At 45.1% G+C, this 58,763-nt stretch overlaps 4 protein-coding genes and 1 non-coding gene across 10 annotated transcripts; 4 read left to right on the forward strand and 1 right to left on the reverse strand.

The window, feature by feature from the left end:
- Nucleotides 1–2,322: 2,322 nt before the first annotated feature.
- prph (peripherin) lies at nucleotides 2,323–10,761 on the forward strand. 2 transcript variants are annotated; one of them, XM_049000171.1, is made up of 9 exons: nucleotides 2,323–2,960; nucleotides 5,320–5,380; nucleotides 5,525–5,620; nucleotides 5,845–6,006; nucleotides 8,376–8,501; nucleotides 8,606–8,826; nucleotides 8,988–9,037; nucleotides 9,495–9,568; nucleotides 10,169–10,761. In XM_049000171.1, exons 1-9 carry the CDS (start codon nucleotides 2,440–2,442, stop codon nucleotides 10,214–10,216), a joined length of 1,359 nt encoding a protein of 452 aa, XP_048856128.1. In that variant the 5' UTR covers nucleotides 2,323–2,439; the 3' UTR covers nucleotides 10,217–10,761. The 2 variants fall into 2 exon arrangements, with proteins under 2 accessions (XP_048856128.1, XP_048856127.1); XM_049000170.1 differs by having other exon boundaries at nucleotides 2,336–2,960; nucleotides 9,495–9,563.
- Nucleotides 9,956–10,049, forward strand: trnar-ucu (transfer RNA arginine (anticodon UCU)). Its single transcript has 2 exons — nucleotides 9,956–9,992; nucleotides 10,014–10,049. It is a non-coding gene; the product is annotated as a tRNA-Arg (tRNA).
- A 1,513-nt stretch (nucleotides 10,762–12,274) lies between the features above and the next one.
- On the forward strand, nucleotides 12,275–28,331 carry timeless (timeless circadian clock). 2 transcript variants are annotated; one of them, XM_049000166.1, is made up of 31 exons: nucleotides 12,275–12,426; nucleotides 15,537–15,594; nucleotides 15,680–15,814; nucleotides 16,164–16,317; nucleotides 16,823–16,937; nucleotides 17,319–17,381; nucleotides 17,660–17,761; nucleotides 17,890–18,045; nucleotides 18,131–18,264; nucleotides 18,356–18,443; nucleotides 18,795–18,971; nucleotides 19,080–19,297; nucleotides 19,467–19,570; nucleotides 19,720–19,889; nucleotides 20,043–20,168; nucleotides 20,298–20,449; nucleotides 20,562–20,659; nucleotides 20,966–21,083; nucleotides 22,279–22,480; nucleotides 22,662–22,807; nucleotides 22,895–22,977; nucleotides 23,317–23,440; nucleotides 23,564–23,646; nucleotides 24,054–24,202; nucleotides 25,143–25,374; nucleotides 25,470–25,538; nucleotides 25,638–25,756; nucleotides 26,426–26,654; nucleotides 26,798–26,852; nucleotides 27,458–27,522; nucleotides 27,898–28,331. In XM_049000166.1, the coding sequence occupies exons 3-31, from the start codon at nucleotides 15,718–15,720 to the stop codon at nucleotides 28,011–28,013; spliced, it is 3,744 nt and encodes a 1,247-aa protein (XP_048856123.1). In that variant the 5' UTR covers nucleotides 12,275–12,426; nucleotides 15,537–15,594; nucleotides 15,680–15,717; the 3' UTR covers nucleotides 28,014–28,331. The 2 variants fall into 2 exon arrangements, with proteins under 2 accessions (XP_048856123.1, XP_048856124.1); XM_049000167.1 differs by lacking the exon at nucleotides 12,275–12,426 and adding an exon at nucleotides 12,460–13,199.
- A 3,891-nt stretch (nucleotides 28,332–32,222) lies between these two features.
- Nucleotides 32,223–50,951, forward strand: LOC125723601 (transmembrane protein 198-like). Of its 4 annotated transcripts, none has more exons than XM_049000338.1 (5): nucleotides 32,223–32,814; nucleotides 47,259–47,468; nucleotides 48,092–48,667; nucleotides 49,494–49,642; nucleotides 49,827–49,962. In XM_049000338.1, the coding sequence occupies exons 2-5, from the start codon at nucleotides 47,339–47,341 to the stop codon at nucleotides 49,842–49,844; spliced, it is 873 nt and encodes a 290-aa protein (XP_048856295.1). In that variant the 5' UTR covers nucleotides 32,223–32,814; nucleotides 47,259–47,338; the 3' UTR covers nucleotides 49,845–49,962. The 4 variants fall into 4 exon arrangements, with proteins under 4 accessions (XP_048856295.1, XP_048856292.1, XP_048856293.1 ...); XM_049000335.1 differs by having other exon boundaries at nucleotides 32,224–32,814; nucleotides 49,888–50,951; XM_049000336.1 differs by lacking the exon at nucleotides 32,223–32,814 and adding an exon at nucleotides 33,772–34,358 and having other exon boundaries at nucleotides 49,888–50,951.
- Nucleotides 50,952–51,578: 627 nt separating this feature from the next.
- Nucleotides 51,579–57,468, reverse strand: mmp19 (matrix metallopeptidase 19). The gene is made up of 9 exons (XM_049000333.1): nucleotides 57,102–57,468; nucleotides 55,531–55,622; nucleotides 54,962–55,092; nucleotides 54,619–54,831; nucleotides 54,248–54,493; nucleotides 53,713–53,841; nucleotides 53,137–53,301; nucleotides 52,683–52,810; nucleotides 51,579–52,569 (listed from the first exon to the last, which is right to left on the reverse strand). The coding sequence occupies exons 1-9, from the start codon at nucleotides 57,195–57,197 to the stop codon at nucleotides 52,333–52,335; spliced, it is 1,437 nt and encodes a 478-aa protein (XP_048856290.1). The 5' UTR covers nucleotides 57,198–57,468; the 3' UTR covers nucleotides 51,579–52,332.
- Between the last annotated feature and the right edge of the window lie 1,295 nt (nucleotides 57,469–58,763).

The raw sequence follows: 58,763 nt of genomic DNA on the forward strand, positions 1-58,763 counted from the left end.
TATGTATGATTCACAGAATAAATGTATGTTAGATTTGGGATGGGCAAAGCGAATGAATAGATTTAAATGTATTACCTTCTAAATGTATCATAATTGCTGGAAATGGGTTCACTAAATTTGCATCTGGCACATATTTTAAACTACGTTAGATTTACCTCTTACTCAGTCATTAGGCTTTGACAGCTGTCAAAAATACACGATTTGATTCACACATGGGTTTTTTTTTCTTTGCACAGAAGGGACTGAAGAGCAAGAGAGAGCAGAACTCAAACAGGAAATCTAATTAGTGGTGCATCTGGACATCGTGCCGTACCGGAATAGAGACATGAGAAATTCATGAATTTTCCATGAGAGAGAGAGAGAGAGAGAGAGAAAGGAGGGGAAAGAGATACAGAGCTACTCATTTGTTGTATGGTAAATTTATAGAATTATACTGCGAGGATAAAGCAGAAATATTGATCACTAGAGGAGCCAGATCCACAGCAGTTAGGACAAAAGCTGGCCATCGCCAAAGCAGCTACCAGCCAGGTGAAGGTGGAAGCCTTGGGGAACAGACAGCGAGTCAGGCTGCTTTATGCTGAAGTGTTTGCAAAGCCTCGTTTACCGTACTCGGGGGCCCGGCACACTCTCTGCAGGTGGTAAACATGGGAGTTAAGCAAGGTCCACGAATACCTTGAGCAATATTTTTGAAGTATTGAGGGGTAAATGGTTATTGCTTATTTAATTTTCAGAATGTATGGCAGTATCTCAAAGTGGTTATGAATCCATAGAATAATCAAATGTGTGGCTCACACTTCACTTGAAATTCTATAAATGTACATATCTATAGCGTTTATATGTAGCTAATTACTATAAGACATTTTAACGTGCGCTGGATTAACTGAATTCAAATTAATTTCATTCATTCCAACCAAATATTAAAGATTGATCACAAACATAATAAAACATAAACGTAATAATAATTACAAAAGTAGTTATTTCTAGACTGTTTATACTGAGCCGTCACACTGGAAAAACACATAAATGCCATTTGCTGATTAAAATAATCAATATGCCATCAAGGCCCCTCCCCCACAGTTTATAGGGGTCCTTCCTAAGACCTCTGACCTGCAGAAATGGAACATCTCTGTTTAGTCCTCTACCACTCATGAAGTGCCTCATCCAATTCAGTTTATTGCCCTTTGTTCCTGCTGCAGGACGACCTTCAGAGAGTCAGTGATGGTATTTTGGGCATTAATGCACAGCCGCACTTCTCTCCGTGAAAGACAGATGTACAATAATCATCCCACACAAGTAAACATGTGTTTCTCACATCAATGTGCTGAGTCAGACAGAACGTTTGGTTACATCCGAAGATCACCCTGCTTGTTTTTTATAAGCAAGCTTCTTACAGAGAGCTTCAGATGTCCCCTGACGTGTGAGTCAGCTAATGTTCCACACAGAAAACGCTTCTGCAAAGTCATGCTGTGGCTTTTATGGCCTTAGTGAGACCGTTTGGTTATGAGTTATAAATAAAAATATTCACTGACTCAAATTGTTAAAATGAAAGACAGTTATAGCAGAAACACAAGGAAAAATCACAAATGACTTTTAAATGACGTACATAATGAAAACAGCAGAAATATATTCATGCATTTATCTTCTTAACGTCGGTCTACGGAAAGCAAGCATTTTATATATACAGAATATGCTAAATAAGCATGAAATATGTCTGTTACTAGAATAACACTGACATATGAAAAAAAACTGCAAATAATTTTTTTTGGTTTTAAAGTGAACGTCGTTTATTTATGAAGAGTAACCAGATAAATATGTAGCATATTAATGTATAATGAAATGGCAATAAAAACTGCTTGGGTTAAATGCAGTTGTCACTCGAAGGAGGTTTGTGGGCTTATATCCTGGTTGAGTTTTACTTCCCTTCCAGGCTGGGACTCTGGCTCTCTGCATTTTTTCCCTTCATATCAGATAAAGATGTGCGTGTGAGACAGAGAACTTTTTAGATCATATATTAAAGGAAGCAGCCAAAGGAAAGAGCGATGAAAAGGGAAACGAGGGAGGCAGGGAGAGAGAGAGAGAACGTGGTCGCAGTGGGACTGGGCGTGGCAGCACTGTGAATACAGAGGTTTCATGGCAGACAGCGCATTGATCGGGGATGGGGGGGGCAGTCTGCAGTCACGCTGAGTGCTCAAGAGGCGAGGGAGTAGCAGGTGGAAGAACGGGTAAAGAGGAGGAGATGTGGCCGGTGAGAGGGGCGTGGCCAGGGGCACGGACTGCATACTGATTGATGGGGAAGGAGTCTGGGATGCTGGAGGATGGGAATGGAGTGGGGGGAGTATAAAAGCTCTGCACAAGTCCTCAGATAGTCCTGTTGCTTCAGACCCCATCCAGCTGGACCGGACAGCTCTCCAAACCCCAGGAACAAAAATTCGAGAAGCCATGAGTCACTCCGCGGTCCGCACCTCTACTTCTTACCGCCGTACGTTTGGGGCTGCCGCTCCCATGCCGCTGTACACTCCGATGGCGTCCAGGGTGTCCCTCTCTGGGGGACGCTATCTGAGCTCGGCGCTGCCGGCCTCGTCTCGCTCGGTGGGCTACAGGGCTCGCTCCAGCACGCCCGCCCCACGCCTCTCCTACGACAAAGTGGACTTCTCCCTAGCGGAGGCCGTCAACCAGGAGTTCCTGGCCACGCGCAGCAATGAGAAGGCGGAGCTGCAGGAGCTGAACGACCGCTTCGCCAACTTCATCGAGAAGGTGCGTTACTTGGAGCAGCAGAACGCCGGGCTGCAGGCGGAGCTGACGCAGTTCCGGACCCAGCAGGAGCCCAACCGGGCCAGCGAGCTCTTCCAGCAGGAGATGCGTGAGTTACGCCAGCATCTGGATGCCATGGGCAAGGAGAGGGACCAGTTACAGGTGGAACGGGACAACCTGGCTGAGGACGTGTCTCACCTCAAACAGAGGTGAGTGCTGGGGGGGGGGGGGGGGGGGGGCTACTGCAGGGGTGTCAGAGGGAGACAATCTTGGTTGTTCAGCTCGTCATCTGAAAGCTAAACTCCTGCCATCTACTGCTGAATGTTCTACTTCATTAACCCTCAGCTAGTGACAGACAGACCTTGGCTAGAAGATGCTGTGCAAGGTGGAGATGTTGAGACAACATTGCTGTGTGTCTGTGGGCTCTGTCTTTCCATTCAAATCCTTCAGCCAGCCTTTACATCACAGCAAGCATGGCCTGCCAGGGCTTCCTCTTCTGCTTTCCCAGGATAACGCCCCATGCAGCTCCAGGGGCAGGGAGGCGGGGCGTGGCCCTTTGTCCACAGAACTGCAGCACCCCGCCCCTCCGCTCAGGGGCATGTCCACACAGAACCTATTCAGCAATGTGTGACAATGCATTGTCAAAGTTGGAACGATTCGTGGCCTACAACATCAGTAATCAATTTCCAGTGTATATTTACTGAGCATTTAAAAGCACGTCTCCTCAGATGCGAGTATCTACTAACCAGATCAAACAGTGATTCATTCCTACTGAGTTTCTCATATACGTATTATGAACCAAGAAAGCTATTCTGCATTTATGCTATGTTACAGACATTCTGTTATATTTATCTTTATATACCTAAAAAGATATGTTCTACCTATTTAAATAAAGAATACACATTCAACAGATTTTATACCCTTGGTAACAATATATAAAGAATAGCAATAACAATAATCAAAGCAAAGGAAGCAGGCATTCATGCATTATGTTTAAAAATGGCATCACTTTTCAAAGTTGGTGTATACATAACATGATGTGGACGAAAATGTTTTGTGATACGCGCAAATTGAGGAAAATGGGAGGCGGTGACCTCATCCAGCCTGAGAGGATGACAGTACAAGTAGAGGGGAGGTTATCAGGTGCACAGTGGGGAGAGGCTGCCAGGGGGGGGGCAGAGGGGGAGGGTGAGGTGTGGCTATGTGCAGAAAATAGCATATGGGAAAATCAATGGGGCTCCATCTGAGACCTCCCATTACGGTGTTCGGTTCCCTGGCGCGACTGGCTGACGTGCCAAAACTGCCATTAGGATGATGGGCGCTGCCCCTTTGCCCCCTCCCCCGGGCTGATGTAAGAAGAAGGGGGGGGGGATATAGCCCTTCTTGACAAATGGAGAAAGGCAGACTTTCCGTCATCGACTATAGAGTCACAGACATAATCCTCGAGAAGTTTCACAGCCAAGGGCAGTTTGTCGGCAGATTGCCCAAAGTTCACTGTGCTGGTTGTCAGGGTTTTAAAAGAGGCACGGCTCTTATTTCTGCATGCAAATTATAAATGATGCATAACTACTAAAATGAGAAAAAAAGAATCCTGGTATTCTGGGTATTATATAAAAGTGATACCAAGCATGTGCTTATTGGTACATAAGTACCTAGGTGCATATGTATGTACGTGCTTATATTTACAGATAAAATATAACCCAATTTTTAAAACTAAGATTCTAAAATGATAATATATGACAATTAACTCTGTGCGTTTAATATGGTAATGAACATTTAGCTTCTGAGCGGTTATTGGGCAGGAGAAGGTAAGAAACACATTGTTTCCTTTATTAAATTTTATTTTATAATAAAAGGCACTCGTTGTTTAGGTGGGGGTGGAACAGCTGGGGAACAAAGGGCTAATGTCACTTAGTATAATCAGCAGGATGTGCTATTGTGTGGATGACCCCCCCCTTTGTCACCTCAGCTGACCCTTTTAACTAAATTGTAAACGGACAGATTGATTCTCTAGCTCGATACCAGCTGCTACCTTCCACAGAGGCCTGTGCTCCTGAACTAAAGTCAGCCGTCTTTGCCTCTTTGTCCCACCCTTTCTCATGGGTGTGTCTTTAAACAAACTCTTAATAAATAAAATTACATTGTAGGCAAGTCCATAAAATCGCTGTGATGTTCCATACATGTGCCATTTTAGTTAAAAAACTATTGAATCCCTTTATATTATTGTACTTGTGTAATAGTTGTAAATTCTTTATATTACATTAATTTTAAACTTTAATACAGGGTGGGGAGGGCCAGTTTTGGGATAAAAAAGAGGGTCCCCAGGATTGGAGTTGAGAACTATTGATTTATTATTCCTGGTTGAAAGGTCATCCCAAAAGCCCGCACCCACAAAGACCCTCCATGGGACAGGTTCTCCACCCCTGCTTTAACACATTCTGCTCTAGAGGCACTTTCATGACATTTTAAGGCACAGATTTGCACTGGAGAAAAGGGTAACAATGTGGATAGACCCTGGAATTACTTTTACAGCAATAGTTCTAATCTACACCACATTCTCTACTCCAGGCTTGAGGAAGAAGCCCAGAAAAGAGCAGAAGCTGAGAACAACCTGGTCCTCTTCCGCAAGGTAAACATGCCGGCTTGACGTGATGAACGGCTCGGTGGGTCGTATACCAGCTAAACTTGTGCGGAAATTGAGGAGCGAACATCTGTAAAGCAATGATGTGATTCTGAGCACCACAGCCATCTAATGCACATCACTCTCCTTCAGGACGTGGATGATGCAACTCTGTCCCGTCTGGAGCTGGAGAGGAAGATCGAGTCTCTGATGGATGAGATTGAGTTCCTGAAGAAGCTGCATGACGAGGTTGGTGCAGCTCCGCCCTGTTTCATAAACTGTAAAATCAGGTGCATGCAAACCTTTAACTCTGAGTCACGTAGCACAAAGCACCGGGCAAGGAAGTAAGTGCATGGGCAGGCTCACCCACAGGCCTCGGGTGTCTCTATCACCTTCTTTGCCAAACTAGTAAATGATCTTCAGGTGCTTTTTTTGGCCTGCTGTCACTCCACCCTGCCCTCTGCTTATCTCAGGAAATCCAGGATGTCCAAGTGAGCGTGCAAAGTATGCAGGTGAAGATGGAAGTGGATTCCTCCAGGCCTGATCTGACCAGTGCCCTCAGAGACATCCGGACCCAATATGAGAGCATCGCCTCTAAGAACATGCAGGAGGCAGAGGAGTGGTACAAGTCCAAGGTGAGGAAGCCTCCCAGCTGCAGACCGAAGCAGCGCCAATACCTGCACAGCAAGAGACACACACGCATACCCATCAGCTAACAGAGCAAACAGTCTCGAAATAAGTAAACTGCAGGGCCCTGATGGCATCTTGCCTATAGTTTTAAAAGAGATGAGGGATATTATTTGTCGACATTTACTATTTCAGAAATCCTTAGGTGTGGTACCTTCTGATTGGAAGCATGCTAATATAACGGCCAAAAAAGGGGATGGAAGTAATTCATCAAACTGTAGGTCAAGCAGTTTAACTTGCATAAATGGAAAAGTAATGGAAGCTATAATCCAAGAGAAAATGGTAGATTACCTGGATTCAAATAACATTCTGAGGACTAGCTAGCATGGATTTAGGAGAGGTAGATCCTGTTTAACTAATCTTGAGTTCCTTGAGGAAGCTACAAGAGAAACTGATCACAAAAGGCCTATGATGTGATCTACTTAAATTTCCAGAAGGCCTTTGATGTTGTCCCCCACCAACAGCTTCTGCTTAAACTCAACGCAGCAGGGATTTTAGGAACTGTAGCAGCTTGGACTGAAAACTGGTTAACTGACAGGAAGCAGTGGGTAGTTATTAGAGGCACAATGTCACAGTGGGCCTGCGTTCATAGTGGGATACTGCAGGGTTCAATTTTAAGACCACTATTGTCCCTAATTTACATTAATGATATTGACACCAATACATACAGTAAACTGGTTAGATTTGCAGACGACACCAAGGTGGGTGGTGTAGCAGATATTTAACTAGCAGCACGGAGGCTACGACGGGATTTGGATTTAATTAGCGACTGGGCTGATACCTGGCATTTGAAGTTTAACGTAGATAAATGTAAGGTAATCCATGCGGGGAGTAGAAATATAAATTCAATTCAATTTTATTTATATAGCGCTTTTAACAACAGTCATTGTCACAAAGCACTTTACATTTAACCAGCCAGAACCCCACCAAGCAAGCCTGAGGCAACAGTGGCAAGGAAAAACTCCCTCTAGCAGGAAGAAACCTTGAGAGGAACCTAGACTTAGAAGGGGATCCTTCTCTGGGTAACCGGGGAGCAGGAAACTGCATTTGTACTGAGATTCATTAGAGTTATGAAGTCCCAGTTGTTTTCATGTTGTTCTCTCCAGAAGTCCAGGTGCGGGTTCACACGGTGTAAAGTCGGCTCGGTATCAAGTACATATATTTTATGGGAGGTGATACTATGATTATATAATTCCTTGGTAAAACCCCATCTAGAATATTGCGTGCAGATTTGGTCTTAGAGGAATGTCTTATGAGGAGAGGTTAGTTGAGCTGAATCTGTTCAGCCTCGAGCAAAGGAGACTAAGGGGGGACATGATCCAGGTATATAAGACTCTAACTGGTGTGGATGCTGTTAAACTAAATAGTCATTTTAACATTAGTTCAAATACAAGAACTCGTGGCCATAGATGGAAATTAGTGGGACTAGCACTTCTTTACACAGCGTGTAGTTAGAATATGGAATAATATTCCTGTTAGTGTAGCGCAAGCTAAAACCCCGGGTTCCTTTAAATCAGAGATAGATAAGATTTTAACAACTTATTAGTTAAGTTCTCCCCAAACGAGCTTCATGAGCTGAATGGCCTCCTCTCGTTTGTAAATGTCTTATGTTCTTAATCTCATATATTATACAACCCTACAACAGCTTCTAATACACAACATTACCAAGCAGATCAATGGCCATGATACTGAGAATGTAATTAGCTGTGTCTGTGCCTCATAGATGCATTATATTGTTTGTACAGGTCTTGTATACGCAGCCAAATAGAAGTACAAAGTCACCAGTGTCCATTACCATGTGATCTAAAACATGTCAATAACTAAATTAATTACCTAATTAGAAATATCTGAAATAAATAAATGAAACATTGATGGATGAGTACAGAACTTCGCCGACGTGCGACTTAGGACTGACGCACTTTTACAATCGTTCCAAAACCACGGATATGTGGCCATGACCGAAGCACATCCGGCAGCCAAAGTGTTGTGCAGTTTCCACCCCAACTGTCTGCAATGAACAAAGAAAATGGTGATAAAATGGTTAAAAAACACCAAACAATATCATTTAAATATTATATATTTTTATTGCACAGTATACTATACATATGATCATTTTTGCATATAAAATAAAGGCGCGACTTATGGCCAATTTGACTTTCAACTAGTCAGTCGGCACCGATTGCGGTCATAAGTCGAAGACAACCTGTCTTACCTATGAAATGAAAGTTATTAAAAGCATTGAAACACACAAAAGGGGATAGTATTCATGTGTGGAAATTCATGCTCATTGTTGGATGTATTTGTGTTTATCTGCCAGTTTGCTGACCTGACTGACTCGGCCAAACGCAACAGTGAGGCTCTGAGGCAGGCCAAGCAGGACTCCAATGAGTCAAGGAGGCAAATCCAGAGCCTAAGTTGTGAGATCGATGCCCTGAAGAGCACGGTAAGGTCATACTCGTGAAAGTACACCATAGCTGGGTTTAAGGAACTTGTTACATATGTGGTTCCTCATCTTGTATTTAAATACTGCCCTCTGCTGGACTGTAGAATGAAGCTCTGCTGAGGCAGATGAGGGACATGGAAGACCAGTTTTCTGTGGAGGCTGGTGGATACCACGACACAATTTCTCGCCTGGAGGAGGAGATCCGCCACCTCAAGGAGGAGATGTCCCGCCACCTCAGGGAGTACCAGGACCTCCTCAATGTCAAGATGGCCCTGGATATTGAGATTGCCACCTACAGGAAACTGCTGGAAGGCGAGGAGAGCCGGTGAGGAGGGGAGATTAGGAGAAAACAGGAAGTAGATGCTGAATTATTAAAAGGGAATTATGGTTCTCACATATTTCTCACAATTTTACATATTCAGTGGCCATGTTTCACTGGTCAGTGATGAATTAAAGCCTCACATTTTCTACCTGTGATTCCTTCAGGATTGCTGTCCCTGTACTCAACATCTCTTCCATGAGTATCCGCAGCATAGGTGAGCAGAAGGCGTTTCACACACATATGTTGCGGTCATACATAAACACATCAGGGCTTGCTGCGTGGTGCTGTGCCTTAGGACTCTGCGGCTGTGGCCAGTAGGTTGTTGGTTCAATTCCAACTGGCTGACAAAGCAGTGATATAGGCCTTTTGCCCTTGAACAAGGCCATTAATCACAACTGCACCAAAAGAATGACTTACCCCTTATTCTAACCCCAAGGTTTGTTCTCAACCTGTATATGTTTGTCTCAGGAGAATAAGTTACGCAAATAAACATAGAATTTCTATATATTTGTAAAATGGTAAAGAAATAGTATTGTATCATATGCACACTCACATACAGATGGTTGCTCCGCTCAAATAACACCATCTGTCCGGGCAATGCTGAACCCTATGTCACCTTTGGTTGAATATTGAAATAATATTGACCTTTATTGAATCTATATTTCGCCTAGAGCCCGACCGCCCCGCGGAGCCTCAGAAAAAGAAGACAGTGCTGATAAAGACCATTGAGACTCATGACGGTGAGGTGGGTCCGTTTACCTTCCACACTTGCGGAAAACGCCATTCGCATCTTTGCCTGGTCTTTGCCTGCCTTTTCCCTGTGTGGTAAAAGGTATTTGAAAGTCTTGCAATAGCCGTAATCTCTTTATTCCAGTGATATACTGATAAATACCTTTTTCGTTTCATTGATTAGTTTTATTTTTTACACGTTTGTATCTGGGTGTGTTATTTGAGAAATTCAATTAAAGAAACCCAGCTCAGGGTTTCAGCTGCTTCGAATGGAATTCTCTGCTTTGTTGTAGCGCTTAGTCATCTAGACTTTTAATTTTTCCACTTATGCTGGCCGATCAGCGTATCGTACCTTTGGTACAGTTTCATCATACAGTCCCCTCAGGTACAATCACAATTGCTTGGCTCTGTGGCGCAATGGATAGCGCATTGGACTTCTAATCACATCACTACAAGTAGTGATTCAAAGGTTGTGGGTTCGAGTCCCACCAGAGTCAAAATTTTCTGCAATTCCTTTCAGGATTTGTGAAGTATCTATCTATCTAGTAAGCATCAATATGTGTACAGCATTTTAATGCCAATACTGTCCCATACTGACTGTTTATTTTCATACCAGGTGGTGAAGGAGTCCAAGACAGACAAAGATTTGGAAGCTGAAGACTAAATAAATAGAAATTCCTGTGGCTGAATCCGAGAAATAAGAATAATACCAGTCACTTGAGTCTGAACATTGAAGTCTGTATGACATTATAATATTACGTACTGTATTTCAGATAGTTTGTGAAACCTGTTTCTATGACTGACAATATCAAGGTGAACCCTGTGCATAATTTAGGTCATATAGTTCAGCAGTTTGCTGCATAACATACCAAGTCTCAGAGTTAAGAAAAACATGGATATCCTGCGTCTTGAGGACTTTCTTTGTCTGAATCAGCCAGATTTTATGCCAATTTGATGCCAGGATGATTTTTTGGTGCTGCGAATCACACTGAACCCTGACACTGCCTCTGTGACGTGTCAAGCCATGTGTCACTGACAGGAGTGAATGCGGAGTCTATTCCAGCAATATCCCCGACACCGCAGAAGATACTGTAAATCTTTGAATCCACTTAATTAACTCCTCTCAGAAAAAAAAAATCGTCTTGAAATGAATGTTGTGTAATTGGCACAGAAGTGCAAATAAAGTCAACAGAAACAAACCCAGGCCATTTATCTCGTTCTGAAACTGTAGTTATTTACTGGTCACTTTCTAACTTTCTATGACTTGGCTACAATGATTATTGCAGTTAAATTTTTATCCACCCATCTACTTATTGTTTATCTAATCCAAAGTAACAGGATGTGATCTGGAGCCAGGACTGGACACCATGGTTGTAATGCAACACACTCACACACAGACACACACACACTCACTCACACAGACAGACAGACACACACTTGCACAGACAGACACACACTCACACAGACACACAGACAGACACACACTCACACACATACACACACACACTCACACACACAGACAGACACACACTCACACACACACACACACACAGGTTAGTATTTATATCTTTTGTGATGAACCTCCTTTTATTTCTATGGGAAAAACCCTGATCCCAATCACGAGACCCTTAACCCCACCCAACCCTAACTTTAACCATAAGTAACCAACCTAAATATTTGGCACTTTTACTTTTTTTGATTGCATTCACAGATTTTTATAAAATTGAGGTTAATCCAAATGGGGACCTGAAGAAGTGTCCCCCAAAGTAAGGAACTTTCAGGTTTTACCGGACATTTTGGTCCCCAAATGTGATCTTTGCAACCCCCCCCCCCCCCAACACACACACACACACACACAATGTGTTTTTAGAGATTCCAGCTTAACTACATGCGTTCATACTGTGGAAGACCTGACATGGAAAACATAGAAGCCCCCATTCCCACACACACACAGACATTTTAACCCCACCAATAGATGTCACACCACTGTATCACCAAGTTTGTATCAATCTGCACACTAATTTTCCATTATCCCTTAGCGAGGACAGGGTCTTGGTAAGGCTCTCATAAATACCAGACATGGCACAGTACAGCCCGGCGAACCAACACGAAGCACTGCAGCTTCGCGGCCCTTACTGCGACCCTCACTCTCACTTTGGAGTAGTAATTTATAGTTCATGTAAATTTATTTTTAGTTCAGTACTTTTATGTTATAAGCCAATCACAAAAAAAAGCAATTCAAAAGCTATCATAATAAACACGGCAAACAGTCACAAAGTAGTTCTGTAGTTTACTTGAGTTTAAGCTGTTGCGTCTTTGGCTTTCAATTTGCTACATTTCTGAGGCAACAAATGGCTTTTTACTCCGATAAATTTTTAAAATTAACTACGAAAACTGAGTACTACAGTATTTCCACCAGCGCGAAACGTCCCAACATGAACTTCTGCTTTAATACCTGCGCTTAATTACGGAAGTCAGGGACTCACGCAGACTTTGAATGTGACTCGGATGAAACCAACCCACTGCCTTTAAGCGGGGGTTAAAAATCTTGATATTTAAACTGTTTTAAATTACATACAAGTGTTTAGAATGATTTAACGCTATTATATTACAATCCGATATAATTACATATATACATATACCTCAAGTGTTACATGATATGCTACATCATAGTTTAATCAAAATTTCAGCTCAAGTATCCCCCTAAAAGTTATAACAATATTTTCGCTCCAAAATGTAACTGTACATCTTGTTCCTAAGTAAAATAAACATTGTCTTTCTAAATCGAGTGATAAGGAAGCAAATTGTCCTGAATCTCACACCCATGAAAGCCAGGAGCTAAACCTAAATATCTTACTTGAACATCAAATGTTGGTAAGGTATATTTTTTTATTTTTATTTTTTTTCAGTGATAAAAGTTTTGTATTGTGTACCGGCATGGTAACTGGTCAGGTACTTTGATACCTGTTTTGTCTTCATTTGAATTAATAACTTTCTGTATCGATTCGGCTGAGGTATGCAATAAAATTGCATTTTGTTAGTTAATTGTTTGTTAACTTGTCAAGTTTTGCAAAATAGTCCCTGAATACTATTTCCACATTAGATTGTAGAAAAATACAAGACTTTAGACTTTAGTGTCATTTCACAGTAAACTTTACAGACTGTCTGTAATACGTTATTTTAGTGCACACAATGTACAGTGTTTCGCTTTATGTTTTTGTGTATTTATCTATCTGCTTTTTTATATTTGCATCGTTTTACAGTCAAGTATCATTGTCGAAATCTGTGACCTTCGAGGAACAGCAATATCCAAAGCAATATAATAAAGCAGCATATATTCCCATATAAATACGGCATCTATGGCCAGTTTAAAATCACTGCATAACCTGGACACTTTTTTCAGTGGGGTTTTCCTGCTTGGCTTGGCGTTAGGAAAAGAAGCTGTCGTGGCCCCTTTAAGAGGGAGAGAATGACGTCACAACACCGGGCTTAGTTTGCGCGCGAGAACTGTACTGCAGCAAGTCCTGCTACTCGGTGGAAAATGGGGGGTGAAATGGGACAATGTCTAGCCATAGACGAGTTTTTCACATGATGTAGCGTCTTTATTAAATCAAAATCTGAAGAGGAAAGATAGAACACAGTTTCTGGTAAGCAAAATGTATGCTTTTAGGTAATCGTCTTCTGATTTATTTAACACGTGTCCAACTTGGTGTTATTTTACATATCGTGAGATGTTGCTCCACTATAAGTAACACAAAATATCAATACATGCAACAAACTTGGTCCTATTATATTTTTTTCCAGCTTGAAGACTGGCCTTCTCGTTTTGTATAGTTTATATTACAATGCTGCACAATAACTACATGGCTAATACATATTTTCTCACCAGTGCGAATAAATCGGTTATGTTTTCATTGCCCTTAAAATCGTATTATTTACTGAGTACTGTGATATAAATACTGCTAAGGGAGCAGATAAAAATGGTCAATCCCGGAATCGCCAGAGTTCTGTCTGCCCTTTAAATATCAAATATTTACAAACGAATTTTAATCTCACTGATAGGCATTTTGGTCAAAATCGGAATTAATATTGCAACTTTTCTGTAAGTCTTACTGAGTAATTTTTTGTCTTCTCGACTTCCATTTCATCAGCATTATTGCATAGAATGATTTTCTGTCTTTCGTATCTGATGTAAATCAGAATCATAATACTATTATCCTGAAGGACATTGATTTAAAAAAGTCATGTATTGATATGTTACGATGAATTCGGCAAGACTGGACGTTTAACTCGCGCACGTCAGTTTCAGTCGTAGCCGGTTGTGAGTTTTGCTGTCAGATCGGTGCCTTCTGTCCCTCAGCTGGCCGAAATGGTGTCACACGGTTAAGCTTTACTCTCTCTAGTTGACTTGGGGAAAGTAGGTTAGACATAAGGCAATGTGGATGAGTATTACAATTGCGTAACTGCACATCATAGGGACTGTATTGTCCTTATACATTTATTTGTCACATAACTCCTGTGTGGTTCAGAAGAGGAATAACAGAGGAAGTTGGGATGCTGGAAACCTCATCCTGTAAGTAATGTCTTGACCAGTGGCTGGTACAGTAACAATACTTAAGGTGCCCTGTATGAATTTCCTGTCACAAATTCTTCCAGTTTTTCTTTTAGTTGTATTTCTTAGTGATAGTACATATTGTATATATATAGTGTATCAGTCCAATGAAGCACAAGATATGTAATTTCTTGTTAATATGAAGAAGGTATGGCATGAATACCTCATGAAAGAAATTATAATGAAAAAATAATTAGTCTGATGACATTTAACTTTTCACAGTATCTTTTTTCTTTCAGAATCCTGTTGTAAATTTGTGTTTAAAACTGTTCAGCCCTGCAGTACTCGTTCTTACGCACGTTGCCTATGAAAATGTTAGACTGAACCTTTAAGCTTTTTTCTGTAAGGATTGGCAGTAGGGGCTCCCGTTATGTCATCGTGTCATTGGCATTGCTGATTCTGTAATCCTCATGTTCCTGGAGCAGCTGAAATGTCAGCCAGCATCTTTATTATGTCTTGTTTGAACCTTGTAGCAGCTCTTCCTGGGAGCTCAGTGAAGTGACCTTTTTAGCTGTGTCTGCATATTGAGTTTCTCCAGGACCTGAGGAAAAACTGAAAAGCACAATTTGGCTGCTTTAACCACAATTACTAAGACAGGATTTTTAGAGAAGAGTAACTGGACTACTTTTGTCTTCTTGATTCCCAACGTTTCTTCAGTGGTTACATAACTAATAATATCAGCAGGAGTTTGACATTCAGTGTGATTTCGGGATGTCTGTATATGTTCAGTGTTTCCTCATGGTTCTCTAAATCGATACTAAAGCGAACTGAAGAAACAGATTTATCAGGTCCTCAGATTGCCGATCACCAGCACGTTTACAATAAACGGATGTTTGTGTGGGTTTGTCTGTAACAGTTGTTATGACATGCATGTCTCTGGTTTGTTAAACCTGTTTCTTCATTTTAGTAATGTTGGGTCAGAACCTTTGATTCCTTAATGACAAACCATGATGGGATTCACGTGGGTTTACGTAATTAAACAGTGCTCAGTTTTTAAGGATTTTTCCCGGGTTTTCCATAGGACAACCTCCTGAGTAGCCCCCAGGTTGTTCGCTCATAAATGAGGTGGAGGTTGCCCTGCAATATGCATGCACAGCGTTACCACAGCCCTCTGATGAACAATGGAACATCGCTGTGGTTAAAACCCTCGGAATTAACACGTCACATTTATACATTTTATGTTAGCGTGTTAATTTTGGATGTCTTAACATGACAGAAATGGTTATAGCTCGTGTAACTCATAAAACCAGTTTACTGATAACATAAGCAATCGATTTAAAGCATATTATGCAGTAATATCGTACAGTACCTGTTGGTTATGCTAAAATTGACCACTGTTAATGCTAAATTGACGGCTGCTTCTGCCTTCCAGATTTGAACAGCCTCTCGAACTGACGTCTCTAGACTTCAGCTCGGCTGTTTATTTTCAGGTAATTTACTTCATGTGTTCTGTTGAATCTCTGGCCTCACCGGAAAAATGGAGAACTTAGAGCATGTATCTTGTCGCTCTCACAGACTGTGCCACGCTACTCCTTCTGCCAGTAAAGTGATTTATGGACTTGTACATGATGAATTGTGAGCTTTTGGCAACCTGCAGTGCCCTTGGGTACTTGGAGGGAGACATTTACCACCGGGAGTCTGACTGTTTGGGTGAGTGGTTTGCAGTGGGCGGTTTGCAGTGGGCGGTTTGCAGTGGGCGGTTTACAGTGGGCTTTGCCTTAGCTGGTGTTATGTGGTCCATGTAACCCAGAGACCCTATTTAGGAAAAATGCCTTTTACTAACCAAACGTCCTCCCCCCAACAAAAATCTTAAACTGCTTTTCAGATTGAGAATGTAGACGTTTTTGGAGATTTTTGTTTGCTTTATACAAGTGCCTTTTTTTAATAACCATACATCTTATTTTTGTCTTTTTCTTATATATTCATGGTAAAATGTATATGTTCACTGTGCCGAAATCCTCCCCGAACAGCAGCCTAACTCACTGTTGTGCGTAAACAGAGAGCGTGAAGGACCTCATCCGGTACCTGCGGCATGAGGACGACACGCGGGACATCCGTCAGCAGCTGGGCGCTGCCCAGATCCTGCAGAACGACCTGCTGCCCATCATCACCCAACACAGCCAGGACAAGCCCCTTTTCGATGCCTGCATCAGGTGCCCCCATAGCCGACCCCCCCCCCCCCCCCCCCCCCACCGGCATCCCGTCCACAAGACCATGGCCTACAAGTGGGCCTGTGCTGCGGCCATATTTTCAGCTGAGAGGATTTTGTAATGGGTTGCTGGTTTTGGTTCCATTTATGACATTTCAGTGAAATACTGTCGTTTAATCCTGTATAAGAAATTCTGATTTAAGCTTAGAGATGCTTGCTGAGTATGTAAAGTACATTTTTAGGAAGAGGTTTGGGGTTTCTGCATTCTTTACGTGGAATACACTGCATATGCACGCAAACTTAAACAAAGGTTTGTACGCAGTATATGCATATTTTTGTGTTGTGGATGTCATACATTAATTTATTGTATTTTGTATTTTTGTAACACTTTTTTGTAGGGGGACCAAGGGAAGCAGTATTTCAAGGCACCGTGTGTCTGTACATGGAAGTGTAGGCAATGGAGACCTCTTGAGTTTTGAGTCTTAATGCTGATGTTATTTTCTTGGCAGGCTGATGGTCAACTTGACTCAGCCTGCACTGCTCTGCTTTGGAAAAGTCCCACAGGATCCTACCTTCAGACACCATTTCCTGCAGGTGGTGTCTTACCTACAGGCCTACAAGGAGGTGCGTGTCCAATGACTGTGTCGGAAACCTGTGTCTGCCTCAGGATCACGATAATTGTTGAAATTGACCGTTGACAAGTCAGAGTGGGACCTGCAGTGTAGATGATTGAGAAGATCTGCTGCTTAGCAGGCAGGAGAAAGAAAAACCTTGGGTGTTTGTGGATGAAACATGGATCTATGGATTTAGTGCTGGTGCAGACATTGGAATTAAGCAACAGATGTGAATCCCTGCAAGCTTTGGTGGTAGCTCTCCTTAAACGTTTGCTGCAGCTCTTGGAAGCACATGACGCGCTCAGCCTGCCTCAGTGTCTGTGGGACCTGGAGACCAGTTTGCTGCAAGCATCCAGTGAAATACTTAATGGCTGCTTTGAATTTCCTGCAGGCCTTCGCCAGTGAGAAAGTCTTTGGTTTGCTGAGCGAAACTCTATACGGCCTCCTGCAGCTGGTAAGTCCTGCTGCTCAGCTAGTCACCGTCTTTTGGTTATTCAGGTATGACCATGTATAGAATATCTGAAGAATGGGGTCTTGACCCCCGGCAGTGGCAGATTCGTAGCTGTAGCCTGCAGTGAGGAGAACTGCTAAGAAGGACAGTGATGCAGTGATTTGTCGCACCTTGGCACGGACGGGGGCCAGCAGCTCCACTCCTCCTGACGGAGCCCATTCATTGGAGGCACCATCCTCCCGCGTGTCATTGACATCCACCCCGTTCTGCTCCTGTTCCAGGAATGGCAGCAGAGGCAGGAAGAGGATAACCTGCTGATAGAGAGGATTCTGCTGCTGCTCAGGAATGTCCTACATGTTCCCGCAGATCCCTATGACGAGAAGGTCTGAGCAGAGGTTTCTTTTCCATGGCTTATCAGTTTGTTTGAGCTTGATTACCTCCTTTTAGCCAAAAGCGACAGTGGTTCCTTACAGGCCGCCCCCCCCCCCCCCCCCCCCCTCGATTTCATCAGAATGTGGACGATGACGCCAGTGTCCACGACAAGCTGCTCTGGGCCATCCACATGAGCGGGATGGACGACCTGCTGAAGTTCCTGGCCAGCGCTCAGAGCGAGCAGCACTGGAGCATGCACGTGCTGGAGGTCATCTCCCTCATGTTCAGGGACCAGGTCAGGCTCTGGCCGCACACGTGCGGGCGGGTTCGGGGAATCTCTGGGCGCCGCGCAGATGCAGTGTCCCGTGTGTCGCCCGCAGACCCCGGAGCTGCTGGTTAGTGCAGGCCAGGCTCGCTCTGCTCAGGAGAAGCAGAAGGACGCCCAGGAGCTGGAGCTGCTGCGGCTGAAAGAGCAGGCGGAGAAGCGGGGCCGCTCGCTACAGCGGGGGACCAGGTACGTTCTGCACCCGGAGCCTACGGAGATCGTGTGCTTTTGGCTTCTCGTCTGTAGGTTTGACGGCGTTTTTCCGTCTTTCTTCATTCAGACATTCCCGCTTCGGGGGCTCCTATGTGGTTCAGGGACTGAAGTCCATTGGAGACAAAGATGTGATTTATCACCGAGGCCTTCACAGTGTAAGTGTCTCAGTGCCCCGGGAGCCATGATGTAACCTGCTTAAAGGCATATGACCTGTTTTTTTATGTAATCTTCCGGTTAGTTTTAGTTTGCTCTGCAGGTTCAGCTGTTCAGCCAGATTAAAGACTTATGTTGCCTGTTTCCCACTTAATGAAGCAGTTTCCTGCTACCTTAGAAATTTGGGAAGGCCCTTTAAAATGGGTTTTAAATCAGATTTTTAAAAATGGACTCTCTTCGAAAACCTTTGTAAAGTTCGCAGAACTTCAGCCTTCCTGCTGTTGTACAGGAGAACTTAGTCTGTGTTTTTATTGCTTTTATTTCTACTGTATTTTTTTTTCTGCGTTCTGCAGTTCAAGAACTACACACACGATGCCGGTAAGGTGATAAGACGCGTCCCCAAGCGCAGGCAGATGGCAAAGGACGTGGATGGGCAGCGCCGCTCTGCCCTCAACGTGCGCCGCTTCCTGCGTGACTTCTGCATAGACTTCCTGGAGAACTGCTATAATCGCCTCATGTTCCAGGTCAAGGTAGGTGTGCGCACCTGCTCTCAATTATGGGTATCATGTCGCAAAGGTACAGTATGACAGTAGAAGTTGGGATTTTCTGACAAGTCTCACTTCATCGCACAACCACAGGAGTGTCTGATTCGGGAACAAGCACAACAGCACGACGAGACCTACTTCCTCTGGGCTTTGAGCTTCTTTATGGCCTTCAACCGGGGACACACCTTTCGCCCTGACCTCGTCTCGGAGACCATGTCCATCCGTGCCTTCCACTTCATTGAGCGCAACATCACCAACTACTATGAGATGATGCTCACCGACCGAAAGGAAGCCACATCGTGGTCAAGCAGGTCGGACATTTGTCTCGGGGGTGGACTTTGTGGGAGCCTCTGGGGCTGTGGGAGGAGCTAGTGAGCCACAGTGCCTGGAGTAGTTATTTTTCCTGTCCTCTCTGTATTTTGTGTGTGTGTCAAAACGTAAGAATGTCTGCTGATTGGCACTTGTTGTGGGCGACTGCAGGATGCACCTAGCCTTGAAGGCTTATCAAGAGCTGCTGTTAACGGTGAACGAGATGGACCGGTCACAAGACGAAAGCATCCGTCAAAGTGCGAACGTCGTAAAGAGTGAGGGCCCTTCGCTTCTCTGCCCCATAATTTCTCTGCGTGGTTCTACCTGTTTTGTGCTTTCACACTCTTCCTAGCCATGCCACATTAATACCAGTCATGTCTGTCAAAGTTCATCCAGTTGTTCATCCAGCACATTTGGTTTCCAGGCAACATTTTTTACCTGATGGAGTACCGTGAGATCTTCCTAACACTGCTGCGCAAGTTCGATGAGACAAAGCAGCCACGCTCCTTCCTGCGAGACCTCGTGGAGTCCACCCACCTCTTCCTGCGCATGCTTGAGCGCTTCTGTAAGGGTCGCAACAACCTGGTCGTCCAGGTGAGGATGTGGTGGGGGGGGGGGACAGGCTACTGGTGAGGCCATGAGGAGGGTGGGAGTGAAGGTGCTTTGGTGGCAGGTCTTCTGTGATGGGTCCCGTGGGCGACTGTCTAGAAAACGAAAACTAGCTTAGTACCTCTTTGTTCATCGTAGAGGAAGAAGGTGAGGCGTAGGAAGTCCGGTGGCCGGAGGAAGCAGCCTGCCATGCAGAGCACCCCCGAGGCACTGGAGGAGACCTGGCAGCTCGTATCGGAGGAGCTAAGGGCTGCGGGATTTCAGGTCAGTGTGTGATGATGTGTGGATCTTGGAGATTTGGCCTCTATTTTAGTAAATGTAGTATAATAAGCTCAGATAATGTAACAGATAATGATTCTGCTTGTTGGGGTCGGTCCTGGGTTGTGGCTGCAGTTGTCAGAATCACTGACAGAGGGCGCCGTACCGTTTGATGCCGCGTCAGAGATCCCCCTGGAGGAGCAGCGTACGGAGGCCATGGTGCGCATCCAGGATGCCCTACTGGTCCGGCAGGGGCCCGAAGCGCTCAGTCTGCTCCGTGCTGCCAGGTCAGCCACTAAACACTTGTCTGACTTTTCTTGGCTTTGTGCCGTACGGGCGTGAAAAATCGGGGTATTCAGGGAGCTTCCTCCCTCGCTTTGCCTCACCCGTCCCGAGCAGGGAGGTGTGGCCAGAAGGGGACGTGTTTGGATCAGCTGACGTGGAGCCGGAAGAAGAGATGCAACTCCTGAATCAGATTCTGTTTGCCGACCTGCCCAGTAAGTACTGGGAAGGCAGGGTTTTTGTTTTGATAACTGGGATGGCTTTCCTTTTGGAATCTTAGCTGAGAGGTCATACTGCATTGAAAACTCGGGGAATTTACCTAAGGGAAGTAACTTTGATCTGGCTACCTGTGCTGTTCAAGATTACCTATCATGGTAGGCTAATCTGTTAGATGAATACATTGTTGGCTATATGGTTTGCATTTTTATATTGAGTGTTTAAAAGTGTTCTGAGAGAACTGCTAAAAACACTGCAGTTCTGGTCTGTGAGCGGACTGTAATTCATTGATTTGTGATGAACAGGGGCAGCTCCTGCTGAAGTCGAAGAGGAGGATGGTGTAGAGGAGATTGAGGAAGAAGAGGAGCTGGAGTCTGTCTCTTTGTCAGAGAAGGAGTTCAACTTCATTGACTATGTTAAGAGGTAAGTCTTAAGAAATGTATGTGTGCAGTTGAGAATTTGTGAAACTCTCTGCATTTCTGCATGAATGGTTCTTAAAAAATTGGATCTGATCTCTAATTTCTTTTTAAATAAACAGTCCAGCAATTTGCATCGTCATGTCTTACTGAACAAATGGTTTAAAATATCAAGTTCATTGTTTGAAAAGCAAGCTGCAAATACCTCATTTCTGCCAGTGTGGAGCTGGTGTCGGGCTTTTTCTCAGTCCGGAAGTGGTTCTGCGAGTTTCCCTCACATAAAAACTGGGCCTGAAAAATAGCCCCATCATTGCGCTATTTTCAAAAGGACTGCAGTGAAGAGGTGAGCAGGAATAAACTCGCACACAGAGACTGGGGAGAAATAGAGTCTTTAAGGAGACCGAAGCTGATACAGGTAGAGACAGAGTGCGGAGAGTCATTCTCTGAATTTTTCGATTCACCATCGTATAAAAACTTAAAATCCAAAACAGAACAAAATAAGTCCAAAAAACAATTCATATAAACCTTTACTTTAATAACTTCCACCTACATAACATTTCTATTCCGTTATTTTTTTAAACCAGTGGAAATGCAAGCAGGTTCTCAAACGGCCCCAAGTGAGAACCAGCCCAACACGGGTACCAGCACCAGCTCTGTGTTGGGGGAAATGAGGTACAAGCGGCGGAATAGGTGGTGCTTCAGTCCCAAAAAAATGTTTGACATGCTGTATCAGGAGGGAAAATTTTCAGAATTCATGAGTGCCTATGTCAGACGTGAAGAACCTGCAGCTGGAATGTTGACGATCACCACAAACGCTCTAATGAGTGTATGATCAAGCTACTCAACAACTTCAGACGTTTAATCATGTTCAGTGTACGTGTAAGTGCTGGGAGGGGCTGGCCAGATGCGTAACGTGGTGATCTTTTATCGATTCCCGTGAGGGAAATTGGTTTCACCTGCCCCATCTTACTCTCCATGACACACAGACACACGCAAGTAAAAGCAAGCTTGGGGGGGTCACAGCTCAGCGGTGTTAAGGGGCTAAGGGCCTTGCTCATGGCCCCCCCCCAGTGGTCCTGGGATGTGAACTGATGACCTTCAGCAGGAAGCTCCATACTTCCATACTTCATTTTAGACAAGAACACGTGCAGAAGCTGTGACTCTAACTTAGCTGCTCGCTAACGAGTGAGGCCGTTACTCAGGTTCGCCAACCCGGCCGTCGTAAGGCCTTACCTGCTGTTGCTGAAGTGCTACTCGCAGAACACGGCTCACACCAACCACTGCATCACACGCATGCTGCACCGCCTGGCCGTCGACCTCAAGATGGACGCCCTGCTCTTCCAGCTCTCCGTCTTCCAGCTCTTTCACAAGATCTTGGGTGATCCGGCATCCGCTGCCTACAAGGTAAGATCATGGTCCTAAAATCCTTGGGGTCAAGGTTAGGCTGCTGATGTCGGTCCTCACCTGTGGAAGAAGATCTTAGCTTGAGGTATCAATGCTATTTAAAAATGGGGGTTTGATTTGTTTGTATTTAATGTAATGTGCCGCTTAGCTCTGTCCCCTGTACTCGCACCTTCCCCTACAGGAGCTGGTTACCTTCATCAAGTTTGTATTGAACCGCTTCTTCGCCCTGGCGGCGCGCAACAACAAGGCGTACGTGGAGCTGCTCTTCTGGAAGAATGTGGGCACCGTACGGGAAATGACGGAGGGCTACAGGAAGCCCGAGGACGAGTAAGGACGCCGTCCGCAGCCCTGCGTGATTCTGTGACGGGTCGTCTGTTATGTCAGCCTGTTACGTCACATCGTTCTTTCATTCAGGGATGGGAACAGAAGAGCGAAGTGGAGCCCAGAGGAGACAGAGGAGCTTCGGCGGCTCTACGAAGAGCAGCAGGACTCGGGGGGTGAGCCTGTCGCCCGTGGCAACAGTGCTGCTTGGCCAGCAACGGCATAACTTCACTGGCATGGAAATAAATTGCAGTGGTTTCATTGTTTTGCTTGCATCAGGTGGGAAAATTCTTAGAAATCATGACAGCATATTTTATGGTGTCGGTAGTTGGTTCTCTTGCTGTGCCCCCCACCCCACCCCACCCCCCCCCAAAAAAGTGGTCAGGAATAGCACTGTACTTGCATTAGTTCTGTTAGTATTAAAATCGTTATTCAGACCCCTTATCTTCTGTGCACTCCCCCAGCACTGCTGCCCTCCCTCATTCAGTAGTCTGTTATCTGAACCCCCCCCCCAGTGCCTGATATTGTGGAGACGTTGCTGCCGCTGCTCTCGAACACCACCCGCACTCGCCGTCATGTGATCACTCAGCTGGTGAACATGGGGCTGGTGGACAGTGCCAAGGACCTGAAGAAGGAGAGGTCAGGCATCTCTGCTCGCCACAGTCGACCTCTGAGATGGCACTTTGGTTGTTTATTTTACTTTTTCTTCATCATCAATCTCTCTCTTTTTTTTTTCTTCTTCCTTCCCCCCGCTCTGCTTAGGAAGGGCACTCGCATCGTCCTCTGGACAGAGGAGCAGGAGTTTGAGCTTCAGACGCTGTTCGAGGAGTACCGGCACTCCGATGGTGCGTACGACTCGTCTGGTCTCATAAGAGCACCTGAAAGGATGTGAATTCCATCCAGCCGGTCAGTAGTACTCAAATAGCTCCTCATGAGTTGGCGGGCTCGGGGGGTGCGGGTGCCCTGGGGCAGGCCTGGTCGAGGTGGTCAGGTGACGAGCATGTCTGTCCTTCCACGTCACCTGGCTCACATTACCAATAACATGGAACAGGCTCTGCCTTTTGGAAACTCCAGAGAAGGAAATATAATGAAGAGGCCCGATCCACTTCTGTAGCCAGTTCCTCAGCTTCCCCACAGTTTCCCTAAACCTAAGACTGAGTCTTTCGTCCTCCCACGTCGTGTGGGTCTGTTTGCCGGGGGGGGGGGCTTCTCTGATCGCCACTGTAACGAGCCACGTCTCTCTCTCGGCCAGACATCCTTGGAAACATCATGAGGCGCCTGACGGCTCGGCGGTCTCGAGCGCGGGTGGTGGACAAGCTGCTCAGTCTGGGCCTTGTTTCTGAGAGGAAGGAGCTGTATAAGAAGAGGAGGTGCACTGCCGTGGGCAAGAGCAATGGCATGGTGAGGGCGGGGGGGCGGAGAGACAAAGCTGTGGAGTCGCTCTGTAGGGGCTCGGGGTCCCGCGTCCAGACAGGAAACCCCTAAACCATCTCAAGCTGTACAGCTGATCTGTGTTTCATGTTGGATCCCCAAAGTCCAGTTTGTTTGACTAGTACGATCACTCTGTATCGTGCCGGGACATGGTGCACTTACCCGCATCCTGGCCCGCTTGGAGAGGTGGCACGATAAGTTGGACTTGGGCGCGGTACAGATGTCGTGAGATCGCTAACGGCGCAGAGTATGGAACACAGACGTGCACATGCACACTGTACATGAAGCCAACCCAGAAGGAATGCGTGCGTTTGGTAGGCTGTGCAGATCATGTCTTTTTATTGTCGGTCTCTTTTTTTTTTTTTTTGCAAAACTGTATTGCGAAAGAACGATGCATGCAGGTCGTGTATCGATAAACCGTGTATTTAGAAACATGGTGGCAAAGGGTCACTTTGGTCAACGGGATTGTTGTCATGATACCAAAACGATGACCTCCATACCGATGCCACTTTACAGATCACAATACTGGTACTGCAAGAATATAATTTTGTTCATGGTAAATTACACACTTGTGTCACAGATTTTCAGGAGACATTTATCTCATGCATTTAAATGTAATAAATCAAGCCTTACTCTCCTCCTGCACATACCCTAATACTGCCAAGCATTGCATTATGATCACTTTGACTGATTCTGTCAGTTACAAAGAGAATGATAATGTGCTCCATTAGGTTCATAAAGGGTGAATCCACCCCCATCCGCAGACCAGTGGGGAGGGGGGGGGGCAATCATGCCTTGGGCACGGTACAAGGGGGTTAAGCTCTCAGACTCTGAACAGGCATCATTTGTTGCAGATAATTTTAAGCCTTTGAATGATCATGCTTCTTCTCTGATTTTTTATTTCTCTTAGACGGAAGAAGACTTCTTCTCTGACCTGGCAGGAGGGCGAAATGAGCAGCCCTCTGATGATGATGATGATGATGATGATGATGATGAGGAAGATGACTTGGGGCAGAGCGATGATGAAGAGGTGCCGACCCAAAAGTCACTTCGACATCAAGAGAGACCGAAGAGGACCAGAGGGATGAGAGTAGAGAAGAACCTCAATTTGGGCCCGATGGTCCAGTCTCTGAGACAGGAAGGTGAGGGTAACTGCACTCTGTGTAATAGTGAACTCGTATGTACCTCACTTGTGGCTGCAAGAAGTTCAAGGTTGATCACTGGTTTTGGTCTCTAGGTATGTCTGGACCCATTTTATGGCTGCAGAACTGTCTGAACAGGACTGCAGACTGCCGTGAAGAAGATGGTGAGTAATTTTAATATCTGACAGTATTCGGGAAGAGGGTGAGGGACAAGCCACCCAGATTCAAACGTGCTAACGAACATCCGCCTCTCGTTAACTTAGGTGTGTCCCAAGCTGTACCTCTGGTCCCGCTAACGGAGGAGAACGAAGATGCCATGGAGGCCAAGAGCTTCCAGAGGCTGCTACACAAGCTGGGAGTCAGGGAACCTGCAGATGAGCAGGTGGGTGTGTCTAGGAGCTGCTCTGGGTATTGGAGTCAGCTGCTGCTGCAGGGCCTGATGGGAATGCAAAGAATCAAGTGGAGGAATGTCCTAGAGATGCTGGATTTCTCAGCCCTTACATGACCAATCTGATCTATGCTGTAGATCTATATGTCAAATATTCTTGCATATTGAGTAAAAAAAAAACACTCCATATATTTGGAATAAAGGTGCTCTTAGGAAACATTGGCTGAGAAGATTTTCAGGGCTCTAACTTTGGCTGTCTGAGTTCTGTCCTTGGGTTCATAAAGACACCATCTCCTGAACGATGACTGAGCAATTAATTTTCCTAAACATTCATGTAACGCAGGGATGGTTCACTGCAGGCTTGGGGTTTTAGAAATCATCCAGATCAGCTAGTGATCGACATCTGAGACAGAGTTGGAGTCAAAGTTGCTAAGTAAATACTACAATCCCCAGTTGATCGAATTTTGCGTGGCATAACGCATTTCCATTGTATGTCACAAGCTGTAGCGAGTGCAAAACAGCCCGGCGACTCCCAAACCAGCCTTTTGCTTTTTTCATGTCACTCGCGTTGCGCATACTATGAGTTGTATGCGTTGTTTGTCTGCCGTCTATAAAATCATGTTAACATGTGTTGTGATGGCATATGTTGTGGGGGGGGTGTAGGAGACGTTCTGGAGGATTCCTGCTAAGCTGAGTGCCTCCCAGCTGCGGGCGGCAGCTGCTGCCCTGTCTGTGAGTGAGGAGGCGCCAGCGGAGGAGGAGCAGGGAGATGTTGAGGGGAGCCCTGTGGAGGAGCACGACGAGTCTGAGACGAGCCATGAGCAGAGGGTGCAGGCCCTGCGAGCGCTGCTGCTGGAGCGCAAGCGGAAAGTCCCGGCGGGCGGGCACAGGGGTGAGCACCTGCATCTACTTGGCCACGTCCCACGCTCGTCCCACGCTCGTCCCACGCTCGTCCCACGCACGTCCCACGCTCGTCCCACGCATGCTTTACGCTGCTCTTATTTAATCCCATTTTGTCATTCTTCACTTTTCCAGATGAGTCTCCCACATCGGATGACCCTGAGTTGGACCCCGACACGGAAGCCCCAAGGTAAGCGGAGAGAGATGGACGCAGGAAGACGAGGGCAGAGGCTTCCCTCCCTCCAGGCTGTATTGGACCTGTGTCACTTGTGCCAACTAAATCTGGAAGTTTATTTCACCACTATAAGCATTTCCATCCAGAACATACAGAATACAAGCACTTAGAGTCACAGACACAGCAATTAGTGCTGCAACCTTCAGTCGTGTCCCGTATTGGGGTGAAAACGGGATACAGCATTTTAATGTATCATTACAAGGGGGGTGGCAACTCTACCAGCAATTTCAGTGTCAAATTTTACCAAGAATGTCAGCCCCCGCATAATGAATAGTCAGCCAATCAGAGAAAAAACCTGAGCGATAAACCACATTCTCAGCACGTTATTGTTATGTCCTGGGATTCCCAGTAGGAATACACAATTTCTCATATTTTTCATGTTCTTTTAAAAGGAGAGTCTGTTAAAGGGGAGTTCTGGGGGAATTATAACATAAATGGAGCCTCACAGTAAAGAAATAAATCATTGAAAATAATTTATGAATTGTATTGTTATAATTACCGATATGGACCAATATGGAAAAACACTCTCCTGGTAAAATATTTTTGCGTTGTTCCCCTAGAGCCCCGAAGGAGAGCAGGAGCTCTGTGAAGAGGAGCAGAGTGCTGCACAGCGATGATGAAGCAGGTGATGGCGGCTGTGTCTCATCGGCATTTAAATCTCCCCCCCACAGGGTAGTACCCCATCCTCATACCTCTAGGGTTAGAGGCTTGAATTCCAAGCTTGACTGTCTGTGTGGAGTTTTCCGTGTAACAGTTCAGTTTCTCCCAGCAGTCCGGTAAATGTGGTAGATTGGCATGTGCTGTGATAAACTAGCATCCCACCCAGGGTGCTGCCCTGCTCTAAGCAGGTGTAGACGTGCACATTCACCCGTCTTCCATATCGAAATGAAGTCGTGGAGAGTGATTTGCGTGTGAATAAGACCTTTGAGTTCAGGTTTCCTTAACCAGCTTCTGCTGCCTGACAATGCAACCACTGAACTGAAATCATCCTTTACTCCAGGAGAGGACGTGTCGGAGAATCACCGAGAGCCCAGTTCGGACGAGGACTCGCTGTCCATTCCAGCCAAGCGCAGGCGTCACCGGGTGCTCATTGATGATGATGATGATGAAGACTAGAGGAAGTCCTGCCTGTACCCACAGAAGGCTGTGTGGCAGAGCTGAGACTGAGACTGCTCCACATTCCGGAATGTGTTTATTTTGAACCATTAATTTCTGTTTGGATATTTTCTTTTCCCGCTTTTCTCTCCCCCACGGTACCTTATTCATTGTTAGGACAGATGTCACCTTGCGTTGTTCTCAGATTGAACCCCCACTTGTCCCCAAACTGATGGGCGCAATCTGGTCAGTAGTTTCATAAAAGTTTATTACTACATTGTTCTCACCAGGTTATTTTTAGTTGTCGGGAGATGGATGGATGGATTGGGGGGGGGGGGAGGGGGGGCGGCAGTCCTGTGTATGCTGGGGGTGTCCTGTTCCTGAATGTTTATTCTGACCAAGCTTTTGACCTCTGTTTTCAATAAAAATGTTCAATAAAAAGTGCATCACGGTGTCAGGTTCTGTGCTACCTCAGGCGCCATGATGAGAATGTCGTCGTCATGAAGATCATGTCTGGACCCAAAACAGGAACAGGTCCTGCTAGTACCGGCTTGTAGTTTTGCCCCTGGTTTTATACACCTTTAAGGAAACGGACTGAGCAGCATGAGGTGTCCTGCCTTCCTGTGACATTTTGACATATCTTTGTAAAATATCAGTCAGGATCAAATTCAAAACAATCTTAAGAATTAGCAGGTGTCCTTAGTAATGTTTCATACAGGAAGAGGCACTTTTGTAAAATGTAAACATGAGAACTTACATTCTTCCTGCCAAAGATGATAGAGCAGGGGTCACCAACCTTTTTGAAACTGAAATCTACTTCACAGGTACTGAGCCATACGAAGGGCTACCAGTTTGAAACGCCCTCCTAAACTTATCTAAACTTCATGTATAATAAACATGTTTTAAATGCTTTTTTTAGATATTGTCATTTTCAAATCTATATAAATACAAATGTGATTAAAGAAGAATAGCAACAGGATAAAATAAAATTTTAGATGCTGCTCACTGGTGAGTTGTGCTATTTTTAGAACAGCGCCGTGGGCTACTCCTGGTGCTTGGGGGGCATCCTGGTGCCCGCGGGCACCATGTTGGTGACCCCTGATGTAGAGTAACTTTAATTTAGCAGGCACCTCTATCCAAAGCATGGTCAGCCAGTCACTGGGGTTAATGGCCTAGCTGAGATCATTCTGCCATCCCAGGGACACGCCGATCACAGGCATATGGCCCTATCCCACTGAGCCACCCAGACCCCTATAAGGGCAGTTAGGCTAAGCTTCCAAAGAGCACCGTCAAGAATGGTATTCAGACCCACGTGTTAAGAGCGCAATGGTCCTTAAGCGGTTTTAAGTACTCAGCCATCTCATTCTATGTTGTTTTTGATACTGGAAATCTTAAGGTGAAGAGAGGTTAGGAAAAGTGAAGCATGACAAAACGGGGTTAAATAAGAGCAGCGTAAATATGAGTTGTATGCGTTGATCGAAAAGTCATGTGTTTCTAATAAGTATTCTGATGATGAAAATATGCTTCATGGCCGCTAGAGGGAGAACTTCGTAATAAGATTTCGGTAAAGATTTCATTAACGTTATGCGCTCTGCAAAAATATTTTTTTATTATAAAAAAATAAAGATTATTACACGCAATATCTCGTACCTTACACAGTTTTAACTGTTAGATTACAACACTGTAAGATACTGCAGTTGACACACCGATGAAATTAAAACTTTATTGTCATGCTTTCTCTTGGTTTGTGCTATGATTTTTAGACACCCATTCATTTAATCCGTAGCAAAATGATTTTAAACATTTACCCTAAGTATGCTTTATTAGAAACTGGGAGCGGTTATCAGACAGACCCTCATTGCATCCTGCGTTCTTTCCACCTCTCCACAGCTGCGACAGCCTCCTCTCCCCACATCTGGACTGTGTTAACCGCTTCCTGCCAGAGACATCTGGATAGACCTGCCTCTCTCTGAAAGACACCCCCCCCCCTTCAAGACACAATGAGAGGCGCTCGAAGGGGTTGCTATCTTAAAAAAAAAAGACGCACATGGACGTCAGTTGACAAAGCAGAGCAGTATCCCTTCCCAGCTGCGTAACTGCACGCTGCTCCATTTCACAGCTAAGTCCAGTCAAGTGTAGTCCTTACAATGCAGATGCTAGATTCTGCAGAAAACTTCTAGAATAGCATGACTCGACAGCATGTTTCTTTGGTACATCTGAGGAGAAGATCGAAGGACGTTCTGTATGAAGCCACATTCCTATTTATAAAAGTTGAAATTAAAGTGTAAAGGTTCCTGTGTGCAATTACTGGCATCTGGAAACCATGGAACTGAGGGAGCGGTGTTGTGCCAAGAAGTTTCATGTCGCACAACATGTAATCAAAACCCCCGTGTCCCACCAACATGTCTCAAAGTGGGAGGATACGACTGTGCTCCGGAGAAGCCGGAGTTGGAACATAAAATGGATGGCGACAGTGACAATTACATACATAACAACAGACATAATCATTACTGGATTACAGTAACCTTCAGCTGACTACAGCAGAAACTATAACGTGGACATTCCCATGATGCATTTAGTCAGGGTTTCTTCGCAGTGATTTTTTTGAACGCAAACCCGATTTTCCAGTAAAAGGGTTTTCAACTTGTTTTCCATTATCCGGGGTATTTGCAGGAATAGTTCAGAAAAGTGAACAAAATGCAAGCTTGAGTCTCTCATGTGTCTCATCATTAGTCATCTGTACCATGATGAAGTGCGTGATCTCCAACCCCTACCTCCACCCCAGCGCAAAACATATAAAAGAGGCAACCCAATTTAATTGATCTTAGTGAGTATATCAACTCACTCGTTAATTGTAAGGCGTCCCAAGCTGTGGTCTGTTTTCATTTGGTGGGTCCTGATTTAAGAGAGGCTGAAAACCCCCCTGATCTGCAGCCGTCCATCATTGTAGGCTACACATGTCACACCTGTCCGCTGTTTCACAACAAAATACAGTATAGCCTAATTCTATAGAACAGGGGTAGAAATATACACATCCAAAGTAGAATTCAGCAATTTAGCTTTAGGGAACAACAGAATAATCAATCAATAACCACTGGTCACCAAAGCGGTTTACAGCAATGCAAAATCCAAATAACATGCGGTGTGAAATCAGGCTAATCGAACTGGAGTCGGAGGAGGTGGGAGGGTGGACAAAGGGAGCACCTCATCGTCTCACAGTAGGCCTATATTCAGAGAAAGGCTGCATATCTCGTCATTGATTAACGGCGAACACAATTACTCATTAGGAAGCTACACTTCAAGCATGCAGCACGAAAACAGAAGGTCTGTGACTGGCTGTGCTCGAATAAACAGAAACATACACACACATATCGCCATATCGACTTGCTAATGACTGGCATGAAGCTTTGGCATCCTAGCGTTAAACTGTGAAATGCGTCTATAATGCTTCTGCAAAAACGGCATGTACCCACTTTTCTTGGGGGGGGGGGGGGGCTCATTAAGCACGACATATTGTGGGTGTTCAGGTTTATTTCACAGTAGAGGCAACAGGGCACGTTTTACGGCAGACCGGAATTCTGTGCGTCTCCTGCTCCTCATGTACATTAAAAATACAACAAATCCAAGTTAGACATTTTCCCTCTCATGCCGTTTGCCTTCCTGGAGGGGCAACACCGACTTCGCCTAATGTACGTGGAACCCCGACGGAGTCCAAAGCTGCCAAACTGCGCCTCCTTGTGTATTTGGACTAAGCCAACATTAATTAAAAGTATGACACCTCGATGCCCAAGTATACCTTTGCGGTAGCTCCCCATTAGGCTAAAATACACTGTCCCTTTGACACCTTTCACTCTGCTGTTGTAGCTTGTGAATAATGTGTTTGCTTTATACGAGTTCTTAATGCACATTAAAATAACTATTACATTGTAATACACGATAGCCTACACTCGTTTGGCATTTTCTATGCTTAATATATATATATATATATATAACGTTGGTAATGATGATTATGATAATGTAGATTAAGACATGCTTCGCTGTGTCACTTTTGCTGGCATCAGCCTCTTCCAGGATTCTCTCCTTCCCTCCCCCTTCTCCCCTCCCCCTTTTATCCCTCTTTCCCCCCCTCTTCCTTCCCCATAGCATCCTTCTTTCCCCTCTTCTCTCCCTTTTCCTTCCCTCTTTCTCCCCTCCCTCTTCCTTCCCCCCTCCCCTCCCTCTTTCCCCCCCCTTCTTCCCTCTCTCGTCTCCTGAGACGGCCGGTTATGAGCAATAGGCTATGGTGTTTTCAGCTGTTCTCTGGGCAGCGGAGGAGTGAAAGAAAGGCTTTCACTATTTTCACTATTTAAAAAAAAGAAGTTTAGACTGAGTAACCGACTGTCCCATGTGCATCAGTTTACAGCTGAAGCCAAGCAGACAGAGAAGAGGCGGAGAAGAGAGAAAGGGAAAGAGGGGGAAGGAACCCCTTTGGTCTGCTAACTTTTTCCAGACGCTGCAAGCCAACTGGCCATATGAAACGATTCCTGGGAAATGTTACGAATTAACGGCAAGAACTTCAGCATAACCTAACTGCTCAGATTCAGCAAACGTGGCTCTCCATTTTTCTTTCTTCGAAAACAGATCTGCAGGCACCGAAAAAACTCACATACACGGCGAGAGGAGCTGGGATAAATTAAAAATGAACAACGTTGCATACATATCAGTGGAAATCAAGACGTATAACAGAAAAAAGTAAAAGTCCAACAGTCGTTCCGACTTCCCTGAGTTTATTTTGCGGTTGTTATTCTGTTTGGAGACGGATCCAGTCATCGGGGCGTCAGTGGTAAGTTGACGTTTTTCCTGCTGTTATATCGGCAGTAAAAGAACAAGTCAACCGCCTTGTATCACATTAGTCGCAATTTAACCAGCTTACATTTAGAATTTCCCCTAATTCGCTGTAAAATGGCATTAAAGTGTAACATCCTGAGTCTGCCTGCAGGTTCTGGCCCATTGGGACCGGCTCTTATTTGCCGTGCTTCGCGGCCAATAATTGAATAACTGAATAACTTCTCGGCTTAAAATTTTCCACCTGTTTTTGCATTAAGAACTAAAAGGACGGGAAAGTTGGAGGTGACTATGCCGCTGACAGGACGGGACAGTCCCCCCCAGAAGCTTCCTTCCTGCAGCCTTCACCTCTTACGTTGGCTTCTTCCACAAGTGATTATATTAATATTTGTTGAGGATTATACCGGAAAGAAATACCGCATGCATTAAATCGGGATGTGGGCTGATATCTGAAGTATATTTTACAATCCCCTCTTATTTTGGGGCTAATGTATGTACGGTAAGGTCAGTGTGCCTGGGGGGGTCTCCAGGTTTTTCCATACTCCTACTTTATATTGTATTTCCTAGTTTATAATAAATTCTATAGGCCTATTTACTATCTATTCATATATAAATACTTTGGCTGTTGTATGTTATATTTGGCAGTGAAAGAAACCCGATACAACAAAATGTGGAAACAAGCGGATAACCATAATTTACTTACAAATGTCAAAAACAACCGGTTAAATAAATTCATGCATTCGTGCATGACAGCAGAGCAGCGTAAAATCGGCTCTAAGCAAGAAGCTCCGACCTACTGGGCAGAAATGACTGGCGAAATCACGGCCATTAAACGCGCGGGTTTGGGTACAGCTGGGGTTTCCAACCTTTCTAAACGCGTGACCCTCCTCGCACGCTATAACCGCCCCCCGCACGCCGCCCCCCGCCGCTGTTTGCTCTGGGTGGCTGAGCCCATAGATAACACTGCGACCGGATTTTCATAATGCCTTGTCGCGTCTTCTTCCGCTTTACACTGACGGAATCGTGGGTTCCGATCCTTTATTATTATTTTCCCCCTCTCCCTCTTTTATTAGTATCGTCTCCCCTGGTGTCAGGTTTCATGTTTTTGTTGTTTAAGAGAACAAAAACAACAGGCTACTCAGGCTGTAAAGTTGACATGAGTTAACGCGGTAAGGATGGAGGCGTGTTTAGTGGTTAGAGTGTGCCTGCTTTAAGGTGTAATGATAGCATGGAACCCCCCCCCCAGGCAGTCACAGTGCTTCTCTAGTTACACCCCTGCTTACTGGGACCAGATGGCTGTGCCTCGCCCAGCCTGGGAAAATCTTCCCAGACGGTTTTTTTTTTCCACCTCCCAACAAGACCTGAGATGAAGCAGGAAGGGCTTAAGACTTCCTGTGAAGCCTTCATTTCCCTTTGAGGAAGGCGATACCTTCTGCCACACACCTCAGCAGTAGCTGCTGGAAATGTTGCCGGCATCCGACTGAGGTGGTGACAGGAGTAGTGGTCTTCTGGTCAGGCCTGTGGACCTCCGCCTTTACCCCGGTAAGGACGCTGCAGGCCTGATCTAGGTAGAGCTACAGGGAGTCACACGAGCACCTTTGACTTCTCTATTTTTACTGGTAGTTTATTTTTCCTCTCTTATGATTGTGTGTGAACGGTTTGAGTCCTGCAGTGGGCTGGCCCCCCATCCTGGGTTATTCCCTGCCTTGTGCCCATTGCTTCTGGGATAGGCTCCGGACCCTGCATTGGCAAAGCCGGTATAGAAAATGGATGGATGGATGGATGGATGGATGGATGCTTTCTTGTTGTAATTTTCTGCAGAAAAAAATATGTCAGCTGGGCCCTCAAGTTATGTTTTAGTTCCTATTAAGTGTTATGGCTGCTTGTTCTGATAGGTTATAACAAGAATTAGGTTTCTTCAATAGCTTGGCTTCATCTTAAGGGATGTGTTCTTGGTTTGTTGGTTGAATTATCACTGGCCGTGGTCATTTTCAGAGTTTATTTGGTTTCTTTGCCATTATTCTGAAAAATTCTTCGGATCTTTGCAATTCAACATTGAGTCCAGGCAATTATGAGTAAAAAATGTTTGGACAAGAAAGGATGTTATGAGTTGCTGCAACGTCAGCCACCATCAGAAGGTAGAAGAGTTACAATGAACCAGATAAATAAATTTAATAATTAAGGGTCATTGAGATATGAATGAACTAGAATTTCCCAGAGGAACCTTCCCGAGGGATTAATAAAGTTCTATCTATCTAAATGACACACCTATCCCTGTGTACCACTCTGCTGTAATTGCTGTCTGTGTTTTTAAATGTATTGCCCAGGCGATGCAATTATTGGAACTAACTTTATTTACCCATTTATGTAGCCGGATGTTTTACAGAATGATTTTACACGTTATTTACCACCTATTCCAGAGATGTTACACAACATTAAAATGCTGGAAGGGCTTTTCCTTAATGCCTCTGCATTAACATATTGTTTTATGGTTGATTTTAAAAGTTCTGGGCATTAATCAGTCTGAATTTGTGAGTTCTTACTTCAATTCAATTTATTTTTATATAGCGCCGTTCACAACAGAGTTGTCCCAAAGCGCTTTACAGGGTTGTGTTGTGATACATGAAACAGGGAGATACAGAACAGGGGAAAAAAGGAAAGAAAGAGATTTAATAAAGAAAGATGGAGAGACAGCGGAGGAGAGGAGCCAAAAACTCCCAAGTAGGGAGAAAAAAAATCTCTGGTGGGGTCCAAGGTCACCTAGCTGCCCCCCCCTTTCCCTCGGGCAGACTAACATTACTGAAAACAGAAAAGAGTGGACATGCTTGCTAAATGGGAGGTATATGCTGGGATTGAGAATGAAGACGAAGTCCATCAATGAGTCCGTTATCCATGGTGGCCTCTGAGGGGAGGCCAAGGTCTGTTCTCCACGCTGGGCTGTGCCGGGTGGCAGAGAAAGCTGGACCCAAATGGGCCATAGTGCATATGGCCCATTTACGATGTCACCCCTCCATGGGACTGAACCAGGACTTAATATGAAAACGAGCGATATCGGTCCTGTTGTAGGTTGGTTATAATTAGGAAGAGCACACACACCTGCTCTCCGGTTTCCCCCCACTGTCCATTCAGTTCAGCTTTGTGTGTATCTCGCTTTTTCACAACATTACCCCCCAGTGAGCAAAGACAGAGGCGACAGTGGCAAGGAAAAACTCCCTAGAAGGAAGAAACCTTGGGAGGAACCAGACTCAAAGGGGGAGTCCATCCTCCAGGGGCCCACAGAGGAAGTCAGATGAAGCAACAGTCGATGGATTGGCAAAGATTTCTGGGTGGACAGGGTAGCTGTAGAAGTTTCATGCAGAACAAAAACTCGTTTTGTTTGTTTGTGTTAGATGGTTTGTTTGGTGTGTCGGTTAGGACTGTGCCCATGATCATCAGGTCAGCGATTCAAATCCGATGGCTATCAGACTGATGTGGCCATTGGCCTCTGGAGCAAAGCCCTTCACCCCAATTGCTCCCAGGACACTGGCTGACACTGATCTTGTCCTCACTTGTGTTTCAAGTTGGCTAAAAACAAATTGACCTTTGTTTGTCTTTTTTTTTTCTTGATTTCCCTTACAGTTTGCAGAACTTCTGTACGGAAGGTTTGCTGTTGGCGGACCATGAATTAGGCTCCATAGAATTTAAAAATAGTATGTTTTTTGCAGGCTAGAGAGAGAGAATGTGCAGTGATAGATGCAGTTTCAGGGCAGATCTGATAGTACCTTTGCTGGAACATGACTGGTGCTCTACAATGCCACATTAACGTTTTAATTGACTGCTGCTCTATGGATGTCTGCGTGACTGCAGCTTCCATTGTCAGGATGATCATATCGGCTGACCAGCGATAAACAGAACAATTATCATCTCTTTGCTCAGCGATTGAATTAAATTAATGAAACTCTGGTTGAAACCTGGGCCACTTGCGTGGTGTATCGGATTTCCTGTACAAGCTGCTCGACGTCACAATTCACAAAGGATATTGTTCTGTGAGCTGTTTTTAATAGTCGGGGTGTAACGCAGTGCGTCCCGAGTGTGTCTGCACGTGCCCGCTGGTACAGCCTGCTGTCTTGTGTAGTGCTGTGCATTTCAACGTCTGTGCATTGCTTGTGGATAGAGATGCTTCTTTGTGACTTCTAGCTCATTTAGCCTTTTTAAACAGCACCCCCCCCATGACCTTAAAGTACAAAGACTTTTGTCCCTGTGTTTCGGAAAGGCCTTGGAGTACAGTGGCCCTGGATCAGTGAAGAAGGAGGGGGGGTTAGATGCATGATAGCTTGTTCACTTTTGTTTTTTTTGTTTTTTTGCTTTGAAATCTATTTTTTAATGATATTCGTAATTCCACGGGAAGTTGAGGGCGAGTGCCTGGTGGCCGGGCCTTCAGCCATGGGGCCCAGCTGGGCATAGATATAGTCGGGCTCACCTCGACACGTGGCTCAGCCTTTGGAACTAAACTCCCGGAGAGGGGCTGGACTCTATTCCACTCTGGAGTTGCCCATGATGAGAGGCGCCGGATAGGGGTGGGACTACTTGTAGCCCCCCAGTTTGGTGCCAGTGCATTGGAGTTTACCCCGGGGGATGAGAGGGTTGCCTCTCTTCGACTTCGTGTTGGGGGACAGACTCTGACTGTTGTCTGTTTACGCGCCAATGACCAGTTCAGAGGCCTTGGAAGGGAGGTGCTGGAAAGTGTCCCGTATGGAGGCTCCATTATTCTGCTGGGAAACTCCAGCACTCATGTAGGTAATGACAGTGAGACTTGGGTGTGATTGGGAGGGATGGCCTTCCTGTTCGTAATCCGAGCAGTGATCTGTTATTGGACTTCTGTGATAATCACATACGGGTGTTTATAAATGCACCTGACCCCTGAGCACCCAAAGCTGTAGTTGGATGATCGATTTTATAATCGTATTATCGGATCTGGGTTCATGTGTTTTGGGCACTGGAGTGAAGAGGGGGCTCAGCTGTCAACTGTTGTAAGCCAACATGCTGTCAGACTGAAAAGCAGGCCCTCAGGGCTGGGTTAGCTTGTGGTGGCCCTCAGGGCTGGGTTAGCTTGTGGTGGTCCCAGTCTTTCAGAAAGGGGACCAGAGGATGTGTTCCAACTTCAGGGGGGATCACACTCTTCAACCTCCCTGGGAAGGTCTATGCTGGGGTACTGAAGAGGAGGGTCTGTCCGGTGGTTGAACCTAAGATCCAGGAGAAATGTGGATTCCGTCCTGGTGATGGAACACTGGACCATCTCTTCACCCTCACAAGGATACTGGAGGGTTCGTGGGAGTATTCCCAACCAGTCTACATGTGTTTCGTGGACCTGGAAAAGGTATATCGCTGTTTCCGTCGGGGGGTCCTGTGGGGGGTGCTCCAGAAGTATGGGGTTCCTTTTTATAGGCCTTCAGCTCCCTGTACAAAGGGAATAAGAGCTGGGTTTGCATTGCCAACAGTAAGTCAGACTCATTCCCTCTGGGTGTTGGACTCCGCCTGGGCTGCCTTTTGTCACCGATTCTGTTCACAACTTTTTTGGACAGAATTTTGAGCTGAATATGATGCAGCCAGGATGAGGATCAGCACCTCCAAGTCAGAAACCATAGTTCTCGATCGGAAAAGGGTGGATTGCCCTCTGCTGGTGGGGATAATAATAATAATAATAATAATAATAATAATTGATACTTTATTAATCCCCGTTGGGAAATTGTCTTTACGCCTCCCACAACTTGCTTTTTGTGGAGTAAGCCGTCCGCGAAGTGCAGCCACCCGTAGCGGCGCCCAGGGGGCTGGGGGTTAAGGGCCTCGCTCAAGGGCCCGCCGACGTGCTGAAGCTGGGTGAGTGGATGAGTGCTGCCTCAAGTGGAGCAGTTTAAGTATCGCGGGGTCTTGTTCACAAGTGAGGGAAGAAGGGAGCGGGAGATAAACAAGCGGATCAGTGCAGTTTGGGCAGTAACGTGGACGCTGTACTGTTATGTTTTTGTGAGGAGGGAGCTGAACTAAAAAGCAAAGCTCTCAGTTTACCGGTTGATCTACATTCCTACCCTCACCTATGGCCATGAACTCCGGGTAGTGACCAAAAGAATGAGATACAAGTGGCTGAAATGAGTTTCCTCCGCAGGGTGGCTGGGCTCAGCCTTAGAGACAGGGTGAGGAGCTCAGTCATTCAGGAGGAGCTCAGACATTCAGGAGGAGCTCAGAGTAAAGCCACTGCTCCTCTGCATCGAAAGGAGCCAGTTGAGGTGGTTCAGGCACCTGTCTAGGATGCCTCTGGGATGGCTCCCTGGGGAGGGGTTTCGGGCATGTCCAACTGGGAGGAGGCCCTGGGGCAGACCCAGGACACACTGGAGGGACTATATCTCTCGGCTGGCCTAGGAGCGCCTGGGTATTCTCCTGGTGGAGCTAGAGGAGGTGGCTGGTGAGAGGGAGGACTGGGCATCCCTGCTTAGACTGCTGTCCCCATGACCCGAGCCTGGATAAGTAGTGGAAAAGAGATGGAAGGTAATTGTACTTGTCATCCTAATATGTTTTGGACTCGGTTATTCTCAAGTTTAATAATCACCGAATTCTTTTTTTTGTTTTACCATAGGTGCAGATTCTCAGTCACACTCACTCACACACACATAAACACACACCTACCCTAAGAGACCTGCCTATCGCCAGCCAGAGGTGAAACGTAAGCATCGTACTTTAACGTGGGTGACAGTGAACAAACGGTGTATTACTGTGTAATCCACCATGCTTAGGCTGCTTCTCCTGCTCCGTCGTGAAATCGTGAAGCTTTTTCCACCCAGACAGACCAACTTCGGGCACAGACTTCAGAGAGCACATTCTTCTCAGACAAAGGCCTTTTGAACGGGGCCTAATTTCAAAGCAAAGCCTTGCATACTGATTTCTTGTTTCTGGGTCTGAGCAGGACCAGTGGGTGTCGGTACCAAAATCAGAACTGTTCACCTCCCCCCTTTTCAGTCTGGGAACAAAGTGTTTCATCAGAAAAGGTGGTAGGACACTGGAGTGAGGTTGGCTGTATTTCCCACTATTGATGGAAGCTACAAAGAGTAAACAGGAATTTGAATACAGATAGAGGAAGTATATCTTTTTCAAAGACAATGAATACGTGGCTAATTATAGTTGTAACTTTTTCCTATTTATATAAGCTGTAAGATAAAGTTGGTTGTGTGAACATATATCACGAGGACTTGTGGTGAGATACATTCTGTCTGATTATATACATTTCAAGATTTTTCAGGAAATTTCATAAGCAACTGCCTCAGGCTACTGGTGCTTTTCCACCTTTTTCACCAACACAGAGGCTACAGCAGAGCAGCACACCAGAGCACACCAGAATACACCACAGCACACCAGAATACACCACAGCACTTTCCACCTTTTTAGCAAACAGGAACCGAGCTCCAGCCAAGCCGTAGTGTGAAGAGGGACTAGTTACAGCTCGGTTCCAGCTCACTTAAGTTTTCCTTTGCAGGAGGGTCGGGTCGGTAAAGGCCTTGCTGGGTTTGAAGAGTAACAGTGATGTAAAACCGAAGAGATGCGTATTCACTGCTCACTCGGTGTACATCTTGATTTACTATAGGCTAATTTCAGCTAGCACATCTGTGAGAATCACCATTTTATGTCAGCATCAAACGCTAGTAGAATTAGCATTCACTTGTACAATTTGCATTACGAATCCATTCCATTCAGCTGTTCTGTAGTACGTTAAGTAGGCGGTTGGAAATTTTCAAGTTCTGGGTTATCGGGAATGCATCAATACACCACAATGTGTGATACCATTAATAATGAATAAAGCGTGGAACACGACCTATTTCCCTTCAGATAATCCATGTGCAGAACAGCGGTATCTGGTATATTTGGTGCATTTCGACCAATCAGATGGTGGAGACGCATCCCGCTTGGTTTGGTCACGCTCTCTGCCCTGTAACTAATGCCTCCTTTCCACCAAACACGGACCGGGTGTGGCTGCTGCTGCTGGTGGGCTGGTTCTTGCTTGGTGCTTTTTGAGAACCTGCCTGCGTTTCCACTGGTGTAAAAAAAAGAACGGAACAGAAATGTTACGTAGGTGGAAGTAAAGGGAAGGTTAATCTGTATTTAGTTAGTTTGGTTTCACTCATTGCACCATGTCTCTACTGCCTGCATCCACTTCTCTCTCCATAAAGGCCCCCCCCGTCTGTTTGTGTAAGTTTATTCTCGCTCGCTGTTTTCCCGCTGTCCTTTTAACGATCGCACTATAAGAGTCTGCTTAATACAAGACTTTGCAGTCCGCCTCATGATCTCTTTCCCACTCGGATGCCGCAATATTTTGTGTATTCAACCTGCGACATATTTATACTTGTTTTTTGGGCATGCAGAAGGTCTGGACCGATGTTACGGTGCCGAATTCTGTGGTACCGTGCTGGAGACGTTTTTTTTCCATCACGCGTGGGACCGGTGCCGGATTGGGGCACCATGTCACACGGGCACCGGCACCAGGCCAGGGGAAACGAGGCATAAGCAGGGCCGTTTTAGCAGGGGTCCGGCTCGAGAACAGCTTTCATTATTTACAATGGACAACATTCAGTTAATGGTACGGCATGGGTACAGCTCGACTCTTGGTAAAACACCATATAATACAATACTGACTGAATTTCATTACTGCGTGACCCATAGCCGGAAGACAGACTTTTCTCATTCATGATCTCTGTCGTTAAGTGAAATAGGAAGCCAGCTTAACCACTGGGACCTTTCAAAATGCTTTTGTCACCCTCCAAGAGTCATTTACTTCGTACATCTGAAGGCCAATGTTTTAGCCTACATAGCTGACTATAGAGACAATTGCTTTTCAAATAAGACCAGAGAGAAAACAATCCTCCTGCTTTCATACCCTGTTCTTGCTCTGCAGGTTTTTCTAGCCAAGGGGATCCTCACTATTACAGGCATGGTAAGAAAAAGCTCTCAGTTCTCTCATGTATTTTAAAATCAAATGACACCGACCTGCATCAAGCCATTTGACTTCCTCGGTGGTCGTCATTAGATAATTGATGTTATGACCTTGAGCAGTTGATTTTTTTTAACGTCTGTTTCGGGTTATGCCCTGCCATGTGGTCTGTATCACATCTCCTTACTTCCTGCTCTGCTTCCTGCCCACGCGGGAAGGGTCACGCAAAACCAGCGTCCCAGCACTGATGTTCCTTCCCTTCCTGCGTTTTGCACTCCTGCAGGCCGGGAGCCCGAAGGACATGGGTTAGAGGTTGTTTTGCTTTGTTCGGGGACATTTGTTTTAAAACTTTGCTTGAATATATTCAGCTTTCTCAGAATCTCGATGACTTTTTTTGGGTTTCATTTTATTTGTTTGTTTTATGTATATATACTGTGTGTGTATATACTGTGTGTGTATATACTGTGACGCACGGCGGGAATGGAGAAGGCAGACCCAAAGATGCGGGAACAAAAGCCAGATACAAACAAATCCAGTGCGGCAATCCAGTCAGGTGGTCGGGTCACATGCGAGGGTCGAGTCCCGGGGATATCAGTCCTACAGCAAAGGACGAGACGAGGAGATGAGAGGCAGGAAGGACCAGGGGCAGCGGGGCAGGACAGAGCGGGCGGGCAGGCAGGATGCAGCAGGTGGGACGAACGGGGTGAACGGGAGACAAAGAAAGTGCTTGGTGAGGCGCGTTAAGATAACGGCAGCGATACTTCACAAGGAAAAGTCGTCACAGCCGAGCTTCAGTAGCGGGTGATCGGCCAGAGATCAGCTGCCCGTGTTCGGCCCGCCTGCGTGGGCGTGACATTTACACTCATTATTAGTTGTTTTTATTATTTACTTACGCATTTTTTCTTCCTATTTCTTCTAGCCTCTTTCTGTTTTGTTTCACTTCCTGCTTAATCTTATGCTTATTTCACTTTTACAGTTTTAACCTTTTTCATTTTACCGTTTTTATTTTAGCGCCTTTGGTGTGAAATGCATTTTCAAATACTGTTTATTATTATCAAAGCCGCGTGCGACATGCTGGGTGTCGTTATAAAGCAAATCCTGTTAAAGGGCTTTTAGATGTGAAGCCAGCAAACAATGAAGCCAATTTCCTTATTGCAGTTACACATTGATCTTCGCAAGAAGAGATTATCTCAGGCAAAAGAGAACTGTTATCCCATATTCTCCAGTATAAATGTAACATAATGGGGACTGTTTTCTCATTACTGGGGCTGAATTGTGTGCTGTTTGCACCTTGGTGGTAATTTACTATGGACGGATATAACTCCCAGCCCTGTGTATCACATCTGTAATCCTCACAGCCTGCAGTGTCTAATGGTTTCTTGTTCTGCGTTTGAATTGAACAGGATATTAATTTAGTGTCTTGCATGTTTCAAATCACATAACAGGATATTAGAGGTTTAACTGCGTTACTCAAATACAACTGCTATGCAGAATGATTGAAAAAATCCCGTAAGACCATAATTGAAAAAAAATTTCTTTATCAAGGGCTCAGCATATTTTTATTTAGCCGACACTTTTCTCAAGTGCAATGCAGACATGAGCCAAACTGGAGGTGGCGTGTTGTGGTTTATTGTGGTGTATTGTGGTGTGCTGTGGTGTATTGTGGTGTGCTGTGGTGTATTGTGGTGTGCTGTGGTGTATTGTGGTGTATTGTGGTTTATTTTGGTGTGCTGTGGTGTATTGTGGTGTGCTGTGGTGTATTGTGGTTTATTTTGGTGTGCTGTGGTGTATTGTGGTGTGCTGTGGTTTATTTTGGTGTGCTGTGGTGTATTGTGGTGTGCTGTGGTGTATTCTGGTGTGCTGTGGTGTATTCTGGTGTGCTGTGGTGTATTCTGGTGTGCTCTGGTGTGCTGCTCTGCTGTAGCCTCTGTGTTGGTGACCGGCTTTGGCAAAATAGTCACATATCCATGGGCCCTTGAGCAAAGCCCTTAACCCCCAAAAACTGAACAGAAATGAATAATTTTTGTATCTTGATTTACATTTAATACATCAGTTAATATACTTTTTGCTTGTGTTTCCATATTTCTGCAGCAGAAAATTTGATTGCTAACCAATGTACTTTTAATATTGCGGGTGCCAGGAGTAAAACTTGTCTACGCTTATTAGCGGGATAATGTTACGCAGTTATTCTTTGAAAAATGAAAGATCAATCTTTTGACCAGATTTAATAAGGATCATGAACATGCAGGGGGGCACCGTAAGGAGGGGGAACGTTAGGGTGATTCCAAGAGCCCCTGAGTGACAGGGGGCCTAAAAAATTTGGAAAATAACTGGATTGGTTTGGACTGGGGGCCCAGTATGATATGCCTTCATGGGGCCAAAAATCTCTAGCAACACCCCTGTGAACATGTCATGGATCATATCAGTAAAATATAAATAAAAAGCTGTGTCTCATTTTGATTACGATCAATCCCCCATAAACGACCAAATAACTAACAAAACGACTAATTTATCCTCCATTGTTTTCCTGTGGCAGTGAATTTCATACAAAACTAATGTGTGAAGTTTAACATGAATTTTTGGGTCTCCCATGCTTATTTAGCTTAAAGCTCCCAGTTCCTGTTGTACAGAATAAAAGTGACACACGAAAGTGACCAGGAACTACACAAGCTATGGGTTGAGACTAGCAAACTGGGACCAGGTTAGGGAACTTCGGTGTGAAAGCGCCAAATAGCTGAAATCCAGTCCCAAACTGAGCTTGATTTGAGTGTCCCCAAGGTTCCTGGTAGACAAAAGATATTCAGAAACATTTATAGCAAGTAAGTGGGTATCAGCATGACAATCGTTCAGTGAATCTCTTACCTGTCAAGCAACAACTCAGTCAAAGCAATTAAGAACTCAGAATATGAAATCTGTGATGGTATCAGGGATTTTCATTATGCTACTATTATCTTTGGGTGTTGGTGGCGATTTCTGTAGTGCTTACCAGTCCTGGGCAGTGGTGACAGCAGACTTTCTCCATGTCCCAGGTACATTGTTTGTGGCTCAACAGAATGTTTGTGGTCAAGGAGGTTAGGCTATTAACTGGGCCGTGGAAATAGAGCTCCCACAAACTGCTGTACTAACTGCAACATTAAGCAACATGGTTGTCTCATTAGGGCAATTTATTCACCCAACTGAAGGTGGTGCCTAGCCTAGCCTAGCCTAGCCTGTTGTTAAACTGGTTCACTGATGCAGGGAGCTTGTGAGTTCCAGTCCCTGCATGTAAGGGACTGGAACTGTATACCAGTTATGAAAAAGCTTCTTTAACGTTTTTAGTGTTCTGGTGCCAGATTAACACTTTGTTTATAACAATGCTTCTCGTATCTATTAATTCATGTGGCAATTTGCCAGTGAGTAGCAGAGGCAATGAGTTACAGTGAGTTTATTAATATTAAATCTAAATTGACCTTTTAGCTGTGGTGCAGTGATACTGCCATAACTTGTACAGTGAAACAGTGCATCATGGGATTCTCCACTACAGGACGCGGCATGTGTCTGCAGTTTGGGTGGGTAGCACAAGGACAGTTGCTGCTTCCTAAAATGTTGTTCTGTTTGGTGGTCTGGTGGTGAGGACAGGGCTGCAAACCTTTTCCTGCTCTCCAAGACGGGTGTCAGTATTGACAATTTATGCAGATCCCAGCACCCCCAACCCATAGCTCTTACTTATTTATGTTTGTCAGGCAGTGCGGTGAATTATACCCAGCATGCACTGCACCAGTAGGGGTCATGACCACTCTGTGACCAAATCTCCAGAGCTTTCTGTGCTTCATAATGCCTTTATTCTTCTGCCTTGGTCTGAGTCTGCAGATACAGCCTCCCATTGTGTGAGGGGCAGCGCTGATAGGGGACACATTCAGATGTGTGCGTGAGAGAGCATATAGACAAGACAGATGCATGTCTATATCAGCAGTTCCTATCTGGAGTAACCTTCTATTAAATGGCTCTTTGTCCCTCAACATCATCTGTTGATCACTAACATGGCATTTTATGTGTACAACTGACAATTTGAAAGAATACATTTTCAATTTCTAAATTAAATTCAATGATACAGGGTATGGTATGTAAAAATAAAGAATGAATTACAGTCAAGTTTAGTGGGCTGAGTGATACATTTCGAACCCCTTGGATTTCGATCGAAAAAGATTTGGTTCATGTCTGGGCTTTCGTTTCCTCTCAGCGGAAAGTCTTTTGTGAAACGCCGGTGGTGTTCACCCAGAAAGACATCCCTGTTTTTTGTCATGGTAGTGATTCCTGCCATGTCTCCTTTCCTGTGATACACAAACGGTAGCTGCCCATTAGCTGGTAAAGCCATCTGAAATCCACATCCTTCAGCGGGGGGACACGAACAAGCTGACTGATCCCCGGAATGCCTTATCCTATCTGCATTGCATTTATATTTTATTTACTTAACGAAGGCTTTGATCCAAAGCAACATGTCTTTCTTTGAGGAAGCAGGATTATATAGTCGCTGGAGCAAATGGGCCTTGTTCAAGGGTGACATCATCCTGTCAATGTTACCATTTGATTCAGCGGGCTTATGGAAGACTTACAAAAGACTAATGACAGGTTTATTACCTTAAATCTTTTCTGTCTGAAAAGTCCCACCTTAGACTACCCTGTTATTGACCCACAGAACATGAGGGGGGGGGAGAGAATTGAAAGCCATCTTTTTGGACCCCGTCTCCTAATATAGCACGGCTTTGCTGAAATGTGATCCTAGTAGGAGTGAGATCATACTCCGGGCTTTTCAAAAGATCTCACCCTGAAATGTCTCTGTAATCTTCTCCTACGAGAGCAAAGTCAGCCTGAGCCAATCACAACCCCCCAGACATTCAAAAGCCAAACCTGCTGGCTGTGTGTTTTCAGCGAGGAGGCATGTTGTGACACAGCCCCTTAGGAACGTGTTCTTGTTCCGTGGAAGTATCTCCTGGGTCACATATCACCGTGAGTCACCGTGCTAGCTGGGGGGGGGGGGGGTCTGAGGCGACCGTTTGGGACGGGTGGGGAAAAAAAGGGAGTATGGGTTTTGGGTGTCAGAGTAGCTGGATCTGATTTTTTTTTTTGGTGGGGAGGGTTGGGGGCTGAGTGGGGGCAGTGGGTACAACAAGCACTCAGGCATGAACATTTGGAGGAGAACGTTCACAAGCGAACGTCACACCCAGATGTCAGATTTCACACCTTCCTTGAAGCTGAGGGGAAATCCATGGGATGGGGCGGGGAACGCGGGGGGGTAGCACTCTTTGTAGCGCCGGCAGACCGTGCTGGATCTAATTAGTGGTCCTCCATTCTCGAAATGCGTGAAGTCACAGCTTAAAGCCTTAAATCGATTATCTTTGCACTTGAGCTGCTCATGGCTCCTTTCAGTAATGACCTGGAACATTTGGTAAGCGGAGCCGATGCACGGTATATCCATGCTGTCCCATTCATGGATTCCCACACTCTCCCTGCAGATTCGCTCATGCGCTGGCATGCATTGCCAGTAAGAGTCTTGGTCGTGCTGTTCCCGAATTTTGCCTGCGGCTAGAAGACGATGGACCCAGTGCAGCCCAGCACGACCCACATGGACAGCTGCGACATAGAGATTGACCGGAATTATGAGGTGGTCCCCGCTGTCATCTGTGCCGTGTGCTGTCTTTTCGGAATTATCTACTGCTTTTTTGGTAAGTTCCAGACCGACACGGACCCAGTGGTCATTCCAGCACTATGATTTCTTTTTGCAGGAGTTTACATACATTTTATAAACTTGTGTGGGAAGCTATTAAGTTCCTGTAGGACAGCGCGAAGTTGTTAATGGCACTTTTGATTGTTAATGAGCAAAGAACATGTCTTTGCACTTTCACACCAAAGTTCCGGGACCTGGTCCTGGTTTACAAGTCTCTGGGCTGTCTTGGCCTGTAACTTCTGTAGTCCATGACCATGTTTGTGGTCAACCAATCAGCAAGCTGTTGCTGTAAGCACCTCCCCAGGAGTTTTTGTTCGAACTAAAAGTATCTAGGAGTAGCTACTAAAAAAGGGTTCTGGAACTGCTTCTAAAGAACTGCAATCAGGCCTTTCCTGCGGTGTGAACATGAAAAAAAAACCTGGTTCCAGAAGTTGGTTAAAGAAAAACGTGCTGGCATTGTGAAATCACCTGCTGTGTTTTCTTTAAGTGTGTAATTATTGACTTGTGATTTTAATCCTGTTTCGGATGCCATTCAAAGGCTGTCCTTGTACGTGGCTTGTTTGATTTTTGACTCCGTGTTTCCTAATGTTAGATCCATGTTGCTCACTCTTCCCTCCACAGGTTATCGCTGCTTCAAGGCTGTCATGTTCCTGTCCGGCCTCATGTTTGGCTCGGTGGTCATCTTCCTGCTGTGCTACCGCGAGCGGGTGCTGGACACTCAGCTGAGTGTGGAGGCCAGCGCGGGCATCGGCCTGGGCATCGGCCTGCTGTGCGGCCTGGTCACCATGCTGGTGCGAAGTGTGGGCCTCTTTATGACTGGACTGCTGCTCGGAATCTTGATGGCCATCGCCACCCTGCTGACCGCCAGCCCCTTCTACGTGCCCAGCTCGGTGTGGGTGCCGCTGGGGGCCCTGCTGGGTACCGGCATGCTGTGTGCCGTCCTCAGCCTGCAGTGGCAGAAGGTGTTCACCATGCTCTCCACCTCCGTCTTCGGAGCCGCTGTCATGGTGGTTTCTGCGGACTACTTCGTGGAGATGCTCGTGCTGGTCACGTATGTGTATGACTGCCTGCGATTGGAGCCTGTGGCGCCGCTCTGCTGGTACAGCTGGGTAATCCTGGGTATCTGGCCTGCCCTAAGCCTGCTGGGAGTGCTGGTGCAGTGGAAGCTGACCGCAGAGGGCTTCTCCCACGCGGAGGGTGAGCGATGCCATCATTACCCGCAGCCATTCGTCTTTTATTCCTTCGTTAAACAATAGCGTGCATCTGGCCAAAAGTATGCGGACATACCTATTAATTAGAGGGACTGCCTAATTGAGCCATACAGGTACATAATTAAGCACACAGTCACTCCTCAATATTTTGCAACAAATGTTTCCAGAAGATCGGGCGGTTGCACAGGAGAGGTCAGTGACGTCCCATTTGGCACCTTCACAGGATGCCATCTTTCCAGCAAGTCAGGTTTTCACGTTTCAGTGCCGCTGGCGCTGCTCTGGTCAACTGCAGTTAAGTGGTAGTGAAGGTAAAAATTATTGGAAGAAAGTTCACTTGTGAGGTGGTCGACCACACAAGATCACAGAAAGGGACCTGAATCAATAGCCAACCTGAATGGCAGCAAATCCGGCAATGATCTAACGGAAAGTAACAGGCCGACCAACTTCATATTAATACCTCTGATTTTGATTTTGCCGGTGAAGCTGGTGTTCAAATACTTCTGGCCTTACAGTGTACAGATAAACTCCGTATTCTCTCAGATCTTGAGGAAATAGGCTAATGATCCCTCCACAAATTACACATATATTTGCTTTGTACCAACAACAAATATTGTCACATTAAAAGCACCCCCCCCCCCCCAATGGACCTTGTTAACCAACCCACTGCTAACTGCACCCGGACTTCAAGGCCTAAGGCTAAGCAGCGAATAAGAATCGACTGGCTTTCAGACGCCTGCTGTTTTGCAGTCCTGCCATGCTGGTGACTGACCCTTGCGTCCCCCTTTCTCCTTCCCTGCCTGCCGTCCCCTCAGTCATAATCAGCAGGCAGCGGAAGCGCGTGCAGATGATGCAGATCCGTCAGAAGGACACCAGGAGATGCGAACAGGCAGGGGAGCATGAGGTCTCCTACCAGCGGAAGCCCACACCTGTCAAGCGCTACGCTGGTGACCTCCTGGCACCAGTAAGTCCCCCCCGATGCTGTTCGACGCTGCTCACTGTAGCGATAGCGTTACAGTTCCAAAGCAGTAACGTGTCAGATCAAAGCACGTAGTTATGCCTCAAAGCCTAATTTCCACAGGAATTACGCAATTGTGTTCTTGTTTTGCACTTGTTTACTTGAGATGCCTATCTGTTTGCTCTGTAAGACAACCGATCCTGAGTGAGTCTCAGCCTTCAAATGCCTTCCCTCCTGACTCCCTCGTGCAGAGCTACCTGCGGAGCCTGCAGGACCGCCAAATGGGCACGGGCACCTCACTCAGCAGTCTTGGCACTGCCAACCATACCACCATCGACTTCGATTACGAGACCAGCTCCACAGTGCCCCTCACGGCCACTAACCCTGCCATGCGGGTGTGACGGGGAGGGGCCCCCCCACCGCTTGCACGGTGCAGAATATTTAAGGCATCTCCCAAAAGCCCCTCAGCCAAGGTTTGGGACATTTTCGCCCAGCACACCAGCACGTTCCCCATATGCAATACTGGGCCTTCAGCTGAAGAGGACTGAGATCTCAGCTTCTACAGCATTCCAGCGTTCTGGTATACGTGCTGTACTTTCTTATCATGCTTGCCTCCTGTCGAATCTCATAGGAACAGTTTGTGCTTGGGAATCACAGGGAAAGCCCAGATTAGGACCAGCACAGATCCAGATTTACGGGATTGAATAACAGAGCCATAGCCCAGATTCTTATCCTGTTCAACCGAGAAGATACATGTTGGGTCTCTTCTAAAACCTTGGTAAGATACCAGGAGAATCTATACTATTATTTCTCACCACTGATATTTATCCCTGCCATAATCTTCTTAAAATACAGATTTTTTTTGTAATAAAATGATTTTTATGGATATGAAAATCGGAATCAATGGACAATGTTTTTCTTTAAATACCCGATAAACAGATGAACTGATGTATTGACATGGACGTTCTCTGTAGTTTCGGTCTAGTGTCCAACACGATGCAGATTTGAAATACATTCTGTATATGTCTGGATTGTTTTTTTAATGGTACACGTGCAGGAGCAGGGCCTGTGGTGTGCCTGCCTGTCCCCACTGTCCCCAAAGAGGTGACGGCCGGGGTGCCTCTGAGCCAGTCGTGCTTGCCGATGCTGCCGGGTGTCGCACGATGGACGCCGACCCGAAATTTATTGACTATCCTTGTGATAATCAGATGATTCACTTTAAATCAAATGACCTCACCCTGAAGAATAGTGGCAATCACAGAACGAGCAACCAGATAAACAGGAAAATAAATCAGTACTGTGTGTATTAAATGAATTCTGTCTCTTCTTTTCTAGTGTCTGACTGGACTTTCTGTGTCATGTTTGTTCTCGTGCTTGTGGTCGCCATTTCAGTTCTAGTTGACATCAGAAGGTGCCACATGGGGAAAGCTGGCGTCCTCAGGCGTGGCCCGAGTCTGACACATTTAGGGTTACTGTGGTATGAAGCAGAATCAGTGTCTTTGAATTATTAATGAGAAGGGAGCTGGGGTTTAGTCACAACCCACGCAAAGCAGTCAGCTTCAGTAGGGTCTCCAGAGAACAGAGGCATGAATCATTCGGAAAAAAGTCTAAAGATGAAACTATTAAAACAAGAAAAAGAAGATTATTTCTTGCTATGATTTGCCTGACAATAACGTCCTGTTTCCCCCCCTCGTTACCTAGCAACCAATCCTGCCAAAGGCAGTCTCAGAATGCCAATTAGAAGAGGATCTCAAAAGCAACAGTACCTCAGAGAGCTGCTCCTCTGTTCTTATTGGTCAGTACGCTGTTGGTTGCTGTGGCAGCTGAGATGTTTGTTGCACATGGATAAACTGCATGTGCTACTTCATTTTCATGTTTATAATTTAATAATTGCAGCTTCTCTGTACTTTTCTTCAGAGCAGACCAGTAAAAAGCCTTTGAGTTTTCATTGTTAGTATCTTTAATTTGTTAAAAATGTAAGTGCATTTACGCAATTATCCAGAAATTGCCATGTCAATCCATATAGTATTATAATTCACTATTTAGTGACAATATAAAGTATTGTTACTAAATTACACTGTTTTCTATATCCTGTACAAAATGTAAAAAAAAAAACTTGAATACTGAAAATGCATAAAAGGAGATACTATCTCTATTGGTACCATTAAAACTCCTGTTCACCTGTATCTGTTTAACAGTATAAAAATCTTATTAACTTCCTGCTGATGTTCAGTATGGCACTAATTCACAAATTCCTGTAATGCCACATTTTAACCACTGGGGACAGTGTCTCATGAGATCACCAGTGCTGAAAATTTGCCTTACTTTCCTTGAGCACAGAGTCTTCAAACTTAAGGCACAGAGCTATACTGAGGTAAGAACTTTTGACTTCGTAATATTTCAGTGCTTGGAACAACCCCTAATGGAAAAAGTTCATGTTAGTCCTCCAAACAGTTATTGGATTTCTGTTCAGTGCATCAGATTTGTTGCTATCAAAGCATTTTTTTTCCACTAATTAAAATTTTTGTTGTAGAGTAGCACCAAACCGCTAAACTAAAATACAGATGTCATTATTATGCAACTGTCAATGGAAAGCTGTCAAATGTTTAAAATTGTTTCCTGAGACAAATCAGACTGTTCTCTCTCCATGAGACTCAGCTGCAGAACTTCCCTGAAGTCATTTGCCACCTAGTGGCCTACTTGCCACACTGCATCCAGCGTTCCCGCATGTTCAGAGGATAACCTCTGTCCACGTGCAGCTGGCTGTTGACGCGCCAGTATTGGTCTCCCTTGAAGAAGTAGATCTTGCCATTTGTCCAGGTAAAGGCTGCATCGGGGTTGGATGGCACCCCAGTGATGATCTGTGAGATGGGTTTGGGGTATACACTTAGGTCTGTGTAAATGATCTCATCCCACTGCCAGTAATCCGAGCCCTGAGTTGGGAGAGAAGCATTCAGAACATCAGGACTGCAAACGATTAGCCAGTGTTCAGTATAATTATAAACCATTTGTGGTGCTGGGGGCTGTAGCTGCTGTTTCACTGTACCTTGAAAAAGAGCAGCTTCTTGTTGAGTTCAAAGTACAACGCTGCGTCGATGTTGGGGGGGATGCGGGTCAGCTGTTTGGGGTAGCCGTAGTCCAGATTGAAGTTTGAGTACCTCCACACTTTATCTCCTGCGGAGGCAGTGACGCCAGCATAGTCAACGGAGTTGGGTAATTCAGAGAGTAAAAGTCCAGACCGGGATTTTGTTTCAACCAACCAGCTGAGCATAAAGAGTCACAGAGTGGCTGATACAATAACCCGGTCTGGACTTCAATTACCCAACTCTGATAGTCAGAGACGGATAAATGGGGTGAGCATCTGCACTGTGAAATCCTTACGGCCAAACATGACTGTGAACAGGGCAGGACGCAATGACCTCTCATTAGGGCAGTCCAGGCATTCTCAGCGATCAGACCTTGCCTTCTCTCTCACTGGACAGCACTGCTTGTGATGGTACCTTTCAGAAAGTACATTTTGTTGGTTCTCCTGGAGTGGACCGCAGCACTGAGATTCCCTGGCAAGGTCTTCCAGAGCATGCTGATCTTGAATGGCGTGTTGTACCCATAGTCGGATACCGTCCACACATACTCCCCACTGAAAGCATAGATCTTTTGGTAGGGGCCTGAAATGGAAGAAATGGTAAACATACTGGCAGAAGAGTAAGAATATAACAAAAGAATTAAATGTATGTCACAAATTACCAATAATTTATGACTGATTAAGGTCTGTATAAATACCCGATAAAACGAAAAACAATTCCTTAATGACAGGAACTAAATGGGAATTCAGTGCATTTACCTGCTGCATAAACAAAGAAATATATAACAAAAAAGCTATTTTTAAAAAAAGCAAGAAGAGAACTGATTGAAAGGCTGCTTACATTCCCATCTGAAAAGAGCTCCTTGTAAAGACAAAACCACACTTCTCTCAACTATCTGTAAACCAGACTTGGCATGAGCTCCGTGGTACATTTTTTGGCGGCTCGCACACATTTTACTGCGAGTCCCACGGCCCTCGCGCCCGCTTCTCTCACCTAACATGATTGCATCCAACTTCGCCGTGCAAGGATCTGGCTTCGCATCGGGCCTCATGGGGAGGCTCATCGTGGAGGTTTCCAGGTCGTATTCATTGGATGCTGTCGGTGTGCTGGTCACTCGCTTACCTGAAATGGGAAACAAAAGCTGAAACATTTTGGGTGGAAATAGTTATTTACGCAGCTACACTCACGATGGAGCTTAATTTCTCTGTGATTTCAATTTTGCACCAACACAGAACATCTACCCATCTGAACATTCGTCCATCTTCATCATCATCATCATTATTATAACCAATGCTGAGGAGTGTGGATCATTTTCAGGAATATCAGAAAGCATAGAACAATAGTTATACACTACAGGCAATTTAGATCGTGCAGTTCACATAAACATTTCTTAGGGTTATTTTAATAACTGGGGGCTAACAGGATATCCAAAGACACACACAGAGAATTCACAGAATGTGTGAGGCTGTGGTGCATAAGAGCTTTTGGAAGATGGCAAAAAATCCTAGCGCCATAAACAAGGCCTCACCGTAGAGAGCCTGGATCCCGTTCACATCATCTGGATGCAGCTGGAAGTTGCTGCGGTAACCGCTGTACATGGGCCCCATCAGTGCGCTCCTCAGCTGTGAGTGGCCCAGACCCAGGGCGTGGCCAATCTCATGCGCAGCAATGATCCGCAGGTTGGCGCCGTAGTACCTGCCCTCGGTCCAGTACTCGTCCTCGTCAAAGTGCACGATGCCTGATTCTGGAGCCTCCGCGTGGGCTAAAACACGACCTGAGTGGAAGGAGCAAAAGGGATCCGTTTGATTCCGAAAGGCACGATAGGTCCAAGGAAGGCCAATCAAGCTGCAGATGTGAAAACTGTGGTAAAAATATCCCCCAATGCCTAAGCCCACCAACCTGGTCCGTCGAAGGGCACGGTACAGGTGCCGTCCTTCTTATGGAATGAGATCTTGATGTCAGCCCGTCCGCTGTACACTTCCTGGAAGACCAGGGGGGTCACATCACTCCAGTACTTGAAGGCCAGGCGGATGGCCTCACGCGTCTTTTGCAGGCCCAGGTCAGGAGTGTAGTTATAGATCCGGTAAGTGAGGCTCTTCTTGCGCCAATAGCCTGGAAGGAAAAAAATCAGATGTGCATGTTGTTTTTGGAGATGTGAAATGGACTTTTTTGCATTCATGAAAAAGTGGGTCTATATAGAATGACTATTGGATTACTTCTCCCATGACAATGGGGCTCTCACCCATTAATCTGTATTTGAAAGACTTCGGATTGAAGGGGTCTTCCACACCACAACGTGGCTGTTTCATCATATCTAAGGTGGGCTCGTCAATCTTTCCTGTGATGGACAGGCCGGTCACCTTCTGGAAGATTCTGAAAAGTAGTGGGGAGAGCAAAAAATTTAGGGGGTAAGTTTTGAATTTGTCTAAATGAATTGCTGGATTTCTGCCTTTGAAATGATGGTCTGTTCTGCATTTGCACAGGATTAACCCCCCCTGCGTATATCAGCTTGCTGTCCTTCAAGCCTGGAGTACAAGTGCTGGGTCAGGCCATTCATCCAAGCCCCCTGGGTCATGCTGGGGGGTTAAAGCCTTTGCTGGAGACCTTAACAGAGGTGTGTCTGTTCTGCCAAGGCTGAAGCCGGGGTTCAAACCAGCAACCATCCAATCACAGAACCAGACTATTTATTAGTCGAATTGTCAAGTGAACTGTAAATCCTAGGGTGCTTAAGGAAAGAGGGTGTGGTATGGTGAGCACTCCTCCGAAACATTGTGTTGCTGGGATCCATGTGAGAAACCCGGTCTTTCTTACCTGAGGGCCTCTGCGATGTCCTCCTGTCCCTGGTAGCCCGAACTGTTTGGATCTAGCGAAGTGTGGAGGTAGCCATACTTATTCAAATATGCCTGGAGAGAAACAGAAGACCACCACACAACAAACTCTGTAACTGGCATCTTCATAAGATCTCTGCTATCTATAGAATGAAATCCACCACTACTCTCCGCATGTGTTCTTACATGTCTATCTAACCCACTATGTTTTACTACCACAATCCAGACATATTTACCCATAAGCACGTCAGCAGTTTTTGAGTCTTTGAGCTTATTGTTTGCTTCTAGTTGTATAATCTCAGTTCTTAATATCAGTTTAGCGTAGCCCAAATTGTCTTTATAAATTTAACGTACGTATTATCAAACAACATTTAGAAATATTTCACGTTGACAGCAACATGGTACCTGACTGGTTCTTGGTAAGTCACATACCTGTATCGATGCTATTTGTTTTTTAAACACTAGTTCAATACAAAACGTAATGCCCCCGAAAACCCCAAACCCATGGATTGCGTTTTGTGACAATATTCAATAAATAACCACGCAATGTACATTATATTATAAAGTGTCATTTAAATGACTATTTAAACAACCCGTTTAAAATGCTTTTTAAGCGATTGCTTAAATGACAATATAAATGATACCAGCAGCCCTTAAAACTTCTGTCAGTCGCCCATCAAACTCGGTGGGCGGGATCTAAGCAAAACTTAGCATCTGATTGGTTACGTTGCAAACTAAGTCACAACAGATCGATCTTGCCTAGTCGATTGAATTCCCTTTTCTATCCGCATTTTGCGTGTAAAGGCTTATCACTTCAAATGACATTTATAAATACGCATTTAAATGACATTTATTTATTGAATGTTGTCACAAAACACCTTCCATATAAACCGGCGTGATTTTGTTGTAGCTTATGGCGGTAAGAACACCAGCTTTTTAGAACCTTTGAAGTTTTCTGTAATTATGTAAGTAGGTGCATTAGTTCTATACATTTGGATTCCAGTAAATATCTGTAACGGTCCCATTTGTCGGGAATGAGATGTTAACCAGCTGTCTTCTCCTGTGTTGGTACTTGTTCAAATACCATTCTTATCCGGGAGAAATCGCCGCTAGGGACCATATATAGATGTTATTTTTTGGCTGCAACAATAGCCATTGTTTCACTAGAAGTTTTGCAAATAGTTAAAACCGTATGCCAGACTTCAAAGTAAATATTCTTTCGGAAATATCAATGTTGGAAAGTGGTATCTTGGAGATGGTATACTCGTTTTAAATCCGTATTTCAAAAGTAATTATGCTGTAAAAAACGGCAGATGTGTAGCCAATAACTTGCCTTTGTAGAGTTGAAAGAACATAAAACAATTCTAGAAAAAAAAACCCACTATGTAATTACAATTGTAAGTACAAAAACTTACAACAAGTACAAAACGTACAAAACAACCAATTATTGTAAGTACAAAAAACTGTAAAGTATCAGTCATGCAGAAACGCGCGAGTTGCGCACACCACGTATTTGTATATAACAATTCAAGTTTCAATATGTTTGAATCTTACCATTGCTTCGGTCACTTCATCCCTCCTGTGCATAACGCTGGACATCACGCAGAGAGCGACAGTCCAAAGCACTGTCACCTGCCGTATGAAGCCCATTTCTGTCGCTTTTCCAGAACTGGCACTTCAGCGTTTTACTCATGTACAGAGACAATTCTAAAGACTTTTTGTACCACTTGTCCTGTAAGCGTAATAAATCTTTGTGCATGGATCGTAAAGAATAGTAAAAGGTAAAATTTGCTTTTTGATGTGCCTTTTTTCTAGCTGTTGTTTCTACATAACCTCCTTAAATCTTTCTCTCTGAAATTGGGTTTCTTCTCAAGTTTATAGCATGAGCTCCGAGTGAGTCAGTCTTCCTACCCCCACACTCTTGAGCCATCCCCAAGGAATGCAATCTGGGTCTGCTCGAAGTAAACTCAGCCTGCAGCCAATAACTGCTGCACTCATCAAATCTTTTTTTTTTTTCTCTTCCTAAAGTCCCATGAATTCTAACATACTTGATTCCCAGGCATGGAGTGGTATCATATGAAGAAGATTATATATTGGTCTTCCCTCAAAAGTCAAATTATATTGCGAATATCCATCCTCACAACCATCAGTCTTCTGCAATAACCTATCTCATGAATGGTTCTGGCATCTTATCGATATTCATCCATACATTCATACATCCTTTCATCCATCTTCCAGCTGATTATCCTGAGCAGGTTTCTAAGGGACTCTGGAGTAGACCTGTAACATCGATGAGAAACATTGTTTGAATTGCCTGTTTACAGGATTACCCAATGCTAAACTTGTATAAGTTGAAATAATATTTAATTATTTTTAATGTAATGTACTCTACGGTTAAGTTTTGTTAAACATTGAGTTTTATGAATTTTGTGAGAATGGACACTGAACTAACAAAAGCACTCAAATAAACCGAAAGTGTTCGGAGGAAGTTGAAACAGCCTTTAAATCACCGTTAGTCATAAGCAGAAAACCTTTTTCTCATTTAGACATTTTAATTGTGTTCTTATGTGCTTTTTTTCCAAAGGTACTTTGCACAAGTGTAGGATGTTAGGAACCTTCCTTGGACTTGATACAACAACCTCCAGGTTAGAAATCAGAGTCCTTAACTACTATTGCCTACGAGCTGCTTATGTGTCGCTGGTAATTCAAATTTATGCTGCACTTTTGTCGTGGAAGATGTTGTTGTGATCACACAGCAGGAAGCATCCTCCACAAACAAGATTTCACATCACTGCGATCTTGTCATTTATTAAAGGAAAACTAAACCTTCCACTGATTAGTTTCTGTTCAGGTAACCCTCAGTACAGGTGCCCAGCAAGGCTGCTGCCTGACTTCTTAGCTACTCTCATCAAACTGGCATGACTACAGCTTTATGATTGTGACGATGCCGTAGTCCATGCCTTACTGGTCAGTAACCTTACTGTCTATGGGGATGAAAGCACCCCCCACTACCCACATCCAAAATCACTGAAGTGGAGCATGTTCCCTCCTAAATGTTCCTAGGGTTACGCATTTTAAACTGCCTCAACGTGTCAACAAATAGCACCAACAACTTCTTCCCACCTTCAGTTAGACTGGTTATGAAGGGCATAAAGGCTGGTGTAATATATCCCAGACCCATAACTGTCACGCTACGCGGTTGGGCGAAGCGGCGAT

This window comes from Brienomyrus brachyistius, unplaced genomic scaffold, assembly GCF_023856365.1.
Source record: "Brienomyrus brachyistius isolate T26 unplaced genomic scaffold, BBRACH_0.4 scaffold50, whole genome shotgun sequence".
NCBI classification, from domain to species: Eukaryota; Metazoa; Chordata; class Actinopteri; order Osteoglossiformes; family Mormyridae; genus Brienomyrus; species Brienomyrus brachyistius.

Bases quoted from the DNA above. Each gene is read 5' to 3' on its own strand.
- LOC125723601 (XM_049000335.1), top strand. From the start codon at position 47,339: ATGGACCCAGTGCAGCCCAGCACGACCCACATGGACAGCTGCGACATA. The intron at 47,469-48,091 runs GTAAGTTCCAGA...TTCCCTCCACAG, and splicing joins AATTATCTACTGCTTTTTTG to GTTATCGCTGCTTCAAGGCT. The intron at 48,668-49,493 runs GTGAGCGATGCC...CCGTCCCCTCAG, and splicing joins GGGCTTCTCCCACGCGGAGG to TCATAATCAGCAGGCAGCGG.
- mmp19 (XM_049000333.1), bottom strand. From the start codon at position 57,197: ATGGGCTTCATACGGCAGGTGACAGTGCTTTGGACTGTCGCTCTCTGC. The intron at 55,093-55,530 runs GTAAGAAAGACC...ACTACTTTTCAG, and splicing joins GACATCGCAGAGGCCCTCAG to AATCTTCCAGAAGGTGACCG. The intron at 52,811-53,136 runs GTACCATCACAA...CTGCCTCCGCAG, and splicing joins CAAAATGTACTTTCTGAAAG to GAGATAAAGTGTGGAGGTAC.
- timeless (XM_049000166.1), top strand. From the start codon at position 15,718: ATGGACTTGTACATGATGAATTGTGAGCTTTTGGCAACCTGCAGTGCC. The intron at 20,169-20,297 runs GTCAGTGTGTGA...TTGTGGCTGCAG, and splicing joins TAAGGGCTGCGGGATTTCAG to TTGTCAGAATCACTGACAGA. The intron at 20,660-20,965 runs GTAAGTACTGGG...TGTGATGAACAG, and splicing joins TCTGTTTGCCGACCTGCCCA to GGGCAGCTCCTGCTGAAGTC.
- prph (XM_049000171.1), top strand. From the start codon at position 2,440: ATGAGTCACTCCGCGGTCCGCACCTCTACTTCTTACCGCCGTACGTTT. The intron at 2,961-5,319 runs GTGAGTGCTGGG...TCTCTACTCCAG, and splicing joins GTGTCTCACCTCAAACAGAG to GCTTGAGGAAGAAGCCCAGA. The intron at 5,381-5,524 runs GTAAACATGCCG...ACTCTCCTTCAG, and splicing joins ACCTGGTCCTCTTCCGCAAG to GACGTGGATGATGCAACTCT.